General features: G+C 44.4%; 3 protein-coding genes, 1 long non-coding RNA gene, 2 other non-coding genes and 2 pseudogenes across 6 annotated transcripts; 5 read left to right on the top strand and 3 right to left on the bottom strand.

The window, feature by feature from the left end:
- Positions 1–1,933: 1,933 nt before the first annotated feature.
- Positions 1,934–8,087, bottom strand: LOC129355516 (potassium voltage-gated channel subfamily G member 1-like). Its single transcript, XM_055025116.1, is given in 5 exon segments — positions 1,934–4,560; positions 6,667–7,208; positions 7,211–7,291; positions 7,294–7,501; positions 8,043–8,087. Coding segments are annotated over 4 exon segments (1,560 nt in total). The 5' UTR covers positions 7,424–7,501; positions 8,043–8,087; the 3' UTR covers positions 1,934–3,753.
- Positions 8,088–8,283: 196 nt separating this feature from the next.
- Positions 8,284–9,228, bottom strand: LOC129355525 (uncharacterized). The gene is made up of 3 exons (XR_008605286.1): positions 8,842–9,228; positions 8,669–8,688; positions 8,284–8,575 (listed from the first exon to the last, which is right to left on the bottom strand). It is a non-coding gene; the product is annotated as an uncharacterized LOC129355525 (long non-coding RNA).
- A 10,372-nt stretch (positions 9,229–19,600) lies between these two features.
- LOC129355521 (60S ribosomal protein L12-like) lies at positions 19,601–22,926 on the top strand. Its single transcript, XM_055025121.1, is given in 7 exon segments — positions 19,601–19,765; positions 21,524–21,597; positions 21,843–21,941; positions 22,322–22,403; positions 22,479–22,565; positions 22,809–22,901; positions 22,904–22,926. Coding segments are annotated over 7 exon segments (495 nt in total). The 5' UTR covers positions 19,601–19,728.
- Positions 21,639–21,764, top strand: LOC129355549 (small nucleolar RNA SNORA65). The gene has a single exon (XR_008605288.1). It is a non-coding gene; the product is annotated as a small nucleolar RNA SNORA65 (small nucleolar RNA).
- Positions 22,608–22,733, top strand: LOC129355551 (small nucleolar RNA SNORA65). Its single transcript, XR_008605289.1, has one exon. It is a non-coding gene; the product is annotated as a small nucleolar RNA SNORA65 (small nucleolar RNA).
- Positions 22,927–26,014: 3,088 nt separating the features above from the next.
- LOC129355532 (DNA polymerase epsilon subunit 3-like) lies at positions 26,015–28,850 on the bottom strand (annotated as a pseudogene).
- A 3,086-nt stretch (positions 28,851–31,936) lies between these two features.
- LOC129355547 (histone-lysine N-methyltransferase KMT5B-like) lies at positions 31,937–39,194 on the top strand. Its single transcript, XM_055025150.1, is given in 13 exon segments — positions 31,937–32,165; positions 34,216–34,462; positions 34,538–34,685; positions 35,140–35,305; positions 35,385–35,494; positions 35,742–35,908; positions 35,979–35,998; positions 36,070–36,206; positions 36,363–36,562; positions 37,286–38,044; positions 38,047–38,474; positions 38,477–38,573; positions 38,576–39,194. Coding segments are annotated over 12 exon segments (2,478 nt in total). The 5' UTR covers positions 31,937–32,165; positions 34,216–34,296; the 3' UTR covers positions 38,656–39,194.
- Positions 39,195–43,246: 4,052 nt separating this feature from the next.
- Positions 43,247–63,165, top strand: LOC129355548 (CD82 antigen-like; annotated as a pseudogene).
- The last annotated feature ends 8,085 nt before the right edge of the window (positions 63,166–71,250 follow it).

The following is a 71,250-nucleotide window of genomic DNA, read 5'->3' as shown; positions in this document are numbered from 1 at the left end:
AAAACACTTATAATTCACTTGAATAACTTGGTAACAATTACCTTGCAAACATTTACTTATCTATATATTTTTTCAAACTTAAGCTTTAACTTTATACCACAGCAGATTACCCTCTTAAACACTTATAGAGTCCCTTTCAAAGTTAGCAAAGCTAATTCACCTATTCACATTTAACTTATTTTAAACGTGTTACTTGGTGGCAGATTAACCACGCTGCACTCCTGGACTCTTGGCTGCCTCTGGTTCAGGTAACCCTGCATGCAGTCGGTTTTTTCCTTCGATGCTAGAGAGCGACGTCACCCCTTAACGAGCTGCTCGTTGACGGCTCCGCAGCTGCAACAGACTCCGCTCTTCTCTCCACACTTGTCCAGCACGAAGCAGTTGAGTTCTGACTGTTACTCCTCTCGAGTTCAATTAAACTTAACGCAGTTCTTGATTTTCTACAGCCATTTATTTCAGACACGTTCTTCGAGGTCCTCAAAAAATGCCGTCAGAACTACAAAAAAAGGTAACACAACCTAAATCAGTTCACAACGAATGACACAATATAACAAAAGATACATACAACAAAACTGTACCTCATTAGCTGCATCAACTCCAGAGGAATAAAGTCTAATCTTCTCACAGTCTCTCCAGCCCGCATGACCCACATGGCTCCAAATGCGACAGCCAAAGCTCCCCGGGCAACACATGCCGCGCGGAACAAAAGTTCCCCCTCTATATTCCAATGTACACCCAACATAAAACCAATAAAATTACTACTGCCACCTTAAACATAAAAAACAAAATAAAAAACAAGAGGCAGTTGTCCTGACAGCAGCCACATTATTATTAGACCAAAACCACGAAGGAAACAATGATTCTAAATACCAAAATATGAACTTTGTTCTGGTGCTGGGCGGTCAGCCGGTCCCGTTCGGACCCAGTTGGCCGGTCCGTTTCTGACCCAGGTCCGGTTCTGACCCAGAAGCTGTGTGTTCTCCTGCAGAGTCATCACTGAGAGCAACAGGAAGTTCTGCCTGGATCCGACTGGACCTGGACCCGGAAACTGCAGACAGAGTTTGGGACAGAAAAACGGCTCCACTGAGATCTGGATCGGAACCGAGTCTGCTGGAGCGGGAAGAACCGTTTGGATGTTTTAACGACACTGGACGAGTCGCTGATAGTTCTCAATTTTTACTGCTAATTTATGATTTTATAAAGTTTTTGTTTTTCAGTTTGTCTGATGGAGAATTGATCATTTAGGAACATTTATGTTTCCAAATCGTCACTGATTGTTATGAGCTTGAATTTAAGGTTTTTAACAAAACTTTTGTTTCTTTTTGCTGGAAAAGTTGATGATGTTCATCGCAAAGTTACTCATTTCATAATAAAAGCTCTTTATCCTGGTGATCATGAATGTCAGTGTAGCAAGTTCATCTTATTGTTAATATTATTATGAATGAACATTCTCTAAACTTTCAGTGGAACATTTTATTTGTAGTTTCTACTTTTATACTAATTTCCTTTTATTTTTGTTGCCAAGTTAATAGTTCCTGTTGTTAGTTGTTGCGGGGGGCGATAATTGGTGTGACACATCTCTTCTCCGTGTGCGCAGCCGCAGACTGGTGAGGTTCTCCCTGTGAGCTAAGCTAGCAGTTATGAAATGAAATGTAGTTGCTAAGGTTCAGAAATATTAGATTAAGATTATAATAGCTGTTTTATGAGGTCTGTGTTTGATTTTGTTCCATTTATTGTGTTTGAATAAACACTTTTCAGATCTAACATTTTCATTATTTAAAGAGAAAATGCGATTTTAAGTGTAAACCTTCATACGGGAAATGAATGTAGACAGAAACAGATGGAAACAATAAAAATGCAAATATCCCCAAAAGTTTGATCAACATGTTGATTTATTCCTTTATTCTGAGCTCAGCTGGTGTTTTAACAATCATGTCGCTCCATCTACGCCTTAGAGCGACAGAACCAGTCAAACCAGGAATCCATTTTCTGTAGAAAACATCTTATAGATCATGTCTACATGAATTAATCCAAAAACAGAAAACCAACAAAGCAAAAGAAAGGAAGAGGAAGAACAGAGAAATGGAGAAAAAACAAATCAGTTTCCGGTTCTGGTTGGGATTTCAAACTTCACCACTAGATGGCAGTAATAGCCCAATGGGTTGAAAATACGTTGATTTTGGGCACTTTTATGGAAAAACATAATTTTAAATCATAAAAAGCAGTCAGACAAGCTCTTGGTGGTTAAAGAGTTTAAATGCATTGCTGTCTTGCTAACATTAAGTTGTAACTTTTATTATTTGATCTGGATTTTAAACAACTTTTTTCCAGAACTGGAATCCAAGTTAAGCTGGAAAGTTTCCTGAAAACACAGAGGAGGAAAACTTCTGCTAAAGTCCAGTTTAGACAAGAACTGTGACTGATTAATGAAAACTGTGCAGCCCTTGGATGTTTGGCTCTTTTTATTGCTTTTATCAATCAATCTTTTCCCTGCCTACAGAAGAAACACATTTTAAATTATTTTTGTATTTTTATTTTAAGTCCATTCATCATAATGGTTTTTCCACCAGTAAAATTCCAGTCCTGATCTGGTTCTGTGAAAGCCCCGGTTCCATTTCCACCTCCTGGGAACCGAGTCAGAACCACATTGTTACCAACTCCTCATCCAGTCCACGTTTTATTATCACATTTAACAGTTTAATTTAAGCTTCATATCTCAGTTTATTAACAGGTAGATCCTGAATGCGTCTCAGTCGGCTGGAAAACTCGACCTGGTTCTTTAGGGAACCAGAGATTCAGGGGATCATCAGTTGTGAGCGGATCACTGAGACTCTGCTGCCGCTTTTCTGATGCTAATCTGACATTTTATCATCATTAATGAACCTTTCATTCAGCTGTTTCTGTTTTTCATTTTTAATTTGATGCCTCCTGATCAAATCCTCTGATCCAGCCGGAGTTTAGTGGAAAACAAACACAACGCGTGTCAAACGTTTCAGGGTTCTTCCCCAGCTCTGTTCAATCTGCTTTACTCTGACGCCAGTCCGTCTGTCTAGTCAAAGTCTGGTTTGGTCAGGTGTGAATGCTAATCGACCTCTGACCTCAACCGGTCTGGGTTCGGTTTGAATGTGAACGCCACGCGGACCAGAGACTGCACCACGAATAGGAAGTGGACGACAGCACAGGGCATTCTGGGTAAATACAACCAAAGCTAACGTTCTAGCCCAATGCTAACAGGAGAAATGACTAAAGAGAAATCCTCCAGCACTAAACTCTGACGCCTCCATCTTGTTTCATCTGGTGAAGCAGGAAGTTGCTCTCAGCGTCTTCAGAGGTTTTAGTGTCGTTTCCAGCGCCCCCACAGGCCAGGAGGGTAACAGGCTGGTTTGACTCAGAGCAGAGAGAAAGAACCTCAGCAGATGGAGTTGTTAAATGTTTGGTACCAATAGAACCGAGTCTTCTGGACTATCAGGGGGAAATCAGACTAAATGTTGGCTGGGATTTAAACCGATGGACAGATTCTATAAATCTGGACTCATTAAAGGGTTGAAGCTGCAGCACTGAACAAATCTAAACCTGAAGGAGAAGATATTAAAGGAAGACTCCTCAGCTGGAGATCCAACATCAGCGGTTCCTCCGGCTCGGATCCTGCAGGGTGGTGACCCGTACGCAGACCGGGGCCCTTAGGGGCCACAGCTGGACGTCCATCTGGGAGTCAGATTAAAGATTTAAAGGGAAAGACACTGGAAATGTCCATCAGAAAGCAGAAGGTGGCAGTGTGGACCGATGCGTCTCGTTGGACGGGAGTCCGTCGCTTTCCTTTTTGGACGCAGACGAGAAGTCTTCCTGCGAGAAGTCACTCATCTCCTTGTGGCGCTCCTGCTTCCACACCCGCTCGTACTCCTGCTTCAGCTCCTGGTAAGAGCGAGAGAAGGTGTGGAAGATGGAGGTGGCCGGGAACGCCATGATGAGGATGCCGCTCAGGATGCTGACGAGCGCCACCATCTGGCCGGGGACGCTGCGTGGCACCATGTCGCCGTAGCCCACCGTGGTCATGGAGATGATGGCCCACCAGTAGGAGGCCGGGATGCTGCTGAAGCTGTGCTGGGGATGCGCGGCGGCGAACGGCGCGAGCTCGCTCTCGGCCAGGTGGACCAGCGGCGAGAAGAGGGCGACGGCCACACAGACGAAGAGCAGCAGCAGGCCGAACTCCCGCATGCTGCGCTGCATGGTGACGCCCAGCGTCTGCAGGCCCAGGGAGTGGCGCGCCAGCCGCATCACGTACAGGATCCGCAGCGCCCGCAGCAGCCGCAGGATCAGGCTCAGCTTGTCCAGGTAGCCGCGGCCCACCGCCGCCTCGTCCTGCGCCTCCTCACCGACGTCGAACACCAGCGACACGTAGTACGGCAGGATGGCGACGGCGTCGATGATGTTGAGCGGGCCGCGAGCGAAGGCCAGCTTGGAGGGAGCGTTGACGAAGCGCAGCAGGAACTCCAGGGTGAACCAGGCCACGCACACGGACTCCACCACGAACATGTTGCGACACTTCTGGGAGCATTCGCCCTGCGGAGGAGGAAACATGGAGACGTTTCATCAAACTGCGGCATCCGAGAGGAAACCAAAGAGCCGTTTTAAAGCTGCACAGCAACAGTTCAGACTATTCAGTCTGTCATAAACTAAACACTTAGCCAACTAACTATCCCGTTTAGTGGTAAATATGTAGTTAAATAGCTTTAAACTACATTTGGTTTGTTAGTCTGAGCTACTAATCTGCCTGCTAACTAAAAACATAGTTAAGCTAAAGATTTAAGTCACTGAAATACTTTGGAGGTAAATATGTTGTTCTGAGCTAAATGTGTCAGCAAGCTAAATATTTAACTTCAAACTAAATATTTAGTTTGTAACTGTGAACGTTATGAATGAATGAATGAATCCTAAGGTTTCCCTTCATGGCTTGAAGTGTAAGTCCTGTTCAGGATGCGGTTCATTCTGTTTCACAGATCCAGATTATTTCCTCCTGAACCTCCAGCAGGGCGGGTCCGGGTCACACCTGGAGAAACCACCTGAGTCCAGAACGGGTCGTTTCACATAAAAACATGAATTCAGTTTCTGTCTGGATCAGGAGACGAACCAGAGGAGCTGCAGTGATGTAAGAATGTTTCTGTCTCTGCTGCATGAAAACCATGAGCTGAAAAGCTTCAGTGACAGATTATCTCAAATCGACATGAAGACCAGAAGAAGAACGATGAGCAGAGATCCTGGCTGGGAGGAAACCAGCTGCTTGTTAGTCAGGATCCAGAGGAGAGGCTCTGCCTGCAGGTTACTGTAGAAAATTAATTCAGATTTATGGTTTAAAGACAAGATGGACGCAGCGTTCTGCTTCCTCTCCTTCTGCTAATTTGGATTTTTAGTTTTCGTCCTCAGAGGAAGATTGAAGGCTGACAGTCACAGAAATCCACAGATCAACTATTTAGTACATTTTGTCTTATCACTTGTATGAAAATTAAAATAATATTTATAATTCAGCAGATTGTAACAAACAAATTAAGAAAATATTGAATATTCTGAATTTTTAAGCTGTAAACATGATTTATTCAGCAAGAAAGCCTGCAGAGCATCGATTTGCTTCCTGTTGAAACGGAAAAAATCATTTCTTTTCCTGTGAGATTCAACAACAGAACAGCGAAAACACAGACGTGATTAACGAGGCTGTCAGCGCGACAGACACAGCTTTTAGGAAATAATAAAGTGGATATTTTTAATCTGGCCGCCGCCACAGGAAGCTCCGCTCCAGGACACAGGAATGATTCCCTGCATGAGGTGGACCAGAGCAGAGAATCAAACCAGCAGCAGCCGGGACCGGCCTCTTACCAAACACCTCAACATGAACAACTTGGACTTGGACTAGGCCATTATGCACCATAATGCCTCTGACTGCATGTTGGAAGCTGAACTTCTGCTGAACTGAACCTCCAGCCATCAGCAGCTCTACACAAATACAGAGTTCATCAACTAAACATTTAGTTTTAAAGTCAATATTTAGTTTGAAACTATTTAGTTGCAACATAAATAGTTACTTATCTAAATGTGTTTCTTGAAGCTACATATTTAGCTCAGTAACTAAATATTTAGCAAGCAAAATGTTTAGCTAACTAACAAAATATTTAGTTTGAAGCTAAATATCAGCTAAATAAGTTAGCTTCAAGCTAAACCGTTTGTTTGCGGGTAACTGTTTAGCATCACACAACATTTTGCATGAACTTCAGTTCAGAGATCAGAGCATCATCTGCATGTTTACCATCTCCAACAAAACTTCATCCCACAGCATGACAAGTCCACCACCATGCTTCAGGAAATGAGGGGTGTGTCCACAGTTTTGACTCTCAAACCGAATAGTAAACTTTAATCTGATCTAAGCATGATATGCTGATCTATCCCTTAAAATCGCTGGTGTTTATTTATCGTATAAGAAAATAAGGAAACGTTTGCTGCTTTTCCAAAAAGTTTCGTGATTGTGTTTTGGTAACACAAGCGTTAAATTTGAGCCTGAAGATCAAATTTTAAACATTATTAGTCAGTCAGGACAGAAAGTTGAACTGGTTCAGGACTTTTGCTCAGTACTGGGTGGATTCAGTCCCGTTCCCTAAACTGGAAAAGCCTCAAACTCACCCGGTTCTCCTCGTCTCTGAGGTCCGGCATGGTACTGATGCAGAGGCTGACCACAGTCACCAGAACCATGATGATGGACAGGCAGGCGAAGATCTTCCCCGCCAAACCCGAGTGCGGGTTTTCCATCACCTCCCGCAGCGCCGACACCAGCCTGCGGTAGCCCTTCTCCGCCTGCGGGGGTCTCTCCTTCAGCTTCATCCTCTTCTGCCTCCACTCCTCCTCCTTCCGCCGGCGCTCTGCCACCTCGTCCACCCGGGTGATCATCCGCCGCCGGCAGCAGCGCTCCATGTGGCCCGGGTCCACGCCCCAGTAGTCCAGCTCATCGTGCAGAGAGACGGCGCACAGCTCCCGGAGAAGACGCAGCTTTCCCGCCGCCAGGAAATTCAGGATGACCCTGAAGGCCGTGGGGTTCCGGTCGAAGAAGAACTCCCGACACGTCTCGTCGTAGTCGTCGCAGAGCCGAGCGATCTCCTCCGGCGTGGTGCAGGAGCGAAGACGGGCCAGCCGGCTCTGGGGGAACTGCTCCAGCGTGCTCCAGGGAAGGCGTAGCGGTTCCCCCCGACGTTGATGAGGACCTGCACGGCGTGGTCCACCGTGAAGGAGGCCTGGGGCTCCCGCAGCAGCCGGCGCGCTGGAAGTACACCCCCTTTAGGGTCTCGGTCTCTGGGATCTCAGTGAAGAACCGGTCCAGGCTGCTATCGTCGCTGCTGATGGAGTAGGTGCTGAAGTCATGGTTGGCATTGCTGATGATGGGCATGCTGGCAGCAGATCCGGGACGGAATAGAAGAACTTTCTGTGGTCGAGCTAAAGAGGAAGACCAACTCCGAGCAAGATACTGAAAAGACAGAAAAACTAGAAGTTAGCCTGAGATGCTGCTCAGCTCCGATCTCTTCTCTCATGTACGCAAATGTTTGTCAATCTTCTGCTAATGCTGAAAAATCACAATGACGTGAATGAGCTTGTTCCAGTGATGAGTCATTAAAAGTCAAAGCAGTGATGGATGAAAACCATTGCCCTCCTCACTTCCTTGTCGTTTCTGCCAGTAGTAACATTCAGGTGTGGATGTAGCTAGCAGGTGGAGATGTTTTGACTTCTTGTAATTAAGTTAGAATATAAAAACAGAAATACTAAACTATCATTCAGGATAGTAAAAGTCTAGTAAAAACTAATTTTTAAATATCTGGAATGTAAATACAGAAACCAATTCTGTTAAAACGGCCTGCCATATCCCCGTGTTCCCTCTTTCCTCCAGCAGGTGGCGCCTCTCAGACTTCTGGGGATCTAAACTCAATCTGTAGCTTTAGTCCATCAAACCACCGGAACAACCTGCTGCTGTGAAGCAGGAATTACATAATATCATAGATTATCCAACTGACCGGCCGGAAGCTGCAGCATCACAACAGATGAACTTTAACCTCCAGCTTTAACACGGTTCTCTGGTTTAGGTTAGAAACTTCTGGATCCCGGCAGAGCTGCAGACTCGATTCAATCAAAATCAAAATCAGAAAGTTAATGGGATGAAACGTGAAGCGGAGTCACCTGTCAGGGCAAAGGTGGAGCATAAGGAGTCCTCAGCCCAGCCTGTCCCGGATGTCCACCTGTCCCCCGGGATCCACCTGTCCCTGGGATGTCCACCTGTCCCCCGGGATGTCCACCTGTCCCTGGGATGTCCACCTGTCCCTCGCAGAAATAATAATGCGTTTATTTAACAGCGGTTTCCTGAAACCTGCTGCTTTGTTTCATCTTGTTCCGACAGCAGGACCTTCCTCCTCTTCCTCTTCTTCCTCCTCTTCCTCCTGTCTAACAGGCGGTTCCGCTCTCAGAGGTCGGGAGAAGTTTGTTTAAAAGCAGGAAATGGATCCGGAGACGCACAGATTTCCTCAGGTTGGTCCGACTGAGATCCGTCCTGCTGCGCGGACCGAACCGAACAGAAAAATGATCCGGTTAGAAGAGCTGGCAGGTCTGGAGCGGCCAGCAGGGGGCGAGAGTGAGGTGGACTCACCTGTAAAGGCAGCCAGTTCTCTGTGGAAAAAGAAATCACATTTTTATTCAGGGTTGATATTACATTTCCCAAAATCGATTTAAAACAGAAGCAAATCCACCGCCCGTCATTCTGCATGAATGAAACACCAAACTGTCGTTTTGCGGACAGAATAGATCATGACAATCACTTACTGCTGCCCCAAACGTCGAACGGAACCGAACCGAGAGACGATGCTCAGTGAGTCCGTCCATGATGGATTCATGTTGTGACTCTGAGTTCACAACATGAACAGATTCTTCCTGCTCTTCTGTAAATGTTTCATCTGTTGGCCTTTAGCTTCTGAGTCAAATACTTATCTTAGCTAAGTTGCTGTCTAGCTATTCAGCTTATGCTACTTAATTAGCTTGCTAATTGGGTCGGCAAACTTACTATTTGGTTTTAAATTGAACCTAATGTTTGAGGCTAACTAGTTAGCAAGCTAAATATGTAGTTTGAAGCTTAGCTAGCTTCAGTCTAAATATTTAGCTTCAACTACATATTTAGCATGCTAACTAGATAGCATCAAACGAACTACAATCTGAATATCTTGTTGTCTAGCAACATATTTAGCTTCAACTCGACATGTGGAGACATGCTAAATGAACAGTGTTGTATAGTAACGAAGCAAAAATACTTCACTACTTTACTTAAGTATATTTTGGAGCATTTCATACTTTCCTCGAGTATGAAAATTTTTGATAACTTTCATTTTTACTACACTATATTTCTGAACTTAATTGCAAACTTTTACTCCGATCCATTTTCAATGTGTGGTTTAGTTACTCGTTACTGTGATGGAGGACCCGTCACGAGTTAGGGCCTAATTAAAGAGTTAACACACACACAAACACACACACATACACAATCACATACACAAACCTACACAATCACACACAAACACACAATCACATACACAATCACACACAAACACACATACACAAACACACACAATCACATACACAATCACACACAATCACACACAAACACACAATCACACACAAACACACACAATGCTTACTTACGTTTTTGTTGCAGCTTAAACTGGCGCGGTTCATCGTGGGGTCACGCTGTGTTCCCGCTCTGTCATTTATTTATTTTTGTCTCTTATTAATTATTTTGTATACTTTAAGAATTGATTTGAGTTAGGAGTAATTGCTTAGTTTTTGTTATCTTGATATGACTTTCTATGGGTGGAGCCTGTGGCTTTCTATGGGTGGAGCCTGTGGCTTTCTGTGGGAGGAGCCTGTGGCTTTCTGTGGGAGGAGCCTGTGGCTATCTGTGGGAGGAGCCTGTGTCTTTCTGTGGGAGGAGCCTGTGGCTATCTGTGGGTGGAGCCTGTGGCTTTCTGTGGGAGGAGCCTGTGGCTTTCTGTGGGAGGAGCCTGTGGCTTTCTGTGGGAGGAGCCTGTGGCTATCTGTGGGAGGAGCCTGTGGCTTTCTATGGGTGGAGCCTGTGGCTTTCTGCGGGTGGAGCCTGTGGCTTTCTGTGGGTGGAGCCTGTGGCTTTCTGTGGGTGGAGCCTGTGGCTTTCTGTGGGAGGAGCCTGTGGCTATCTGTGGGAGGAGCCTGTGGCTTTCTGGGGGAGGAGCCTGTGGCTTTCTGTGGGAGGAGCATGTGGCTTTCTGGGGGAGGAGCCTGTGGCTTTCTGCGGGTGGAGCCTGTGGCTTTCTGTGGGTGGAGCCTGTGGCTTTCTGTGGGTGGAGCCTGTGGCTTTCTGTGGGAGGAGCCTGTGGCTTTCTGTGGGAGGAGCCTGTGGCTTTCTGTGGGAGGAGCCTGTGGCTATCTGTGGGAGGAGCCTGTGGCTTTCTATGGGTGGAGCCTGTGGCTTTCTGTGGGAGGAGCCTGTGGCTTTCTGTGGGAGGAGCCTGTGGCTTTCTGTGGGAGGAGCCTGTGGCTATCTGTGGGAGGAGCCTGTGGCTATCTGTGGGAGGAGCCTGTGGCTTTCTGTGGGAGGAGCCTGTGGCTTTCTGTGGGAGGAGCCTGTGGCTATCTGTGGGAGGAGCCTGTGGCTTTCTGTGGGAGGAGCCTGTGGCTTTCTGTGGGAGGAGCCTGTGGCTTTCTGTGGGAGGAGCCTGTGGCTTTCTATGGGAGGAGCCTGTGGCTATCTGTGGGAGGAGCCTGTGGCTTTCTGTGGGTGGAGCCTGTGGCTTTCTGTGGGTGGAGCCTGTGGCTTTCTGTGGGTGGAGCCTGTGGCTTTCTGTGGGAGGAGCATGGCTTTCTGGGGGAGGAGCATGTGGCTTTCTGTGGGTGGAGCCTGTGGCTTTCTGCGGGTGGAGCCTGTGGCTTTCTGCGGGTGGAGCCTGTGGCTTTCTGTGGGTGGAGCCTGTGGCTTTCTGTGGGAGGAGCCTGTGGCTATCTGTGGGAGGAGCCTGTGGCTTTCTGGGGAGGAGCCTGTGGCTTTCTGTGGGAGGAGCCTGTGGCTTTCTGTGGGAGGAGCCTGTGGCTTTCTGTGGGAGGAGCATGGCTTTCTGGGGGAGGAGCATGTGGCTTTCTGTGGGAGGAGCCTGTGGCTTTCTGGGGAGGAGCCTGTGGCTTTCTGTGGGAGGAGCATGTGGCTTTCTGGGTAGGAGCATGTGGCTTTCTGGGGAGGAGCCTGTGGCTTTCTGTGGAGGAGCCTGTGGCTTTCTGGGGGAGGAGCATGTGGCTTTCTGGGGGAGGAGCCTGTGGCTTTCTGGGGAGGAGCATGTGGCTTTCTGTGGGAGGAGCCTGTGGCTTTCTGTGGGTGGAGCCTGTGGCTTTCTGTGGGAGGAGCCTGTGGCTATCTGTGGGAGGAGCATGTGGCTTTCTGGGTAGGAGCATGTGGCTTTCTGTGGGAGGAGCATGTGGCTTTCTGGGGAGGAGCATGTGGCTTTTGGGGGAGGAGCATGTGGCTTTCTGGGGGAGGAGCATGTGGCTTTCTGGGGGAGGAGCATGTGGCTTTCTGTGGGAGGAGCATGGCTTTCTGGGGGAGGAGCATGTGGCTTTCTGTGGGAGGAGCCTGTGGCTTTCTGGGGGAGGAGCATGTGGCTTTCTTTGGGAGGAGCCTGTGGCTTTCTGGGGGAGGAGCATGTGGCTTTCTGTGGGAGGAGCCTGTGGCTTTCTGGGGGAGGAGCCTGTGGCTTTCTGTGGGAGGAGCATGTGGCTTTCTGGGGGAGGAGCATGTGGCTTTCTGGGGGAGGAGCCTGTGGCTTTCTGTGGGAGGAGCATGTGGCTTTCTGGGGGAGGAGCATGTGGCTTTCTTTGGGAGGAGCCTGTGGCTTTCTGGGGGAGGAGCATGTGGCTTTCTGTGGGAGGAGCATGTGGCTTTCTTTGGGAGGAGCCTGTGGCTTTCTGTGGGAGGAGCATGTGGCTTTAAAAGAAGGGCTCTGTTCAACAGTCTGCAGCTAAACTCTGGAGAATCACACTAGAGGTGATACATGCTGAACTTAAGTACTGCTGTGTTGATTTTAATCTGCCATGGATGTCTATCACCACCAATACGATGCACCTGTTTCACTTCTCCCATTAAACACCAAGTTAACTAAAAGCTCTCCCTCTTCAGATGTCAATAAGCTGCATTTCCCTTCCAATTCTTTTTTCTTTTGCATTATGACCAGTTGTGTCCACCTGTAGTTTGTGAAGTAGAGTAATCGTAACAGGTTTTTTCTTCATGTTAGTCGCATTTTCAGCACTGACCTTACTAAAAGGGAAAATTTAAGGCTTACAAAAACTTTGTATTTTCTGTCTTGGAGGGTTTACTAAGAAGCTGGTTCAGTTGTAAAGCAGGTTAAGATAACCTAAGCAGTGTGACCTCGGTTACGACCTTAGTTATGTGTGAAGAACCTTAAATCCTCTGGTGTTGTCTTTTTACCAGATCACACATAAGTTTGTAAAGAAAATGATCAGAGGCACTGATGCAAATTAACCACAGTTTAGTTAATCACAATAATGCTAGGCATAAATAGTCAATTTATTTTATTGTACAATATCAACCACTTTAAAATCCTAAATCTATGCTGGCCCTGGAAACCTTACCGCTGATGACCAGTTACTCTCATTAAATAAAATCAGACTGCTTGGGGGAGAAATAATAATTAAAAAACAAATGTAACTGAATACACCTAGGTGTTCCCAAACAAAAACACTCGCACAACAAAAGAAAACTCCCGGTGAATAACACAAAACAAGAAACTCCCCTTCCACTAGTCTCCTCAATCTAGATAAAACAGCTTGGAGCCAGGGACAGCACAGGTTATCTACAAGCGAGCCTGGAGGGCTGAACAATAAAAACTCCCAAAAGAATAAAAAGTTTAATCCATAAATAACCAAACAAACTAAAACCGAAACAGTAGCAGGCCAACCTTCGCTAAAAGCTAGCAGAGCTCTGTATATCCTCTCCATAAGGAGGTTTCCTGCAGAGGAATCAGCCTGGACTCTCACCCTCTCAGCAATCTACCCGCTTTTAAATGTAAATGCCGATTGCTTGCCTCCGTAATGAATCAGCTGCGCTAAAACACAGCGTCTTCCTTATATGGGCAACTGGAAGAGTGCATAATGGACATAATGCCCCGGCTACAGCAGGTTAAGTTAACCTTGTAGGTAAAGCACCTAATGTTCTTAACTAAATGATGCTGCAAGTTTATCTATTAGCAGGTTTCATTTTGCCTGCACTTGATTGTGTTCATTATTTTAAGTGTATTTGACAAGTTTACCAAAATTTAAAAATGTCATTCAAACTGCATTTACCTTGTTTTATTTTTTACTTATGCTTTTCATTACATTACTTGAGTTCATCCATTTTTACAGTAATTTCCAGACTTAAGTACAAGACGTTTCAGATACTTTAAGACTTTAACGCAAGTAACATTTCAGTGACTTGGACTTTTACCAAAGTCATATTTTTGGAGAGATATCTGTACTTTCACTTGACTCTGAGATTTCAGTACTTCATACAACTCTGTAAATGAATGAATAAGAAGGTGAAACATGTTTGTTTTTAATAAACCTTTCTTTATTTGTCTTGCTGCTGATTTCTGACTGTAACCTTCTCGCGTCCTGTCAGGTTCTGTTGAGTCTGGAGGAGGAAGATGAGCCGCTCCTCATCCTCAGTCTCATTAACTCCACATTAAAACACAAAGCGCTTCATCCACTCTTGGGATGAAACGACCTTTGACCTTGCAGGCTGATTGAATATGAAGGATTACATGATAATCCTGGCAGGAGAAAAGGCGGCGGCCTCTTGAACCTCCTGGGAGACGGTGATAAATATTTATGGGCCTCCAGAGCCGCAGCAGGTCCTGCCGTTTCATCCCGCAGGCTGGCTGATTACAGATGAGACTAAACAGGTTTCTATCGGAGCAGCGCTGCTGAAGGTTTCCACGGTTCACCGACTCTCTGACAGCAGAAATTAAATCAAACTCCCTGGGAAGCTGCGGCTCGCCTGGGGAGACGTGCAGCGGGGCAACGGACGGCCCTGAACGCAACACGAACATCTCTCCAACACGCGTTAATTAACTGCCGGCCTTATTGGGCAGAGAGCGGCTTCATGCGGCTTCATGCGGCTTCATGCGGCTTCATGCGGCTTCATGCGGCTGCCGGAGCCTCATTACCAGTCGGCCTTTGTTGAGCTTCATCTCAGTGTCTCGTTTCTCATCCCAGAAGAAAAGAGCGCGTGCGTGTCGGAAACGCTCCCAGCAATCCCATTAAGCAGCTCAGGTGTTCTGTTACTGCTGCAGGCAACAGAGAGGAACACAGTTCAATAAGAGTCTGATCCAGAACCAGAGCCGGAGTGGATCCAGAAGGATCCAGCAGAACCACAGAGGCCCGCCATCTTTAAACAGAATCATTAGGAAGATATGGCTGAGTGTCAGTCATTCCCTCTACCAATCTGTTTTTATGAAGAGAAACCAGCTTTTATTTATATTGTATTTATGAATGGCCTAGTCAAAGCCCAGCACAGAGTATGCGACTTAAAAATTTATGTTTTCCATGATGGATGGATGGATGGATGGATGGATGGGATGGATGGATGATGGATGGATGGATGGATGATGGATGGATGGATGGATGGATGGATTCATTCATTCATTCATTCATTCATTCATTCATTCATTCTGGTCCAGACCGGACCAGAACCTTGGTTCTGGTCCGGTCTGGAGGCTGCAGAGCAAACAAACTCTAAAAGCTGCAGAACATTCTGTCCTTGTTGTTTCTGACTCATTTATCTCTGTCAGCCCCACAGCAGCTTTCCCATCATGCATTTGTTCGACTCCCTGATCGGATCGATGGAGGAGAGCAGAACAGAACAGCTTTCACAACGCAGCCGGAGGAGAAAGACGGGCTGAGCAGCCGCATGCTGACCTCACGCTGATCGGACCAATCAGGAGAAAGAGGCTGACCTCGGACACACGGACACATCTAGTGAAATGCTGGAAGTTCGCAGGTGAAACTTCCCTCCAGAAGCTGCATTTAAAGGGACAGTCCTAACCCAGCGGCAGGCGTCGTTCAAACGTTCATGAAACACTCGCCGCCTGCTGCATGCGGCTTGAAGCTTGGATTCAGCTGGTGTTTTTCTCACATGGTGGTTACCGTAGTAACAGGACTCATGCAGGTGATGACACCTGGAAAGAAGAGAAAGAACCAGTGTGTCACAAACAGCTGGTCCTAAAGAATCTGATGATTCACTAGAACCTGCTGGAACCTGCTGGAACCCGGCTGCCTCGTAGCAAGATGGTTCTGGGTTTGAATCCCAGCCTGGGGCGTCAGGGCGGAGCTGCCCGGCCTCCAGATCCTCAAGGAACTGATGGAGAAGCCGGTTCAGAAACATGCTAGGTCAATTTGCTATGACAGAGTCCAAGGTTATCTGTCTCCAGGTGTCTTCCTACGTCTCCAGGTGTCTTCCTACGTCTCCAGGTGTCTTCCTACGTCTCCAGGTGTCTTCCTGCTCTCCAGGTGTCTTTCTACGTCTCCAGGTGTCTTCCTACGTCTCCAGGTGTCTTCCTACGTCTCCAGGTGTCTTTCTACGTCTCCAGGTGTCTTCCTACGTCTCCAGGTGTCTTCCTACGTCTCCAGGTGTCGTCCTGCGTCTCCAGGTATCTTCCTACGTCTCCAGGTGTCTTCCTATGTCTCCAGGTGTCTTCCTGCGTCTCAGTGTCTTCTATCTCCAGGTGTCTCTCCTACGTCTCCAGGTGTCTTCCTACGTCTCCAGGTGTCTTCCTTCTCTTTCACCTAAAATTTGTTCTGGTAAAACCCAGAAACTTTCTTCCTCTCTGTCCATCGTTATTTTTTTCACAGACTCTGACATTGTCCTCATTTTAAATCAGCTTTATCACTCGGCCAATCATAAACCCCGACAGGGACGCTGGAATGTTAAACGGACCAATCAGCTCCTCAGGGCTCCGTCCGTCTCAGCAGAGGACATTGATGACCCAGCGCTGATTACAATATGCAGAAACACCTGTGGGACACCTGTCCTTCACAGCTGGACACATCTGTCCTACATAAACTCACCATGTTGTCCTCTGACTGCAAATCTTGAGTATCAACAGGAAGTGGTTCAGAATGACACGTTGAAACATTTGGCTGATAAAAACTATTAAACAGAGAAAAAGAAAAATTAAAATTTGAATTAATTAAATAATGACTCAGACCGTCCCTCCAATGTCCCCTGTGTCCCCACAGAACAGATCAGCGGAGCGTGCAGCCTGACGGCTCGTCTGTTCAGATCCACAGGACTGATTGGATTTTCCCTCCACCGCTACTTGACCTTTTTCCTCAGATTCTCCAATCAGCAGAAACAATCACCCTCCCACACACACACACACACACACACCTACACACACACACACCTACACACACACACACACACACACACACACACACACCTACACACACACACACACACACACACACACACACACCCGTCTCTGTCTCCGCTAACAGCTTCCAGTCCAGGAGGACAAACCGTCTTTCAATCAGGTTCCCGTCGGCCATCTTTAATCTTTGTTCCATTTTATGTAAAATAAAATCCTGACTGGAGTCATTCAGCATCTGTGTGTGAAAAACTGGATTCATTCATGTGTTCATCGCTCGTTCTTCACTTCATTCATCCTCACAGCAAACGATCTTGTTAATGTTTTATTCTACATTCATAGTAATCTTAAAAACATTCATATCTGCAGATGAATGCTGCTCTTTATCAGCTTTATGTTCAGTCAAACTCACTCAATGCACCTTTTATCGGCCGGTAAAAAACTAAAACTATATGTGAATAAAGTACATAAAAGCTGGTGAAACTCAGTTTAAATCCAATGATGTCAGGATTCTGAGTCGATACATGGCTTCATCTGAAATAATCTGGATCAAAATGAAATCAATAAATCCTCCTGCTGCTCTGTCTGTTCCAGAACAGAAAACATCCTGCTGTTTACGCTCCTCACGCATCAATATTTTACATCAAAATGAAGGAACCTCCATTGCTAATGTAGCGACTTTTAGCATCTTTTCAGATTGTGACAAAGAACAGAAACTTTTTTGTTATTGAAAGTTTTGTAGTGCTATCTTGATGTTTCCATGGCAACCAGGAAGTTTCATCAACAGCCCAACCTGCTGTTTGGGAAACAGGTTGATACCATCAAACATGCAGAGCTCTCCAGGGACTTTGACTAGACCTGTGGAAAGTATAATGTTTGGTGGTGGATCTGTGATGCTGTGGGCTTTTCTTCCAAAGAAAGCCTCCTTTAAACTCTCCTAAATCCTCAGATCAAAGGTTTGTATTCAGGCTCATGTTCCCTTTTTAATCTTTGCTGCTGGATTATTAAAATTTTTTAATAATCCCTCCACTACAGGGATGAGACTTCCTCAACTTTTCTGAGCTGAACCAGTTTGTAACCTGGATCCTTCCTGCAGGTCAGACGCTAAAAATGTTCGGCCCAGTTCCTGTCTGCTCCAACATGCAGGGCTCTCTCTCTTCCTCTCTCTGTCTGTCTGACTGCAGAGATGAAGCAGCAGCTCATCCTGTTTGCTGTTGCTTTCTGGTTTTTATCAGCATTTCTTTCTGAGCACAAAAACAATCTGAGGCTTAGCGCTGAGCTCTTTCCTCACCAAAGGTCACAAAACCCTGAAATCAGCTTACAGATCTGCATCAAACACATTATTCAGCTGTGATATTTGAAAGCTGAGTCTTTCTGAAAACACAGAGTAGGAGTTGTGAGATTCTGACCATCCTCACACATTTTCATCATGCATATTAACAGCACTGATCTCTGCTTCTCACCCACTTACTCCTCTCCTGTTCTGGAGCTATTCCTGTAGCGGCTCTGACTCAAACAGGACGGGAGGACAGGAGGCCCGGAGCAGGACAGAACCGACCCAGCGGGTCGCTACCTGCTGCAGGGGCAGCGGCCCACACAGCGCAGGAAACAGCTGGAAACCAGACAAACTGACCAATCAGCATCCAGGAAACTCAGCCTACATGAACAGGTTTTAAGAGCTGCTGAGTGGCTGGTTCTGACTCCATCATTCATCCATCATCCAACCATCATCCAGCCATCATCCAACCATCATCCATCCATCATCCATCCATCATCCAACCATCATCCATCCATCCATCATCCAACCATCATCCATCCATCATCCATTTATCATCCAACCATCCATCCATCATCCATCCATCCATCCATCCATCCATCATCCATTTATCATCCAACCATCATCCATCCATCCATCATCCATCCATCATCCATCTATCATCCATCCATCATCCATCTATCATCCATCTATCATCCAACCATCATCCATCCATCCATCATCCAACCATCATCCATCTATCATCCAACCATCATCCATCTATCATCCAACCATCATCCATCCATCCATCATCCAACCATCATCCATCTATCATCCAACCATCATCCATCTATCATCCAACCATCATCCATCCATCATCCATCCATCATCCATTTATCATCCAACCATCATCCATCCATCCATCATCCAACCATCATCCATCCATCATCCATCTATCATCCAACCATCATCCATCCATCCATCATCCAACCATCATCCATCCATCCATCATCCAACCATCATCCATCTATCATCCATCCATCATCCATCTATCATCCAACCATCATCCATCCATCCATCATCCAACCATCATCCATCCATCCATCATCCAACCATCATCCATCTATCATCCATCTATCATCCATCCATCATCCATCCATCCATCATCCATCCATCATCCATCCATCATCCATCCATCATCCATCCATCCATCATCCAACCATCATCCATCCATCATCCATCCATCATCCAACCATCATCCATCCATCATCCAACCATCATCCATCCATCGTCCATCCATCTATCATCCAACCATCATCCAACCATCATCCATCTATCCATCCATCCATCATCCATCCTACATCCATACATACAAGCACTTTGTATTCCCTTGTTGCTGAAATGTGCTACATAAATAAAACGACCTTTTACCCTTATCATCCATCCATTTTGTTCCACCCTCATCCCATTGGGGTCATGATGTACTCCTGCCTCTATAGCTGTCAGTAGGCGAGAGGCGGGGTCACCTTGGATAGGTCACCATAGAGACACACAGAACAGACAACCATCCATTCACACTCACACCTAGGGAGAATTTAATAAGACCAATTAACCTGACAGTCATGTTTTATTCTTAATAATAATCATTATAATAATAACAATGCACCTAATTAATAAAACAGATAAAGCTTCGTGTTGCCCTTTTATTGTGTGAAATTAAACAGCAGATCTTAAATTGTTTCATCCAGATCAAATAACAGTTTTCAAACTTTTCCAAATTTGTGTAGCAATGTTAAAAAAGAAACATAAAGAACTGAGGGAGGATCATAATTTCGTCACTCTGGCTGGAAGTCTCGCGGGATTTGGTGGAGCTATAAAGTCCATCGCAGCCTCCATTTGGCCTTTCTTTGCCCCTGTAGCGGTGAAGGTGCAACAGTTATCGGTCGTCCCGAAGCCGGGTTCATCCGACACCCTCACCAACCAAGCTGAACTGAGCTCAACCTCCACTACAGCAACATGCCGCCCAAATTCGACCCCAACGAAATCAAAATCGGTATGTTTTCTGGGTAATAAACGCTGACGTGGTTCTCACAGCAGAGATGGAGCCGCTGTTAGCCGGCTACCTGCGCGCCCGGTGGCCTGCAGGCCGAGCGCTGAAAACGGTAAAGACTGGACACCAAATCCGGGCTGGAACGCCTGGAGGATGAGTGGGTGTGTGGGTGTGTGTGGGGGGTTTTGATGTGATGAAGTAAAGAGTGTGTTGGGTAGTTTTGTGGAACTATAGGACGAGCTACCGCTCCACGTGCAGGGTAACTATCTAGCTAATGCTAATGTTAGCCTCTAAGCTAATTGCAGTCAGCTAGCTTCAGAGCTGACTTACTTTTTTAAGGGGTATTTAATAGTTTTTATTAATTTAGTTTATAAATGTTTTATTTGCTCATCGGTGATCATTTCTAATCAACACTATTTGGATTTGATCATGCGCAGTTTGAGTTAATCATCTAAACTGGGAGTGCAGAATGTTCAGCATTTATCAGAGGGAACGTCCACAGGTTGCTCAAGTTTACTCAACATTAGTTTGTTTTTGCTCAGTGAAAGTTAAAGGTACTCAAGAAATTATTCAAATTTGAATTAATAAAAATGTGTTGCATAATGCCTACCAATGTACTAAGTAAAAGATTTGAAATGCAAAAATAGTTGTGCAAATTGTAGCAATTGTAAAGACTAAACTAATTAAAAGTCAATCAATCCCATTTATTCAGACACAATATGGCCCATAAAAAACAGAACAAAACTATTACAAATAAAATCATCCACTGCCATATAAAAGCATCAATTCCAGACAGAAACAAGCACAATAAAATATTTGCTGTGTAAAACTAATTATTAGTGTTTGCTGTTGATACGCAACCGCTCACTTCTCCATAATCTGTAGGTTTGTTTCTTTCAGCTTCATTTTTATTACAAAATAAGTCAGGGAAATTACCTGCAGTGGGTCGAGGATCTAGAAATTGTACTGAAGCAAGAAGTGGCAAAGCTTTATCTCTTCCCAAAGGGATGTGAGTGAATGAAACAGACAACTATCCACATCGTTATTTACCTGAACCAAACTGAGATAAATGGTTGAAAACTTTCTCTTTTTGGAATGAGAAAATTATTTTTGTCTAGTTTTTAGTTGACTTTGGTTTTAAGGTTTCTTGAATGTGAAACATTCAGAAGGTTGAAACTCAATTGATGAAACCTGATTTTAACCTGACTGAAAGCTTTATCATGTTAAAACCCCAAATTCACTTGGAAAATGATATCTTGGCTGTTGATGTTTAATTTTTGATCTCTATTTTTGTCTCACTCCAAACCTTCAGAGGTTCTGGTGTTGGGATAAATTATTTTGTTCAATCAAATTTTAAAATAAAGCAACATTTAAAGTTCTGCCATGGAGACGAAAATAGGAACAGTTTAATCAGTGAAGGTTTCGGTATAGTGGTTAAATTTATTCAAGATGTCCGACCAACAAACATGGCCGTCTGTAGAGTCGATGGCTCCAATATGATGCGTTAATCTGGGTAAAAATATTCTCATCTACATGAACTGATCACTGCTGACAAATGGATCTGATCTGTACATATTTAACTTCCTGACAACAGATTCCATCCTTCAGAACCAGAACCTTCGTTTTAATGCCAGAAGCTTTGATGTGTACTCGTTATGCTAGTCGGGGTGAAGCTGGTTACCATAGCAACAGCCTCTGCGTACCAGCTGGACCCGGTACTGGACCATTTGTTACATCCTGGTTCCGTTTCCTGTCTTTCAGTCTTCATGAGGTGCACAGGAGGGGAAGTCGGCGCCACCTCTGCGCTGGCTCCTAAAATCGGACCTCTGGGTCTGGTGAGTATCAGAACTCAGAACGGTTGAGCCCGACCCAGCCTCCCGCCACTGGACCGGTCCGACCCGGTGGCCGAGTTCAGTCCAGTGGAGGCTCAGAGTGACCCGGCTTTAGGAAACAGGGCGGTCCGTGCCGTGGGCCGCTCTGTGCCGAAAAGCCCGGAACACCAGGCAGACTGGGTTTTGATGGGACCGTTGGGTTTTGATGGGACCGTTGGGTTTTAACCGGGTCTATTTTCCTTCCTCAGTCTCCAAAGAAAGTCGGTGACGACATCGCCAAGGCAACCGGGGACTGGAAGGGCCTGAGGATCACCGTGAAGCTGACCATCCAGAACCGGCAGGCCGCTGTGCGTCCAACACAACAGAACCCGGCCGGGTTTCCCTCCAGAACCTTTTCTCTGCCGATACAAGAACAATAAATTTAGTTTGAGCCGAGATCCTAAAGTTCCAGACAGCATGAATCCGAGTCCAGAACCGCTGCAGGTTCTGAAGCGGTTCTGGTTTGGGGATTAGGCTGCATTCTGTGTAATCCGACTCTGGTCCATTAGTTTAGAAAGCCTGTCGGGTTTTTCTTGTCTCGGAATCGTCTCGGTCCAACTGGGACTTTCTGATTGGTCTAGAGAGTCAAAGAAGGTTCTGGATGACCCGTTTACCTGAAACGGTTCTGATTTGGTGCTGAGCCAGTTACTAGACCTGCTGGTTCTGATTGGGTTCTGTCTCTGTTCAGATCGAAGTGGTTCCTTCCGCTTCTGCTCTGATCATCAAAGCTCTGAAGGAGCCGCCTCGCGACAGGAAGAAGGTCAAGAACAGTAAGTGGCTTCCTGTTGGGGAGGAAGGGACTTCCTGTTGGGCCGCCATGTTGAATCTGTTTCTGCTTCTTCCAGTCAAACACAGCGGCAGCGTCACGTTTGATGAGATCGTTGGCATCGCCCGGGTCATGAGGCCGCGCTCCATCGCCAGAGAGCTCTCAGGTGAGGCCCCGCCCCCATACTCTAGCCCCGCCCCCAAAGCCTCCCGCCACTGGTCCGGCCTGACCCGGTGGCCGAGTTCAGTCCAGTGGAGGCTCAGAGTGACCCGGCTTTAGGAAACAGGGCGGTCCGTGCCGTGGGCCGCTCTGTGCCGAAAAGCCCGGAACAAACCAGAAATCTGTTGCGATTGGGTTCGGTTCTGGATGGGTCGGGCTCTAATGGACTCTTGGTTCTGTTTTTCCTCAGGAACCATCAAGGAGATCCTGGGCACGGCTCAGTCAGTCGGCTGCACCATCGATGGCCGCGCCCCTCATGATGTCATTGATGACATCAACAGCGGAAAGTGGAATGTCCGTCAGAGTAAAGATGGCGGTTCTGGAATAAAGTGTGTTGAAACTGAGCTGCTGGGTTCTGTCTGATATTCAGAAGGTCCATTAACCTGGTTCTTCTGGTTCTGAACCCCTCCAAAACTGAAGTATAGATTTCAGCACAAGATTGAACTTTAAAGAATCGTTTTAGTGAATAAACGCAGAAATCAAACTCATAGAAACCTGCTGGCGCTTTTAAAAAACGGAACGATAAAATTAGGACTCACAAACTGTCATTATATGCTGATGATATCATACTGTATATTAGAGACCCAATAATTTCCATACCAAATATTTTAAGATGTCTGAAGGACTTTAGTGTAGTCGCCGGATACAAAATAAATGAATCAAAATCAGAGGCCATGATGCTAAATGGTACTTGGCCCTCAGAATTATCCAAGTTAGTGAAATTCAACTGGTCACCTAAAGGGTTTCGATATTTGGGAGTCAATATCTCCACCGATGTTTCCAATTTATACAAAGCAAATTATGGGAAGTTACTGGATCAAATCCAAAAAGACTTACAAAGATGGAATATTCTACTGCTTTCCTTTTTTGGAAGGATTGAAACAATCAAATGAATATTCTCCCCAGATTGTTGTATTTGTTTATGTCCCTTCCTATTTGGATTCCAACAACAAAATTTTAAAAAATGATTTCTACATTTATTTGGCAGAAAAGAAAGGCCAGAATAAAATTTACACAACTGACCAGCGGTAAGTATAATGGAGGTCTTAATGTACTGAATCTAAAATTATATTAATGGGCAGCACAACTACATGCAAGTGTAGAGTGGCTAGTGCAGAATAAAGAAACAACATGGCTGACACTAGAACAAAGTGCATGTCCTAAACTTTCATTACAGACCTTTACATTTTGCTCTACTGAAACCTGGAACAGGTACAAAATTACAAATACGTGGATGAAAAGCACACAAAAGATATGAAAGCTCCTCAATCTATATCTAGAGCTTTAAAATTTGTGGATATAATAGACTTTATACCAGGGCAACAAGATCCAGCTTTCCGAATCTGGCAAAACAAGAATTTAATTTTTATTGATTACTTGTTTGAGTGGGAGATTCTGAAATCATTTAGTCAAATCAAGGAGAAGTACGGGTTGATTACATCTGATTTTTATAGATATTTGCAGTTAAGAAGTTACCTGATGTCCCATACTGAGTGGTCTCTTCTTGAATCACGGCCTACAGATTTAGAACTATTCTTTATAAAGATCACCAAAGAAAAGAAATCAGATAACACTGTGTCGAAACTATACAAATGTTTACAGTCATGTCTATCAATGAGACCTCCTGGGATAAAGGAAAGGTGGGAACTAGAAATGAATGTTGTGATAGAAGATGAGTGGGAACGAGTGCGTAAGAGGACATAAACTGACTAACAGTCCAACATGGAAAGAATTTTATTGGAAAATAATCATTAGATATTTCAAAACTCCATATATTATTTCAAAATTCGATCAAGCTAAATCAAATTTGTGCTGGAGACAGTGCAGACTAGTTGGAGATCACACTCATGTCTTTTGGGATTGTCCAAAGATTAAAAAGTTTTGGGAGGGAATTAGAGAGGAAATTTCAAATATTTTGCACACTTATATTGATTGGAACCCCCTGGTCTTTCTTCTAGGAGTACCCCCTTGTAATTTAAGTAAAGAGAAGCAGTACTTATTTGGTGTCCTTGTACTCATAGCCAAAAAAATGATAACAGTATGTTGGTATAGACCTTTACTCCCTACTGTAAATCAATGGAAAGAGAGACTAGTGAACGTTTATACAATGGAGAAAATAACAGCAAAACTAAATATGTCCACTGATTTATTTAAGAAAAGATGGAACCCTTTGATGACATATTTGCAATTAACATTGTAGTAAGATAAGTGTAACACACAGATACATATTTTATAGGTAATTTTAACAAATATCTCTGTTAGGATGCAGGCAAAAGTTTAACTGAGAAAGTTTGTCCCTTTATTACATATCTCATGTTTGTATTTCATTTGTGCTTAATATTCCATGGAGTGGTGGATAGAAAAAAGGGGAAGGAAAAAAGGAAAAAAGAAATCCCTTGGAACTTCAGCTCGCCGAATAGTTTGGATGTTATTGTTCAACTGTTTTTATTGGTTGTACTGGAAATTAATGTTTTTGTTTTTTTTTTGACTAAATGTGTCAGTCATTGTATCTGAATGCAGAACTTATGAAGAAAATAAGTCTTTGTTCAAAAAAAGAAGAAAAAAAAACTGAACGATTTTTACTAAAGCAGGAAATTCAGAGTGACTGTAGTTGAGTGGAGGGAAAAACTGAGGTGTCAGTCAGGTATGTAAATCACTTTTGGCGCTTCTGGTGTTCAACATTCAAGGGTTCCATCGTCCCTGTTTCTACAGTAGTTTCCCCTTCCACTGAACTTTCCAGTTTGCTACTCAGTGTTCTGTGAAGAACCAGCTGGTAACTTGGCTGGACTGAAGCTGCTTTTTTGCAGTGAAGAATGTAAATGTATTTAATCTTTATATGGAGGACTGATGCTGTCAAAACAAATGAAGGAAATGACATTAAATCACAAGGAGGTGAATTATGCCGTTTTTGTTTTTAAATTTACTTCACAGAAACTGGAATCAAAGTTAAATGAATACCTAAATGTACTCCAAAATAAAAGCCTAATTTTATTCACTTAAGTTTTAAACTACACTTCAAACATATTCTCTACAAAAAGCAAAATTTTTCATTTTACATCTGAAATGAGTACTTGAAGGTAAAAGCTTAGATATTTTCAAAATAAAATCCTGACTATTCTATGGAGAACTGGTTCTATGGTTGCATTTTAAGGCTGTAATGGAATAAAACATCCTGATTTCAGTTTTATACAAAACATTTATTGAAATATTTCAGCCATAAACAAGTTTACAAAAATACAAACTGATGAAAACTACGATTCTGACCCACATGGAGAACATCAGAACCGCTCCAGCGCGGCGGTCCGGCTCCTTTATTCCTGACAGATGTGGAGAAAGTGGCAAACTACTCCGGTCCGGATAATTCCGGTCTGGAGTTGTTCAGCTGAAGCTTTCCTGTTAAAATGCCTGAACCGGATCAGAACCGAGCGAGTCTGTTGGACGGTCAGTTGTCCTCCTCCTCTTCTCAGCTTCCTCCTCAGGCTCCTCCTCATGCGCTGCTGCTCCTCTTCCTCCTCTTCCTCTCTGCTCTTGTCGTTCTCGGAGTCGGCCTTCCTCTCCTTGTCTCTGCGTTTCTGTTCGCTCACCTCCTTCCTCCCCCGCTGGTCTTTCTTGTACACTGAGAACAAACCAGACGGGTCAGACCTCATTCCCACAGCATGATGCTGCCACTACAGTAGTCTTGGTAGGTCCATCATCTCTTCATGTCTAAACCTCAGGACAGGAAGGACAGAGGGACACGTAGGGAAGAGAACAGCTGAAGGACAAAGAAGAAAAGACTAGGAAAGGACGGAGACGGTGAAGGAAGGACAGTAGAGGGGAAGGAACTATGTCCGTTGCAGACTGATGAAGAAGTGCAGCATAAGCATGGGTGATGCAAAACAAACGCAGCAACTGCAGGAAGAACAAAAGGCAAAGCGCTGCAAACTGAAAAAGTTCTCCACTCCAGTAGGGGGCGCTGAACAGCAAGAGATCAGAGTTGGAGGAACACAGAAAAGATGAGTTACTTCATATATTTTGCAATATGATAGAGCAGCAGCATGCTTACAAAGGTAATATTACTGACCCAGACTCCCCCTAGTGGCCTGGAGGACTTTGTTTTGTTTGTCAAGTTTTCAGTGTTCTCCATTTTGCTTGTTTCCTGTGTTTGAATTGTTTTTCTGTAGTATTTGTGTTTCTGTGTTTGGTGAATCGGCAGCGTCTGATTCAGAGCAGAGAGGGAGCGTCGGGACGCAGCCGGACGTGTCCTTACCTTCCAGAGCGTCCCGCAGCGGCTCCAGGAATCGCTCAAACTCCATCTCCTCCATGGCTGCCAGCACATCTCCTGCGTTCAGCGTCTTCCTCTTGGCCTTCATGGCAAAGTTATTGGCGCTGAAACCAGGAGAGAAACGTTGAGCTTGACGAGAGTCGCGCCGGTCCCTGCAGCGTGTTAAAAACCCACCAGGAGGTCGCATACAGCACGAAGACGCTGGCCGCCTGGGAGATGGCGCGCCGGGCCTCCTTGGACACGTTCACCCCATGGGAGCTGCGAGGAACAAACGGTGCGGAGGAGTTATCTCTAAACACACGTCTGGTCAGGAAACACAAGCTGGCTCGCAACTGCTCTTTTCACTCCCATCAGCAGGAAAAACATTCGCACGTTGATGTGTCAGCGTGAAAATCCTCACTGAGCTTTAACTGGTCCCCGTCCAGTTACCATCAATTAATTATTCAAATGAAACAGAAAAAAACTTCGTCACCAGATTGGGAAATGAGTTTACGGCAGGCATTTTGGTCTTTGGTCCAAAACCACAAAAACCTGAACTGGTTTGGTTCAAAAGCAATAAAACAAATTCACCGTGGAGAGACTCGCTGCTAGCTCTGGTTACAACTGGTCCAGTTGTCTAGTGATTCTGTTTACACGTTACTGGTTCTGTTTACACGTTACCGGGTCTGTTTACACGTTACTGGTTCTGTTTACACGTTACCGGGTCTGTTTACACGTTACTGGTTCTGTTTACACGTTACCGGGTCTGTTTACACGTTACTGGTTCTGTTTACACGTTACCGGGTCTGTTTACACGTTACTGGTTCTGTTTACACGTTACCGGGTCTGTTTACACGTTACTGGTTCTGTTTACACGTTACTGGTTCTGTTTACACGTTACCGGGTCTGGTATCAGTCAGCAGCTGTTGATAGACGCTGGTCGGTTCAGAACTCTGGCTGCTGTCAGAACTGGGCTCAAATTAAACCCAAATCACTTGAATCAAGCGCTCCAGAACAGCGCCTCCTGGTGGCAGCCTGTTGAAACTGCTCTGCTGGTTGAGTGTTTTTTGTTTGTTGAATTGTTTCTGTTTGCTGTGAATTTACTTTAACTCCTTTTTTAGCTTTTTTTTTACCTTTCAGACTGTAGTTATGTGTAACCATGGCAACAAGGTGTTTTTCAACTGGGAGTAGCGAGTTAGCATCTCAGAAGGATATTGATGTTAGCATCAGACTTATGACGGCAGCAGTCTTCAGTCAGAAGCCTAAAACAGTCACAGCGAGGCTGACTGCTACTGGAGATACTTGCATCACATCGACTCTGAAGATGACTGAATGATGAGTTATGACAGCATTTAATTTGCCTTTGACACAAATATGCCTTTTCCCTTTTACTCAAATTCATCACTTTCTACTGGAGGAGCAATTATCTCAGAATTTGAATTTTAAGGATCTGTGACCTCTGACCCGAAGTAAAACCTGTTGGGTTATACGGAAGTTTTGTCGTTTTTTATTTTCATGAGATGAAATCAAGCAGCGGAGCTTCTCAGCTCCCTGGCAGAGAAGAGCTTTGGTTCTGGTCATGTTAGGAAACATCCCGAACCAAAACTGACCAGACCGGACCGCTCTGGAAATAAACCCGCTCTCCCGTCACGAAGGCCGGCCTGGCCTGCGGGAAACCTCCCCTCCTCACCCCGGTGCTCGGCGGCCGCTCACCGCCTCCTTGATGATGCGGGTGATCACCGCGTTGGGAAGGTTCAGGTCCTCTGGCCGCTCCGCCATTTCTCCCGCTCCGTTCTTGTCCCTTCGCCGCCGCGAGGCTGCTACGTACTAGCGCGCGCGCGCGCGCGCGCAACCGCCGCTCTCTGCCCGGGAAGCGCGTGCGGTTCACGGAAAGACCCACCGCGCGCCTTCAAGCTCCGCACGTTTGATTTTACACGTTTCCCGCGAATCCTCTTGCCACCACGAGCCCGCCTGCGTCAACGATTCAACTCCGACCGCTGACGTAAGCGTGACGTATTTCCGCAGGTGCAAAAAAACTCAAAATAAAATAGAAAAATGATTGAAGTCGGTGAAAAAATGTTTTAGTAAAACAATTTACATACTCATTTTTTTTAGTGAAATATAACAGGCAGTAAGATAAAACTAAATGAATTTCTACTTAAATAAAATTAAATACTCTGAAGTGAAATTTTATTCAGTGATCTTGCTGAAAACTTTATCTAATTAGAAAACAAAATGCATTAAAACAACATTGAATGAAATGAAATTCCTTTGACAACAATAACTTAGAGTATGTTTAAGTTAAACTGCAGTAATAAAATTAATTTCAATTCATTTCTATGAATATGACATACAAAAGTAAAATATGTACGTAATAACAATCTTGAATATATTTATCAACCTACTGACAAATATTTCAAAATACAATTTCATGAAAATAAATGAAATTGTATTGCCCATATATTTAAAAATATTATAAGATTGAAAAGTTACAAAAATAATACAGATTTGTTAGACTAAAAAGTTCTAATATTTCCTGTTAATTCAGCTAATTCTAATCATAAAGTAAGATCTTTTGCACCAAATTATATTAAATAACAAATACTAAGACACAAGAAGCCATCATCAAAATACAGAAAATAAAATGTCATAATGTACTAAAACAAAATTAAATGCATTAAGTTAAGATAAAGAAATTAAAGCATCGATCAAATAACTAAAATAATATTAATATTAAATAAATATACCAACATTTAATTAAACTACAGTAAATCTGATTAAAGCTAAAAAATAGAGTGAAGATTCTTAACTGTGGTACTTATACTTTTTTTATGCTTTCCTTGAGCCCAGACTGAATTCATATTAAACATGATGTTCAATCATTTTTGGAGCTCAGCTTCCAGCATCATCTTCATCAGACAGGAGAAGGTCAAAGGACTGTCAGGGGAGAAGGTATTTAGGTGGTTTCCATGGCAGCTGCTTCTTCACACATCATGCAGCCCACATGCCTGAAAACACGGTGAAATCACTGAAATCCCGCTGTGGAGTCTTAGCGCCCACACAGTTCAGGTTCCTGGGGCCAATTCTGGGCAGCGCTCCAGGATAAACGTCAAGGTTCCTGGACTCCTCTGTGTTCCTCTGATCTGCACCTGGAACATGTCAGAAAATATCACTGCAGCAACTTTCAGATGCTTCACTAAACACACAACAAGTAGAATATTAAAACTTTATGTTTCTAGCTTTGTTAGGGATAGGAGAAAAAGGGCATAACTCAGAGCTGTCCAAACTTTTTGTCATGAGGGCCAAAGTTGTTGAAATATTAATAACATTTTTAAAACAAACTTTTGTTGCCTAATTTTTTATTTTAGCTGCTTGATAATAAACTGAGCAATTTAAATGTTACATTTGGATTTTTGGAGAACGCAGACATGTAAAACCATAGTAGACACAAAACATAAAGAAAGCCCACAATTTCTTCATTTTTTGGGTTGTTTTCTTACATATTAAGTAATATTAGCTACTGATAAAAAGTAGGTCAGTGTTTAGGTTTCTAGATAAATACAAAAACAAAAATCGGAATCTATATTTCCGTGCCTAATGTTGTTTATCTGAAAAATAGGCCGAAAAAGTTTCCGCCTGCAACTACCACCTAAACTGCAGGCCAGACTTGCTTCATTTGGGCCCAAAATACTTCACAGGGACACAAAAGGCCCTCGGGCCACACTTGGACACTCCTGCCATAAATGACTTTCAGAAATTTTTCAGGTTCTTTTATAACAAAATAACCTTGGCTTGTTAAAATAACCTAATACTCCCAGGCAATGATACGCAACCTGAACAGAGGAGGATTTTAAAGAGCTACCTTTCGTTGAAAACAATGTTGCTGCTGAATTTTGTCTGTTTTTCTTTTCATTGAAGAAACTCACTGCTTCTCCTGATCCCAGCAGACAGACGTTCTAGTTCTGCTGAAGATTTCTTCTTGTTCACAGAGTGTGATTCCTCTCATGTTTCTGGTTATGCACAATGTTGCTGAAGCTAGCTTAGATCCAAAGCGGATCGGTCTGATCAGCTGCTCACTTCAACCTCCTGCAAAATCCAATCTCTTCACAAAATAAAACTTTAAAAGTTATGATAATTTTACTAAATAACTGGGATGGGGCTTTCAAATCAAATTCTGCCCAGTTTTCCTGTATAACCTCAGTCTGGCTCTCACTTAACTTCATTGTAAATCATTCTATTACGATTCTTTTTTTCTTCTCAACTCTGCCCACATTTAAAATTGCAGTTACTACACTCTCCTAAGACTATTATGAAGTTTGGCATCATTAAACTTTAAACTAAATGGAAATAAATACAAATTATAAACAACATTTTCAGTTTGTTCTGAGTGTCAGTGTATTTCCAATCCACTGGACAAGAGCGGTGTAACATCACAACAACTACATTTAAAATACGCTATGAATAATTATGTTTAAATTGATAAAGTAAAAGAAGCACACAATAGTAAAGTAATTGAAATTTAAAAAATCTGAACAATTTAAAATAATATACAAATTTATATATATACACGCAGTTTCAATCAAATAGAAATAGTTCAACAAAATAAGATAAAGTAGAGGCAATATGAAATAAATTAAGTTGCAAAAAACACTGAAGTACGGGTAACTAATGAGATTGCACGAAAATGACCGAAATCAAAAAATGACTTTTTAGAATCAAATAATATTAGCAGACCAGCTGCTTGCTGGAGGAAATGCTCCTGGGTCCGCAGCGCCCCCTTATCAGCGGAAGTGAGCGTGAAGCAGATGTGAAACTCTATAAATGATTTTGGGCCGAACTTCGTTTGTTCTGGTCGGGTTCGGCTGCGGTTCTCCTGTCAGAACCGAACATTCACCATCTCTGAACTCTGGTGCGTAAAGATGTTTGTTTATGCAGCACTACTTTTGTGTGTGCATCCGACAGGATATAAAAACATAATGAAACATATTTAACTTTCCTTCAATATGACAGATAAAAGAAAAATTGTTCCACGGTGTCCACTCCCCGTGTTTTACTTGGGCCTATTCACGCGCAGTGTCTCGTTTCGGCGTGGATCCGACGGAACTGCTGGCGTATTTCGGGGATCTATTTTCTGTCGGATGGCTGTGATGCGGCTCCCTCTCGCCTGTGCCAGGCCGCCATCTTGAATTTTAATGTTAATTTCCAGAGAAAAACAACAATAATGCGTTTGCTGTGATATTTCTTCCTGTGTCTCGTAACGGATCTGGATCAGGACCGCTGTTTTGTTTCTCAATCCGTAATATTGTGAGTATTGTTCGTGTCGTGGGCATTTAAACGCGTGGAAAGCTCTCGTGAGGGATAATCGTTCCGGGACTCTCGCAGCCTCTTGCGACCGCTGGAGGCTCGATCCTCTCGGCTGCGGGCTGCCGTTAACCGTCCTGTCAGGGAGAAAATTAGCCAGCAGAGCTAACGCTAACGGAGCAGCCGGAGCTAAAGCTGTGAGTGTCGGTGTCCGGAAACAGTCGAGCTCCGCCGGGACGTAGCTCCGTTTTTGTTCGGTTCCGAACACCCAGAAGAGCCCAGCTTCCAGTTTTGAATCAAATATGTATCCATTTATTGTTTGAAAATAAACAAGAAAGCTTAACCGAGATCTTCTTCGGTTAAGCTCGCTTAGCATCCTGCTGAGGTTGTAGCTAGCAGAGTGCGGTGACCACGGTTCTTTAAACCGGTGTCCCAAGACTGGACCGGGGTGGGTTTGGTGAGCAGCCGGGATGCTCAGCGGGGAATTATGGGGCTGTTTATGGGACTGCAGCGGCTGTGTTGAGCTGTCACGCCGGCCCTGCTTAGCCTTCCTCAGGGTGACGTTTTTGGCTGTGGTTCTGACGGTTGCTGGTTCGAAACCAGCGCAGCATGTCAACACAGTCGGCCTCAGCCGTCGGCGTGGCCTTCCGGGTTCCCACAGCCTCATTATCCTGATCGGAATGCTGTTTGTTTGGTGCTAACGTTAGCCTTGACAGCTAATAACACGAAGCACTCAATGCTTAGATGCCCGTTTAAACAACAATTCTACCTTATAAGTAATTGAAATACTAAAATTTTGAGTATTCGGCCATTGAAACCTTTAAAGTCGGAATTCAAATGGTAAATTACAGTAAAAAGGACCGTTCACCTGACAGCTGCTGCAGTGCTTGAGGTTACCACTGGGGGCGCTGCGAGACCACTTCAAATTATAACATTGTGACCATTGAAAATGTCAACATTTTCACCTGGCATCAATATACGCTAAAATAGTTTTCATTGTCATTGAACACAAAATCATAATTCCAGGTTTGTTTGAATGTTCAAATAACCCAATGGATGAAATGTTAGAACAAATTTTCCCAAAGCTGAGCATGTGTAGAATCAGAAATCTGACAAATCATGTCTGAGAATATTTCTGAAGCATTCCATAACGGTGAAAGAGTTATAAAAATAAATAAAATGAGAGCAGTCTATTAGCTGCTGTTTTGTTTGTGTAGTTATTGTTCTGATTCTGCTGTTTTGTTTGTTGTTAACTGAAATGTGTGGAGAACCGGTGACCAGGCTGGGTCATGTTACTCTGATCCAGCCAAGTTTCTGCTGCTGAACTTCCTGCTGGTTCTGATGAAACGATTCGGGACCCGGTCCCATGTCAGTATCTTGATCCATCACACTGTCTGCCAGTGTGATTGTACAAAACATTTATAGCACGTCAATATTCTCTGTTTATATCTTTGTACAACTGTTTATAAATATTTATATCCTGTATAGCACTTCTGAATAGATGCAAACTACATTTCGTTGCTTTGTACATGTGACAGTGCAATGACAATAAAGTTGAATTCTATTCTATCATGTACGATTGGTCCGTATTCCTCGTCCAGGGTGAAGTTTGGACCGTAGCAGTAAGTCATTCACCAGTCTGACCTGTTCTGCTGCTGCTGCTGCTGCTGCTGACGGCTTGGGGCCAGAAACCCCAGCAGACCGCCAGGTGGAGTCCCTCAGGGTTCATTTAAAAGGACAACTTCAGAGAACTCAGTGTGCTGGCTGGCTGCAGTATTTGGAGTAATCGCTAGGAGGCGCAGTTGCGCCATTTCAAACCAACATGAAGTCTGGAATATTTGACTTGATACATTTGTCTGCTAATATAACTTTTTTACAAATTTGAAAATGTTACATTACAAGAAATGGAAAAAAAAATCTTTTTCTATTTATAATTTAGTGAAGAGTAAATAATGTTTCAGAAAGTTGATATGTTTTTCTCCCTGGGAATTTTTGTTCCTGGCTCATCCAATCAGATTGTTGGTTTTTCACCAGTTTTCTGCTCTGTTTGCAGGTTTCTAACCAGGCCGGTCTTCCCCACTCGAGCACCTTCATCTGAGTGACTAAATGAAACTGGAGCAGGGGGCTTGTGGGCATGAAGTGGCTGGGCGAATCCAAGAACATGGTATTAAATGGCAGACGCCACGGGAACAAGTTGACCAGCAGCGATCAACCGGTGAGCCAGACTCGCTCCCAGCAACCGCAGCGGACGTCGCTGCGCCACAGCAGGAGCCACCCGCGCAGCCGCAGATGCAGCCGCAGTGAGTTTAGCGTGCATCCGGGCGCGCCGCCGGCTGTACGATCCCGAGGCTAACGCAGCTCTGTGGTTCCTGCAGGATGTAATGGCGCCAGCCTGGAGGCGGAGCGTCGCTACGTGCCGTCGTCAGGGATGACCGCCAAGGAGCTGTGTGAGAACGACGACCTGACCACCAGCCTCATCCTGGACCCCTACCTGGGCTTCCAGACACACAAGATGAACACCAGGTCCGTTTACCTATTTTGTCATCTTTAACATTTACAATACAATTTTTTATTTGTAATTATTAGTTAAATATATTTTTTTAGATTTGTTGTAATTTTAAATTCTTTTACTTCTGATATTTAACATTCTTTAATGTGTTTTAATATCTGTATATTTCTAAAAAATGTTTTTTATCAAAATCTTTTTTTGTTGTTGTAATTTTTGTTTTCTAATATTCCTATTTTTATATAAAAAATTTTAATGTAATATTTTGTTAATGTTTTTATGTAATTTGACATTTTTTTATAGTCTGTTGTACTACATTTTTTAATATTTTGTTATATTTTTATTGGCTTTAATTTTTAATGTATTTATCATTTTTATTACTATAATATTTTAGATGAAACTATACGCTCTGGTTAGCATCAGGTCTCCTCTGGTGACATCACGTCTCTCTTTTGAAACTCCTCCCACCAGATTCCGGCCAATCAAAGGACGGCAGGAGGAGCTGAAGGAAATCATCGAGCGCTTTAAGAAACACGACAACATGGAGAAGGCCTACAAGGCGCTGACGACGGGAGACTGGTGCCGGAACCTGTTCCTGCACAAGTCCAAGGCTCAGGAGAAGCTCTTCAAGCAGCACGTAAACGCCGCCGCAGCGCTCCGCCTCTAGCTCGACGCATCGCCTCTTCCTCCCGGCTCTAACTCTCTGCTCCCTCCAGGTGTTCGTCTACCTGCGGATATTCACAGCAGACAGCGGCTTCGAGATTCTGCCCTGTAATCGCTATTCATCGGAGCAGAACGGAGCCAAAATAGTGGCTACCAAGGAATGGTGAGGTCATCCTGTTGCTACTTCTTCGCGGCGGACTGGATCTGAACAGGATCCACCGGTTCTGCTGAAGGTTCCTTTGGTTCGTCAAACTGCAGCCAATTCCATGATGCTGCTGCTTTGATGAATCGCTCTGTTGCTGTATGGATGGGTCATTGCAGCCTTGATTAGTAAATCGTTGCAGCGCTGTAAGGAAGAATTGTTCTTGGAGGCCGGGTTGATGAGCCTCTCCTCTATTGCTGTCTCGTAGGAAGAGGAACGATAAGATCGAGTTCCTGGTGGGCTGCATCGCCGAGCTGTCAGAGAGCGAGGAGAACATGCTGCTGCGCCACGGAGAGAACGACTTCAGCGTCATGTACTCCACCAGGAAGAACTGCGCCCAGCTGTGGCTCGGCCCGGCCGCCTTCATCAACCACGGTAAGCCCCGCCTCCTCCCCAGAACTCCTGGCTGCTGCTGCTTCCTCTAACTTCTGCTCCTCTTCCTCAGACTGCCGGCCGAACTGTAAGGTAGGCTGCTGGCCGCTCCTGATTGGCTGCCGGGCCGTTGGAAGCGGTCCTGATGGGTTCTGTGTTTGCAGTTTGTGTCGACGGGCCGAGACACGGCCTGCGTCAAGGTCCTGAGGGACATCGAGCCCGGGGAGGAGATCTCCTGTTACTATGGAGACGGCTTCTTTGGGGAAAGCAATGAGTTTTGTGAATGTTATACGTGTGAAAGGTGAGCAGCACCGTCTGGACCTTAAAACACGGGCTGGATTCAAAACTCCTCTGAGGTTCTGGCTGCAGACAGAACAGAATCGCATTCCGGTTAAATCCTAAACTTCATGATTTTCAGTCACAGAACTGATTGTGTTCTGTTCCGGGTTCTGTTCAGACGGGGAACCGGTGCTTTCAAATCCAAAGCTGGGCTTCCGGTGGAGGTTCCGGTCATCAACAGCAAGTACGGGCTGCGGGAGACGGACAAGCGGCTCAACCGGCTGAAGAAGCTCGGAGAAGGAAACAGGAGCTCGGACAGCCACTCTGTGGGATCCCACACCGACGTCGACTCTCAGGAAATGCCAAAAACACATCAATGTAAGATCGAGCTCCAGGCATCAATAATATCAGAATATTGATTGGAATCTGCAGACGGGAGGAGTTACATCAGTTCTTAGTTTTTATTGATTTATTATGTTTCATATTTTTCTTCATTGTTGAATTTTGGATTTATAATTTAAATACATTTTTTAGACTTGTACTCTGCTTCCCAGTTTTCATTGTATTTTTATAAAATATACAATATTATATTAATATAATATAATTTTTTTGTACTTCATTTTATTTTGTATCTGTAATTTGCCAGTTAATTGTATGCCTGCATTGTTATATTTTTATTTTTATTTATTTTACTTCTGACACTGAAAAGATATTTTAATATAAGTTAGATTTTTTTTAATGAATTTCCTAAGAATTGAACATTTTAAAGATATTTTTTTGTAATACGTTTTGCGATATCAAATTATTTTTATACTTGATATTTTTTTGCAATTTACCATATTTTAAAATTTTCAAAGAAAATATAATGTCTTTCTTAACTTTATTTTTAATATTTAACTTAATTTTTTAATGTAATAAAACTACATAAATACGTCACTGTAACAGTAGTGGTGTGAATAAAGTTGACTGATTGTTTAATGTTATTTTTAATATATATTTTAAATGTATATCTAATGCATAGTAACATATCTTATGTAAGAGCTAAATAAAAAATCATCTTTTTTTATAGCTTTTACTTCCTGTGTCTCTGTTTCCCTGCAGCTGCCAGAACCAGAACTTCATCTTCATCATCTTCATCGCCGGGCCTGAAGTACCGGACCCGGACCCCGAGCAGACAGTCTGTGTCCCGAGCCGTCTCTACCTCATGTTCCAAACCGGCTCCAGGAAACAGCAGCAGGGAACCAAAGAGACTTCGCTCCCAGTCCAAGCCTCCCAGCAAAGTGCGTCTGCGCAGCCGCAGGCGGGCGGCGGCGCCCCGCGCAGACGCCGCCCCGCTGGGCCTCAGGGACTCCAAGGTGCTGCCGTGTAAGAGCGTCGTCACCGTGAAGAAGGAGAAGGACGGTCCGGAGGCGGCACCGCTTGGCCCGAGGGGCTGCCTGACCCGACACGCCGCCAAGGAGAACGGTGACCTCCCCGATGGCGGCCGCGGCTCTGCCTACAGGACTCGCAGGTCCACGCGGACCCTGAAGGCCCCGGAGCCTGTGCCGGGAGCCAAGCTGGAGCCCGGCGCCATGGACGGGCTCAGCCCGGTACCGGGCGGCGTGGTCATCAAAACGGAGCCGGCAGACATGGACGAGTACCTGCAGCATGGTGGCGGCGTGACGCAGGGGCTAGGCGGCGGCTACGGCCGAAGGAGCTCGTGTTCGGGCCGGAAGCGGCCTTCCCGCTTCCGGACTGAGCGGACCATCAAATGCGAAGGCTCCGACTGCGAGCCGTTTGCTGCGGGGCGTGATGGCGGGAACGTGCTTCTGAGCTTCGCCGACAGACACCGGGACTACAACGGCGTGGCCAACGGCGGCAAATCGTCCGCCGCGATAAGAGCAAGAGCAGCTGCCGCTCACAGGACAAGGCCAAAAAGCGGCGCATTACGCGCTACGACGCGCAGCTAATCCTGGAGAACAGCGGCGGCATTCCCAAGCTGACGCTCCGCCGGCGGAGGGACAGCAGCAGCAGCAAGACGGCCGACGGCGCCGACGCCGTGGCCTCGTCCACGCTCAGCCCCTCCTCTAGCAAGATCAGCATCAAGTTCAGCAAGGAGCACGACAAGGACAAGGCCGGCTCCTACATCGCCAAGCTCAACAACGGCTTCGCGCCCGTTGTCCACGGCAACGCCACCAAGCTGAAGATCCAGCTGAGGAAGGAGGACGACGCCAGGCGGCTGCAGGCCAACGGGGACGTGGCCGGCGGCGGCCACCGCACCCAGAAGGTCCTGGCCGACCCGTCCTCTGGACGGACGACGACGAGGAGGAGGAAGAGGAGGAAGACGACGACTACTTCCACAACGACTTCGAGGACGACTTCATTCCACTTCCTCCGGCGAAGCGTCTGCGGTGATCGTGGGGAAAGACTCCATCGACATCGATATCTCCTCCAGGAGGAGGGAGGATCAGTCTCTGCGGCTCAACGCCTGAAGCTTCTGTAAATACCGCCGCCGCCGCTGATGATGGACAGGAAGTGATATGGAACTCAAATCATCATGGAGCGGACCCGGGTGCTGTTGACTTGCGGCAAAGCTCTGCTCTCCGCTGAACTTCCAGTCGGATCGGATCCGGCCCAGGATCCGGCCCAGGATCCGGCCGGGTCTCCAGTGGAAATGGGCTTTGTTTTGAGTTGTACTGTTCCTTTAAGAGAATGCACTTGTTGTTTCATCATGGACATGTAGAAAGTGTACAGATCATGGCTTCTGTCTCCAGGCAGGTTTTTACTCTGTGTCCGCGCTCAGAGCCGTTTATCCAGAGGCATTAGAGCCGCTCCGCCACCAGGTCCGCTTCCGGTTCTGCTGCCAGTTCTGGGTGTCGACCAATCAGCAGCCAGAGCACCACAGCCAATCATGATCCTGAATGAATCACAGCTTTAGGTCGGGCTGAGTCCAAACAGAGCTGCTGATTCTTCCTGATTTCTGGAATACCGTCATTAAAAACTGTCCGGATCTTCAGGAAAACGTCACAATAAGCTATAAAAAACAATATGGAGTCAGCTCCCAAGAAGCTGCGCTGTCCCTTTAAGAGAGCAGAACGGATATGAACGGCTTCAGCCTGGAAAAATACTATTTTCCAGATAAAACTGGAGACGGCGTATCCATCTTCATTTTTCCAGACATTCCCATTACTCTTGATCATTTTCCAAACAGATCAGGGATCTGGGTTTCAGTTTTCATTTTTAAAACTGTTGAAGTTCAGACCCGATATCCTGACATCTGGTTCGGACCAGAAAGCAGCTCAGGCTTTTCCAAACTCTCATTCCCAAATCTTTCCTCCTTTCTGCTTCTTTTTTTACTTCCAAGTTGAAATGTTTTTTCCGGAAGGGATCCGGTTCCCTCAGGATCGACTTCATCACAAATCTGTTGTTTCCAGAGAAGTTTCTGGATTTTTAAAGTGATTCTAAAACTGGAAAAACAAATCCTGGAATTGAGTTTGGAAAACTCTGGAACGGTAAATGGATTCCTGGTTTGAATCAACAATAAACCCGACCCGGTTCTGCTTGTGGTTCTGATTTCCAGACGGTATTCCAGATTTTTAATCCCAGATTGGGAATCAGATTCCAGGCCCGGTTCCAGCCCTGGAATCTGATGGTATTCCCAGCAGGAAAGCTGTTCAACTCTGCAACCTTTCAGAATTAAAGCACAGGCCTCCTCTTCCTCCGAGCAGAACCGGAACCAGAACTTGGCAGCAGAATCCGGCTGGGCTGACGCTCCAACCTGAAGCTGATGTACAGAAGGACCTCTGACCTCTGACCTCTTCCCCCCAGCTGAGTTTTCCCGCTCCTCTCCCAGTTTCCCATGATTCTCGGAGTCGCTGACACTACAGCCTGTCTCTCTTCTTCTGTGGTGCTACTCAGACTTCCTGTCCAGAGTTGCAGGAGGACGGTGGCAGGAAGTGTTTGTTTGTTTACAGGAAGTTGTCTTCAGCTTCTGTGAGGAAGACCTCGTCCTCCTCTTCCTCCTCTGTGGTGAGCTCAGAGATCCCTGATTGGTTGTCGCCCCCTTCCTCCTCCGTCTGTCTGAGCGGGATCAGCTGGGAACGTCGACCCATTTCTGTGTTACCGTTCACATCACCAGCAGCCAATCAGCATCTTGTCCCGCCCCCCTCGGCCAATCAGCAGTCTCCCTCCTCTCTCACTGTAATCTCTTCCAGGTGCGGCCGCCAGCTTCCCGCGGCCTGAGGCGGAGGGCGGAGCGTTGCCGAGCGCTAGCAGAACTAAAGCAGGCAGATATTGTCCAATATGTAAATCATGTGAACACATCTTGTACTTATTTAACAGTTTTGAATACTTGAAAACTATATAAAGTTTCTTTGTGACTTGTTTCTGAGCAAAGTTTCTGGTCGGGTCGAACCCAAATGCTGCGCCTGGGTAAAGTATTCACTGCAGCCGGCCCACTGGTCTGTCGTTGGTTCTGGTGGGTTGGTTCTATGTTTATATCTGGCTTTCCTAGTTCACAATTTAAACAAATTGGTGTGAATACTTTTCAGAGTCAGGGGGAGGGGCTTAGCGCCGTCAATCACCACATGTACTCACTGCTCTTTATTACCAACAACTTTAATGCACTGATTAGACATAATTGAAGTTTCTGGAAGGTTCGCGTCCCGTTCATCAGCTGCAAATAAACTAACCCAAAGCTTTAAGAATGACGAATGCAGCAGACGGGCGACCTGTGCAGGTGACCCGCCTCTCGCCCAGAACGTTTGCTGGAGACATTAGGGACAAGGGGTTAGGAAATGGAATGACTAAATAGACATTTTTAAAACTAAATGTGTATTAATAAATGGGTTAGGGTTCAAAAAGTTGCATTAAATAAAATGAAACTGAATATCAAAAAGAAAAGCTGAATATATATATAAAAAAACTTAATATCAGTTTAAACTTAAAAATATAAAAAATCTTTCTACATATTTTTAAACAAAATATCTTGAAATAGACAAACTAAAATAATAAAATGTCTCAAAATAACGTAAAATATTAGTAGCATATCAACAGTGAAACATGGTGGTGGCAGCATGGTGCTCTGGGCTTTAAGCTGCTGGTTCTGCAGAGGACCGATGATCGAATCAGGTCTCTTCCGACTGACTCAGAAAAACAACAGGAAGGTTCTGGAGTGGCCTAGTCAAAGTCTTCACCACCTCGGTCCTGCATAGGAGGAAACAGAAGGAACAGACGAAAGTCCGAACCGGCAGCAGAACCGGGCCCGACCCGGCCCGGCTCATCTTGTAATATTCGTGTTGGCCAGCAGGGGGCAGCAGCGTCCGTCCAGGCAGGAAAACTCAACATGTTTTATGAGGTTATTATAGATTTTACTTCTACTTTCATTTCGTTCTCATGTTTTATTGTTTGTCTTGTTTTCTATTTTGGTTCTGATCCACTTGGACCAGATTACTCTTCCTTAAAGATCCAGGAGGAAGCAGTAATGATTCCTGTCCAGATCCGCTCAGCAGAACCGGTGGGGTTCCGACCCGTCCGGTGGGTTCTGGGGCTTGAACACAACCCCGGACTGGCCGGGTCAGCTGTCGTCAGTGAGGTCACGGGGTCACGGTGACGTCAGCCGCAGGACGACTGGCGGTTCTGAGGAGAGGCTTTGTGTTCTGCAGACCGAGCTGACCTCATCCGTAGCGGTCCAACAGAACCGAACCACCACCGTCAGCCCAGCAGAACCGTGGATCTGGACTGATGTGACGTCAGCAGAACTTTTTCAGACTCCATGTTTGTTCATCTCAGTTGAATAATCTGATGATGGTTCGAGGTTATTGTGAATTTAACAGATTAGTAATCCGGTTCGGTTCGGTTCCCCAGAAAACCGAACAGAAACAGAACCGTCATCCTATCGACGGTCCCTGAGGGTTCTAAAGGTTTTCAGACGCCTTCATGTTCCCCACATTTTGTCTCGTTTCAAACTTCAGTTGATTTGAATTTCTGTGAAAAACAGAAAAAAATGATTCCATCCATTTTCACCCTCTGGGTCAGGAGGTTCTGGTTCCTGTCCAGCTGCGTTCTGGCGAGAGGCGCGGTCACCTGGACAGGTCACAGTCTGTCACAAGACACACACACACACACAAACACAAACACACACACAAACACGCACACACACACAAACACACACACGTGGGAGAATTTATCAAAAATCAAAAATGATTTCAGATTTATTTTAAAATCTGAAAAGTGTGGTGTGCTTCTGTGTCCACCTGAGTCAGGACTTTAGAGAACGTCTACATACTGAAAAACTTCTCCAGCTCAGTCAGGTTGGATGAAGAACATCTGAGAACGTCAGCTCCATCAGGTATGGGCTTTGACTAGACCATGCTTTGAGCTAAATTACCCCATAACATTTTTGGCTGTAAATTCAGGCTGCTTGTCCTTCTGGAGCCAGAACCTCCTGACCCACTGCTGGTTCCTCCATGACGCTGGAGGTTCGTTACAGAGTGTCTGAGGTCAGAACCAGAACCTGCTGGCTCTGGTTAGCTTAAGTGACTTCAGAGGAAGTTTTGATGCATGTTTTTAAGCTCTGACTAGAAATGTGCCACACATGTTTTCTGATTTATTTGTAAAAAACAAAACAAACATGTTTTGCAACATTTTTTTGTTGTGAAACAGAAAAATGTAAAAACAACCTGAATACTTGAAAAGTAACTTTAAAGAGAAACGGTTGAGATTCGATGTCAGAATAAACACCAGAACCCGGACTATTGTCCAACCGAGCAACATTTATATTTATATAATTATTTTAAAATTATTCATTTCAATATAATGTTTTATTTATTTATTTAAATATAAATCATGTTATTTATTGGAATATTACTTATTTAAAAATATGTCAGTAATTAATAGTTTCAGCTGGTGAGAGCGTGCCCCCCCTGGCGGCCACCTCTGTGGACCGCCTCTGAACTTTAACATTAAAAAGTCTAAAATTATTAAAACTTTACACAGTAAACAGCTGATCAAATATGAAATGACTTTATTGTTTTTGTTGATCGTGCAGTTCCTCTGCCGGCCGCAGGGTGGCAGCACACCGGGGGGAGGAGCTCCTCCCTCCCTGCCAGTCCGCCTCCTCTCTCGGTCTCAACAGCCGCTGCCGCCTCGTTGTTCACTTCGACCCGCAGGTCAGAGAGTCCGAGCCGCAGAGTCCCGCACAGAACCCGCTTCTCACCGCGCCGCCGCCGGAACAACAGGTGGGTGACCCGTAAGTCTGGACCCGAACCCGAACCCGGACGCTCCTGGTCCGTCTGTCTGCCGGGGCGAACACGAGGCGTGCGCGGCTGCTCGGGTGATCAGGTTCGGATCGAACAGGGGGGAGGCTCGGTTCTTCTGGATTTGATAGCGTTTCTGTCGGTTCGGTTCGGTTCGGTTCAGACTGAAGGAGTTTCACCTGAAAGTTCAGGTTCGTCTGAGGAAAGTGAAACTGAAACTTCAACTGGACACCCAGAACCTTCAGAGCAGAACCGGTTCTGGTTGTTCGGGTTCGGTCCAGTTCGGTGTGGAGCTGTTGAGTCCCGGATCAGATCAAACCATGTTCTGGACCTCCCAGAACCTGAACTCGTACCCGGACCCGTTTTAGTTTTTAGAAGCACCAACATGTCATGATGTGCATTCCTCCACCGCAGGAAGTCCCTCCTCTGTCTGCACTCAGAACCAGAACAGAACCAGAAGCTGTGTGAGATGGTTCTGTGGACCAGAACTCAGTGACCCGCTTCCAGAGTTGCATCAGGATCCTTCACAGTAGAAGGACGTACAGTTCCTACAGAACCTCCAGGACCGGACCTGGAGGACCGGACCTGTTTGGTCTGGACCTGGAGGGCCGGACCTGGAGGACCGGACCTGTTTGGTCCGGACCTGGAGGACCGGACCTGTTTGGTCTGGACCTGGAGGACCGGACCTGTTTGGTCCGGACCTGGAGGACCGGACCTGGAGGACTGGACCTGTTTGGTCCGGACCTGTTTGGTCCGGACCTGGAGGACCGGACCTGGAGGACTGGACCTGTTTGGTCCGGACCTGGAGGACCGGACCTGGAGGACCGGACCTGTTTGGTCTGGACCTGGAGGACCGGACCTGGAGGACCGGACCTGTTTGGTCTGGACCTGGAGGACCGGACCTGGAGGACCGGACCTGTTTTGGTCCGGACCTGGAGGACCGGACCTGGAGGACTGGACCTGTTTGGTCTGAACCTGGAGGACCGGTCCTGTTTGGTCCGGTCTGATTTTCTCTTTGGAAAAGGTGGGAATCGCCATAGCAACCATTAAATGGATGGTAAAGTCTGTGGTTCTGGTTCTGGTTCTGGTTCCACAGATGCCACTGGGTCATGTTTTCCTTGGTAGATGTGTCGGAGATGAGACTGGACCCGGAATATTTCACACATCGGATCGGATCAGTCGGTGAAATCGGGTCTCTGGCTTTCATTGGTGGTTCTTTCCGGTTCTTCTGGGCTTCGTCTCGGTTCTGTTGAATGTTTTTGTTTTTCAACGTTGATGTAAAGAAAAACATTTGAACCGACTCTAAATATGGATACGATCAGTTTAACGTATCGATCGATTACCAATCTCCTAAAGTTATCATGCAGTTTCATGTGAAGGCGTAGAGGCAGTGACCGGACCGGACTGAACTGGACTGGACCGGACCGGAGGGTGTGGCTCCCCAAGATGGCTGTCAGAGTTTGGACTTTGTGTTCTGGATATGAACTGAGAGAATAAATGATCAGAAAAAGTTTCCTCAAGTCAAAATCATATGAAGTCTTTGTGACACCAACAGAAACGGGTCTGGAGGTTCTGGAGCCGGGTCTGAACCGGGTCTGGAGCCGGGTCTGGAACCGGTTCTGAACCAGGTCTGGAGCCGGGTCTGCAACCGGGTCTGGAACCGGGTCTGAACCGGGTCGTGGTGCAGGTGTCCTGCTCGCGGTTGCTCCAGCGTTTCCTCCGTGGCGTTCTGATGTTCTGGTCACATGACCTGAGGTGTGAGTTGAGTCGCCATAGCAACCCAGCTGTCCTGTTGCCTCAGGATGAAAGCAGAAGAACCGGATCCGGCCAGAAGAAGAACCATCGATACTTCTGCCTGCAGCTGCATTTAAATATTGCAGAAATGATTCTGAAAGTTCAGATAATGAGTCCAAACTGAGAATTATTGATTTATTTATCCTTACGTCGTTTTATTCAGGAATATAAAATGTTTTTCTCAGACCAGCCAATGAAACACCAACAGAATTTCTCAACAATGAATCAACTGTGAAGTTTAAGGATCTGGGAAACATTTTCACTCCAAACGAAGAAACAAAACAACAGAAACAGAAAGTGAGCGGTCCGACCATCCTGAAGAACTTCTGATGGTTCTGCCTCTGGTGGAAAAAGTCTGGCTCTGACGGATCAATGTTTAATCAGTGACCCAGTGCAGCGTTTTGATCGGCTGCGGCCCCGGCCCCCCTGACCCCCCCCGGCCCCCCTGACCCCCCCCTGGCCCCCCTGACCCCCTCCTGGCCCCCCTGACCCCCCCCTGGCCCCCCTGACCCCCTCCTGGCCCCCCTGGCCCCCCAGACCCCCCCCTTTCCCCCCTGACCCCCCCCGTTCCCCCTGACCCCCCCCTGGCCCCCCTGACCCCCCCCTGACCCCCCTGACCCCCCCAGACCCCCCCCAGTCGCTCCGGCTCTGGGTTCTGGTGAATGTGGGTCAGAGTTTCACGGCGGCCGTCGGTAACTCGGTCTCTTGTCTGTGACCTTGAGGAGTTTTGGGGCTGCTGGAGGTCGGACCGGAGCAGAACGTTTGGGTCCTGTTGAGTCACGCTCAGCTCGGCTCCAAACCGGATCATCCGGTTCCGAGGAACGTCGCTGCAGGGAATCGGACTGGATGGAGCTTTAACCTCTTCCTCACGCGACGAAGACGAGCAAAGGCTCAATGCTCCTCTTCCTCCAGAACCACAACCGGGTCTTGGCCTGCTCAGATTCCAGAACCAACCAGACAAACATCCACCAACCCAGACCCAAACCGGTTTGAGACCGTTTTATCGGTTTTGATCCATTAAAACTGGATCTAAAATCAGAGAAAACCAGATTCACATGTTTAAAACGGTCTGAATCTACATTTCAAACCAGATCTGGAACTGCTAAACCAGGGCTGCTCAGGTCCAGTCCTGGAGATCTGCTCCAACAGGATCTGGAACCGGGTGTGGAACCGGGTCAGGAACCGGGTGTGGAACCGGGTGTGGAACCGGGTCAGGAACCGGGTCAGGAACCGGGTGTGGAACCGGGTCTGGAACCGGGTCTGGAACCGGGTCTGGAACCTGGTCAGGAACCGGGTCTGGAACCGGGTCAGGAACCGGGTCAGGAACCGGGTCAGGAACCGGGTCAGGAACCGGTTCTGGTAATGAATGACTCGTTACCAGTTCAGAGCTGAGCCTGGTCTACTGCAGGACTGGACCTGAGCTAAACCTTTAGCAATCCAGATCCCAGAGCAGTGTGAACTGGGGTGTAAAAACCAGTTAGAAACCAGATCTGACACCAGTTTAAAACTGAGACGCAGAAATGAAAACATGATGACATCATCACGTTCCAGCCGTCGCCGTGGAGACCAGGTGGATCGCTCTGAGGGCGGGAAACGCTGCGCCCGCCCTCCGTCGCCATGGAAACGGGCCGCTCCTTTCTGGTCCAACTGGTTTTTCCTTTCTGTACTGGGATCTCAGCTCTTCCTCCATAAAGTGCACTGATCAGATTGAGGCAGAAAAACATTCAGTTTCCACATTTAAACCTTCATTGTTGAAGGCAGACAGTCTGAACTCTAGAAGTAAAATCTCTACGTAAAACATTAAATTATCAATCAGTTTATCAATCAGTTTATCAATCAGTTTATCAATCAGTTTATCAATCAGTTTATCAACTGCAGCAGGTTTGGAAGGTTTGGAAGTTCACAGTATTAGAACCGTTAGGGTCAGTAATGGACTGAAAACATCCAACGGCCTGTTGCTGACCTTACTGACCCTATTGCTGACCTTACTGACCCTATTGCTGACCTTACTGACCCTATTGCTGACCTTACTGACCCTATTGGTGACCTTACTGACCCTATTGCTGACCTTACTGACCCTATTGCTGACCTTACTGACCCTATTGCTGACCTTACTGACCCTATTGCTGACCTTACTGACTCTACTGGTGACCTTACTGACCCTATTGCTGACCTTACTGACCCTATTGCTGACCTTACTGATCCTATTGCTGACCTTACTGACTCTACTGGTGACCTTACTGACCCTATTGCTGACCTTACTGACTCTACTGGTGACCTTACTGACCCTATTGCTGACCTTACTGACCCTATTGCTGACCTTACTGACCCTATTGCTGACCTTACTGACCCTATTGCTGACCTTACTGATCCTATTGCTGACCTTACTGATCCTATTGCTGACCTTACTGACCCTATTGCTGACCTTACTGACCCTATTGCTGACCTTACTGACCCTATTGCTGACCTTACTGATCCTATTGCTGACCTTACTGACCCTATTGCTGACCTTACTGACCCTATTGCTGACCTTACTGACTCTACTGGTGACCTTACTGACTCTACTGGTGACCTTACTGACCCTATTGCTGACCTTACTGACCCTATTGCTGACCTTACTGATCCTATTGCTGACCTTACTGACTCTACTGGTGACCTTACTGACCCTATTGCTGACCTTACTGACTCTACTGGTGACCTTACTGACCCTATTGCTGACCTTACTGACTCTACTGGTGACCTTACTGACCCTATTGCTGACCTTACTGATCCTATTGCTGACCTTACTGACTCTACTGGTGACCTTACTGACCCTATTGCTGACCTTACTGACTCTACTGGTGACCTTACTGACCCTATTGCTGACCTTACTGACTCTACTGGTGACCTTACTGACCCTATTGCTGACCTTACTGACTCTTTAAAACATTAAACATTATTTTAGTTTCTTAAAGGTTTTATGGAGATATTTAACTCTTCCTGATTTGGGGCCAAAGTCTTGTAGTGAGAAGTTTCTAGGTTTGAATCCCAGCCTGGGGTCATCCTGGGGTCATCCTCCCTGGTACTACAGCTGTCCCCCACAGTCCAGAACCAGAACTTCTGGGTCAGCTTGTCTCTGCTGATTAATAATTATTCTGGGTTATTTTGATGCTTCTGGGATTTAACAGGAAAGCGTTCCCAGTCCTCGGGTCAGAACCAGCAGGTGTATCCGGGCTCCTGGTTCTGCTGACAGGTTTCACCCGGGTGTTGGGTATCAGAGCCTCGTCGTGACAAAACGCCGCTTCCCACCCAGAGCGGCGCCACGGCAGCGGATCGGGTTTCTGCTTTTGTTCCCATGCAAAGAGACGGCATGAATGCTGCTTTATGTCCAACAGAACCAGACCGGAACCACAGAACCGGACTGGAACCACAGAACTGGTCCTGAGCCGGACCGGAACCACAGAACCGGACCTCAGGGAGGTTCAAAGTGCTTCAGATAAAAACATCACGCGTTCATCAATGGAGAAACCAGAGACAAACATCGGCAAAATGATCAATACACATCAAACATATTGATCTCTGTTCCGTCTTGTGTGGATCAGAGTGGCTCGACCTGGTTCTAACTGGTTCTAACTGGTTCTAACTGGTTCTGACTGGTTCTAACTGGTTCTGACTGGTTCTAACTGGTTTTGACTGGTTCTAACTGGTTTTGACTGGTTCTGACTGGTTCTAACTGGTTCTGACTGGTTCTAACTGGTTCTAACTGGTTCTAACTGGTTTTGACTGGTTCTAACTGGTTTTGACTGGTTCTGACTGGTTCTAACTGGTTCTGACTGGTTCTAACTGGTTCTAACTGGTTCTAACTGGTTTTGACTGGTTCTAACTGGTTTTGACTGGTTCTGACTGGTTCTAACTGGTTCTGACTGGTTCTAACTGGTTCTAACTGGTTCTAACTGGTTTTAACTGGTTCTGACTGGTTCTAACTGGTTTTGACTGGTTCTGACTGGTTCTAACTGGTTCTGACTGGTTCTGACTGGTTCTGACTGGTTCTGACTGGTTCTGACTGGTTCTGACTGGTTCTAACTGGTTCTGACTGGTTCTAACTGGTTCTGACTGGTTCTGACTGGTTCTAACTGGTTATGACTGATTTTGACTGGTTCTAACTGGTTCTGACTGGTTCTAACTGGTTCTGACTGGTTCTAACTGGTTCTGGCTGGTTCTAACTGGTTGTGACTGGTTGTGAAGACGTTTTAAATTGTTAAACTTAAAACGTCTGTTAGTCGGTTTCATATATTGGTTCTGGTTCTGTTGGTCGGTTTCATATAGTGGTTCTGGTTCTGTTGGTCGGTTTCATATATTGGTTCTGGTTCTGTTGGTCGGTTCATATATTGGTTCTGGTTCTGTTGGTCGGTTTCATATATGGTTCTGGTTCTGTTGGTCGGTTTCATATAGTGGTTCTGGTTCTGTTGGTCGGTTTGGCATGCAGGATCACCATAGTGCCTCTAAGCAAACGGGTTCTCTCCTCCTGATGATGAGCAGTGAGATTGAGGAAGGCTGATGTTTATCTGCTGCTGTCTGGGTGGCGTCACCGAGCCGGGCGGGTCCGGCGCCTGGTACCGAGGAGGAGGAGGAGGAGGACTGTAGATCAGACTCGTCTGTGTTTCTTGTTTTAACCTGCAGCTCCAATCAGGAAGGAGAAGTTCCCCTAAGTTCATAATCACTGAAACTGCAGGATCTGGATCTGGATCAGGATCAGGATCTGGATCAGGATCAGGATCTGGATCTGGATCTGGATCAGGATCAGGATCAGGATAGAGACAGGTTCTCTGCAGATTTACATCAGTTTTTACTTAAAAACTGAAGCAGAACAAAATCATCATGCAGTCCAACTCCAGTCCTTTTGTTAGAAAGTCCGGTCCGGTTGGTGTGAATGCTAACCGACCTCTGACCTGTGGTCCTCCAATCTTGTCTGGTTCGGTTGAAGTGCACTCTGGTTCAGTTTCATTGTGAACGCCAAGCGGACTGGAGACCGCTCCAAAAGCAGGAAGTGGACTAAAGCACAGGGCATTCTGGGTAAATCCAACCAAAGCTAACATGCTAGCCTAGCGCTAGCAGCAGAAATGGCTCCTGGTCTTCAGCCAAAGACTCAAGAGAAATCACTAAACTCTGACGCCTCCATCTTGTTTCATCTGGTGAAGCAGGAAGTTGCTCTCAGTGTCTTCAGCGTTTTTAGTGTCGTTTCCTGCAGTGGTTGTTGGTGCAGCGCCCCCACAGGCCAGGAGGGGGACAGGCTGGTTTGGGTTAGAATCACAGCAGCTGGAGGTGGAGCAGAAGTTCTGGTTCTTATAGAACCTGGTCGACCGGGAGAAAAAACATTCTGAACATTTTATGAAGTTTCTTTGTTTTTCGGTTCTGTTGAGTCGAAACATCAAACTGTCTGAGTTTCCTCACCAACTCGTTTTCCAGCTTCTTATTTTATAAACAACTAAAAAAAAAAAGACAGAACATCATCAGACTTTTCAGGCTCTGCAGGTCCGGTTCTGACCGGTTCTGACCGGCACTGCTGCGGTACGTTTTTGTGGTAACAAGAATTCTGCAGTTTTAGAGACATACTGGGTTCCCTAATGGCTGCCGGCGGTACTGCAGGAGCTAACTGCAGGTTCTGCCCAAGAACCTGTGAACTATGCCAGAACCGGGTCAGGACCGGGCCGTGTTCCTCAGAGCTCCAGTTTATCGGTTGGTTTTGTTCTGCAGCTGGTTTTCGTTTTAAACACCCTCCGGATTCCAGAACCGCTCGTTAACCAGAACCTTCTGGGTTCCAGCAGCGCTCCGGACCGGTTCTGCTTCCCTCTCCCAGCTGCAGAACAAACGCTGCTTCTATTTTTAACGGCACCTTTATTTCAGAACCACTTCTTCATTTTTAACCATAAAAGTTTTGTTGTGCTTCCAACCAGATCCAGAACCAGAACCTGGAGTTCTGGGTGCCTCGAAGACATCTGCTCTTCATCATCTCACATGAAGAGCAAGAAAACAGATGAAAATAAGAGATTTATGAGTTTTGTTCATAAATTAAATGTAAAACTTGGAAAATATTTCTGAACAGAAACGGATCCAGTTGGAGAGAAAATATTAAAAATCATCTGAAAACCCGATTCGACCATGAAAGGAAACATAAAAGCTAAAAGTCATAACTAGGAGAACTAAAGTCATGACAGAGTTATTTCTTGTAATTAAACTTTAAAACTGAATTACAACTTTCTGTTGGGCTTTTTTTTTTTTTTTTTTCTGGCAGCAATGGTTTTCCATACAGCCAATTTGTCATTGCCTCTCCAATTAGAAAATCGCAGTAGTAGTAGCAATAACTAGCACCCAGTGACCCAGTTACTGCCCAACCGGGTCGGCTGCAGGGCTTCGCTGCGTTTTTCACCGGATCGCCATGGATTTATCGGACAGCGGAGCCTGGTGATGCATTCAGGTCACGCGCTGGATTTTCCACAGCCAGGAGTCAGTCGGTGGCGGCTTGTTTTAAACGGATCGATCTGAATGAGCTGCAGCTGGTTTCCACCAGTACAGCTACATGCTGGTTCCCATTACAACCAGCAGGCTGCTGGTTTTCAGTTGAAGTTTTAAAGCCAAAGAGAGTCGTGACTTTAAACATTAAACAGGAGATTAAGAACATTTCTGTCTCAAAACAACACTTTTAAAGATAATTCAGAAAATCTCCTTATTTATTAAAAGTAGTTAGTTTCAGAAAAGCTGAGCAGATTATCCAGGAATGGGAAATTAATTTCTAACTTTTCGGTTTTTCTCGGCTACATTTTAATTATTTCTGTAAAAACTTCATTTTTTTCTCTGTAAAATTTTTGTTGAAATATATTTTTATAATTTCTAGTTGTGTCATTTTTGAACATTTGAAGGAATCTGGTTATTCTGATGTTTAAGAAGCAGAAATTATATCAATCATAACTGAACTGAAAGTTTATTCAGGGAAAATAAAAGGTTTTTTATTCAGCAGATGGAAATATGTCAGTTTTATCTGCTGCTTTTATTTAAGTTAAATATCAGGCGGTGATCATTGTCATTTCCTCCCAAACCTCCCAGTGTTCCCATTATCCTTCAAACTGGTAGGTTTTATCTTCACCCAGACAGATTCCAGTTTCCCCAGTTTGAGTCGGGTTTATTGACTGAACAGTTCCAGATGAATCTCCTCCAGGAAGGCAGGAAATATTTCGGGGTGGGAGATGATTGAACTTTAACTCCTGAAATAAATCATCTGCAGAAATTTGAATATTAATGAGTTCCACCATAAATCACATGGCTTTTTGTTTGTTTCTGTTCATTTCTGTTTCTCCGCCTCATGTTTGCAGATAAAGCACGATGGGGAAAGGATGCCTGACCGTCAGCAAGTACTTCCTGTTCCTGTTCAACCTCATCTTCTTCGTGAGTTTTTCTGCTGTCTGACTCAATTACTTATAAAAATCTAAGTCTTTAGTTAAACTTGAAAACTGATTTTCTCAGATGTTGTTCATCCAACCTGACTGAGCTGGAGACGTTTCTCTGTCAAATGCATATAAAAAAAGCTGAATATCAATGCACTCCACACTTTTCAGATTATTATTTGTATAAAATTTCTTATATCCATGAATAATCTTCCACTTCAGTTTTTCTGACTTTATTAATTTCTTATCATTTGTAGAAAAAGAGCCATTGTAAGTTTGCAGGTTATTTTACAAACTGACATTTCACTTAATTAATAAAAGTAGAAAAATAGAATTTCCATCCAATTACTTTCAATTGTTCCTGTGATGTGGTTGGTTTATTTAATTTCTAAATGAATATCTAACACTGAAAAACTAAACAGAAGGGAGTTAATGCTAATATATTGATTTGTTTGTTTAGCTTAATAGTGTTGAAATGATTTAGATTCTGATTTCTGGAGACTTTGGACGATTAGAAGTTAAGAAACTTATAACTGAAATGCCAACATTTGGTAATGAATTAATGATCTGGAAAAAAACCGCCTCTGTGTAAAGGTTTTAAAAACTGAAAAGGTCAAGCTGAAACATGACAGAACAGTGGTGCTAGCTTAATAAGTTTAGCTTAGCTAGTGCAGTTTACCGTTAGCTAAAACAAGCTAACAGCAGGCAAACATAAAATCTTTTTTAATTTCACATTTTATTCAGACGTGTTTGATTCTTGTCATATTTAATAAAGAAATAATAATAAGGCGGATTCCTCTCCAAAGCTAATGTTAGCATGATTCAGATGTAGCGGCTAATTTTCTGGCTCATTTTAACTGTCGCAGTTTTTAAATGAAAGTGTTTGATGTTATGTCAGAGATTGTTAGCCTCTGGAGCTGGTCATTGTTCAGTTGGTGTAGACGTTTATTTTGGCGAGCCGTTCTGACTCTTTTCTGTCGGCTCTGCAGCTGCTCGGCGTTGCCATCCTGGGCTTCGGCTCTGGCTCCTCCTGGACAACGAGAGCTTCACCGTGGTCATCAGTAAGTGTTGCATCCGGCTTCCCGTCATCCTGACCAACTCTGCTCACTTCCCAGCTTAAACATTTCAGATGTTTTTCTGACTAAAGCTTCTTGTTCTTTGAAGCTGCGTCTTGTAAACTTGGTTTTCTTTGTTGGTGAAGAGAAAGTTTAATACAGCCAAACTTTTTCTCCTTCTCTTGGCGCGGACAGAAAAAATGAGCTGCAGATGTTTAGTGAAATCAAAATCTATTTCCTTAAAGCGATTCTTTCTCTTGGCTGGACTTTAGTTTGACTAAACCACAAATGAGGAAGTCAGAATTTAAATTTTATTTATACTGCAGTGAAACCAGAATAGCAGGGTCACTTTACATGACTTTTTTTTATCCACAACTGATTATCTACTTCACTGACTAAAATAAAAACATCTCCTGACTCATAAATACAATTTACTTTAATTGAAGATGAATCTTTAAACTGCTTCATTTTTCTTCTGGGTTTGATGTTTATAAATTCTTTAGTCCAGAATGACGCTGAATGTGAGAGACAAGCAGCTTTCTCTGTTATTGGAGGGTTTTTTAGTTTTTAAGCAGCAGTCATTCAGCACAACAATGCTGCAAACCGCATCCTGACTCTCCACTAGGGGGCGTGTTTGAGTGAGGCGATGTGATACCTGAACCAGGCTGAGAAACGAAAACTCAAACAAAACCTCAACTGCAGTACCACCGTTTTCCCCAAAGAGGGCAGCACCACGATGGTTTTAGGTAAAAATGTTGCAGAAAAACGCACAATTTGCATAGAAACATGCAGATAGAATCCTGAAGCAGCAATTTTACAGTTTATCTGCAACAAAAAGTTGATTTGGGGTATAATTAATCTTTAAAAGATGGATAATTTCAAAGGACTAAAGCAGATTCAGAACTCTGACATGATTAATATCCAGGCTGAAACTTTAGAGTTGTAACTAAGAAATGGCGGCCAAGAGTCATGACTTCCTGTCGGGTCTGCTCACCGCGGCGGTTTGACGCAGTCAGAGCCGCAGTCAGAGCCGCAGCTGCTGCCGATCATGATGATCAGAGATCAGCAGCAGGTTGAGAGGAAGACGCTCTGTCTCAGTTTCACCTCCTTCACAGCGTTGTGTGTTTGCAGAGTTTCTGTGTATTTACGTGTTTTGGAGTTTGCATCGTGCATGTTTGCTGCGCGTTTCCACCGGTCGGCCACCGTACTGCAGATCATGAAATCAGCCAGAACTAACCAGCGCCAGCTCGCATTGGGTCATGATGAGGGGATGTTTCCAAAGCAACCCGCTGACCGGTCAGACCAGGATTCACCGTCATTACCTTGTGGTTTCATTTAACCAGCAACGTGGAATCATGACGTAATCATCTCACGCTGTGATTAACAGCTGTGCGACATCCTGACGCAGCGGTTAAGCAGCTTAATGAGTTTTACACGGACCGTGTTGTAGTTACTGCAGTTGCTTTAAATACACTTTGAAACAACGACAACGCGTGTATATCTATCTACTTATCATTGAAAACAACTTAATTACTTATTTTCTTCACAACTTGTCACGTGTGCTGAACTGACGGCTCCTGACTGTCGGATTGCTTAATGCGCATACGCAGGCCTGCACGTATGCTACTGTGACGCTGATCTGCTGGAACCCCGGCCGGTCCTCCTGGCTGCAGAAAGTGGCCAACCGGGTTTCGTGTTCATGCTGTAAAGAGCTGAGCGCTGATGTGACGCAGTGAGCGGATGAGGAGAAAGAGACGCGCAGTGTCAGCGGACATAAAGGCTGTGAAGCAGAATGACGAGCCGAACACTGAGCGAGTGTAACGGCGCGGGTTCCGGGCCGCCGGCGTCACTGAGGACGTTTGTCCGCTCAGCAGGTGTCCTCCGCCGCACACTGGCTCCTTTCTGCTGCGGCCAGCATCACCATGCATCACATCACCGCCTTACTCATCACCGCACACTCGGCCCACTCTGCGGCGGCGCTGCGCCCTCAGGGCTGCCCAGCTGTGTGCCTGAACGTAAATAATACGTATTGATGTTCAATGGGGCGTTTCATGAAGTGACGTCCGCAGCGAACCAGTGATCAACCAGACTCAACCAAGATGGCGCTGAGTCAGACGGAGGAGAACTTTAGTTTCGAGTTCATGGAGTCGGAGTGTCAAGTTTCACCGCAATGATTTGGTTTCGGTTAGCTTCTCACGGAACAATAAGTGCTTACTTTTCAGAGTGTAATGTTACAGATACTACAAAGGAATTAATTCATTATAAATGTCACTGTTTGAAGCTACATTTTTACTTTTAGTGACTAAATATGTAGTTAACAAACTCGCCATTTAGTTTGAAACTAGCTGCTTAGGATGAAGCTAAATATTTACCTTGCTAACTAAATAATAGCTTGCTAAATATTTGGTTCCAGCTTTCCTTTTTTGCTGGGATTATTTATAATGACACAGGTTTTATTTCTATTTGTAGAAGTTCTGCTAATATTTTAAAGCAACGAAACCAGAATTTGAAGCCGTTTCACAACTTAGATTAGCGTTTAGCATTGCTAGCACTGCTAAAACATGGCTCTCAGATCTTCCAAACCCAGCTTGGTTCAGCTAATCTTCCCTGCTGGCCCAACCCGGCAGCACTTGCTGTGGTGAGAAGGGTTTTTGTTTGTTTGTTTTACTTTGTCAAATAAAATTTTAAAAAGTTTCAATCAAACTGAAACTTGCCTCTTTCTGGCTGATTAGTTTGTTGCATCTGTATTGAGGCCACAAAGGCCTGATAACTGCTACGACAGAAACTACAGTCCAGACTAGTTTAGGATCCTGATTCTGCTGTTTAGATTTAGGAAGAATTAACATATTTTGGCTCAGAATGGAGGAAAATAAATTGTTGTGGCCTGATTATGGTGCTGCAACATGTCTGATTTTCCCATCATGCAAAGCGAAACGTTCTGCTCCAGATCTGATCATCTGAATCTCATCGATAAGGATTTGGTTTTTTGTTTGCCTTTTAGTCACTTTTAGTTTGGTTCCCCAAAGCTCCTTACTTGGACACTTGACTTTTTAATTTTTTTTTCTCTTTCCAGTTGGGTTGACCTTTTAAAAGCCACGGATGGCTTGAAATGTAACCTTTTTTATGTCGTGTAAAACAACAACTTGTCCATTCCTGAATGCTACCAGAATACATTCAGTGAACCTGAAGTGATACTTTTTAAAAACGTCTCGTATCATCAACAAGGCTCTAGCAGAAGTGAGCCTGGAAACTTTTAAGTCACAGCCTTCTAAGAAACCGCAAGTTTCTGTTAGCGCTTCCTCCGGCTACGGGCCTGCTAAGGTCAAACCAGCTGTTCTGTTTGTTGGTTTTCAGCAGTGGTGGTAAAACTATAACACATTCTGCTGAATAAAGTTCAACATTATGTTGAAGTTTTGGTTTTCAATGGCTAAGAAGAATATTGTTGGCTTTATTTAGAGGTTTGCGTACCAAGCAGCTCCATTTCCTCCCCTCACCTTCTTCCGCTAAACTTTATTAAGCAAGTGGTAAGTAAGACTGCTGCTGCCGTTTCTCCTCAGATAACGTGACGTCTGTGAAGGTGGCCTGCTACATCCTGGTCGCAGTCGGTGCGTTCTCCATGCTGATGGGCTTCGTCGGCTGCGTGGGAGCCATTTACGAGATCCGCTGTGTGCTGGGCCTGGTGAGTCCTGAAGCTCATCCAGATTATTCCCTCTGCATCTCCCAACAGATTATTTCAGAATAACTTTGTTTGGTCCGATCAGGATTCCTGCCTAACTTGCCTCCTCTTCCTCAGTACTTCACCTGCCTGGTTCTGATCCTCATTGCTCAGATCGTAGCCGGTTCTCTTATCTACTTCCAGAAGGAACAGGTAAGTGATGTCACTTCCTCTCCAGTCATATTAGTGTCTTGAGGCTTTCAGTTTCTCTTCTAGGAAATGTTAACTGCAGCCGACAGTTCAAGTTCACCTCACTGCAGCTAACAGGAAGGGCGACGAACTGCTGTCAGTCTCAGACCTTATATGGAAACAGGACTATTCCACTGGGGAAGTGAAGGGGGCGCTATTTCCTAGATTATCCATGTCTCCCGTTTCTATTTTCCTGTGAAATCTGATATATTTTCACCTTTAAGAAGGATTTTCACTCTCAGTATTTGAACTTCTCTCTTTATTTACTTTATCTCACAGTTTTAACAGATTCTGTAGCTTCCTGTGTTCTTCTAAATTTCCTCCTGAGTCTTATCTTTTCAGGCCTGATGCTGCCTCTAGTGGCGTGGGAGGTAACACAACTAATATAATTACAATATTATTCACTATGAATTCAGCATTACTGGCACTGTAAAAGATAAACTATAACACATCATAGTTTTTCATTTTCTTAAGGAAGTAGAGGTAATTAAATGAGATAAACTAAACCAGGAAGTGATTCCAGTTTCTCTCGATGGCCAACCTGTTGAAACTGGCAAATTTTAAATTCCTGGTGTCGTTCCTGGACATTCAGCTCGACTTTGCAGAAAACACTTCCTGTATCTTTAAGGACTTTCTCAGAGACGCCATCTTTAAGAGGATCTAGTGATCTCAGGGTTACCCAACTAGAGCTTGTTGAGCTAAAATGTTAAAATGTTGTTTTAACTTGAGTTTTAACTCAAGTTAAAACAACATTTTAACTCAAGTTTGAACTTTTCATCTCCTCGGCTGGTCCGTCTCATGAGCTGCAGATTAACAAGCTTTTAATGAAACTTTCAGTGGCAGGTAAAACAGCAGGTAAATGGTGGTGAAACCAGAACCAACTTTATCTCAACTGTTTGCTGAAAGATGATGGAAGATGCAGGAATATTTTAGCAGAGAGCATCCATCCTCTTTCTTCATCAGTTTGACCTCTGACCTCATGACCCGTCTCTGTTTTCCTCTGGTAATAACAATCTATTAGAAATCATTTATTGGGCAATAATTATTCTTTACCAGCTAAATGATAACATTTACCTCCAGCTTGCTGAGTGTTTTACTATATTCACAAATTATTGATAATGTGATTCTATGAATAGGATTTATTGTTTTAGAGTCAAAGGAAAATTTCCATGTTGATAGACTAAATAGTTTCATCTTATTTGTTCCTATATTAGACTCTACCAACAAAAGTCTCTCAGAATAATATACATGGCAGCGTAAAAACAAAACTGTGAATTTTGGCTTGTATCTGTTTAACAACCTGGTTATTTGTCCATGAACCTTTATTTGTTATTGACTTTTGATCAATTCAATTTCTGATATATACATTGCAAATTGTATTTATTTATAGTTGATTATGTTGTTTTTATGTCTCCTTGTATAATTGATGAATATAGATATTATTTATAATGTATAAAAGTATTATAGCATTTAATCAGCTCTACATCCTTAAGGAAATGAAAAGGTATGGTGTTTTACACAATATTTATATTTTATAGTTCCAGTAATGCTAAAATTAAGAATAAATAATAAAGACTTTGTGATATTCTGACTTAGTAATGCAATTAATTAGTTGTGTTACCTCCCCACGCCACTAGAGGCAGCATCAGGCCTGAAAAGATACGACTCAGGAGCAAATTTAGAAGAACACAGGAAGCTACAGAATCTGTTAAAACTGTGAGCTAAAGTGAATAAAGAGAGAAGTTCAAATACTGAGAGTGAAAATCCTTCCTCATGATGAAGACAATGGTCCGCCCCGCCCCTTCCTCTTTGCTGCCGCAAGTCTTTCTCTGGCAGTTTGTGGTTAGACCAGGAAGCTCCCTGATTGGCTGGTTGGTCATAACCAGCCAATCAGTGGCAGGAGCAGAGCAGGAGCGGCAGGAGCTGGTGCTCTGGCGCCCCTGTTGTTCATACTGGGGCGTTTGTTTTAAGCTGCTGCATATTTTTACATTTTTAATCATATTGTGTTAGCCTTTCTCTCTCCCAATATTTTCAGTGAATTTATAAAATAGTTTTTAATTAATAATTATTTTATGTTTAGATTAAAAGTACTTTTTTTCTAAAATACCTTCAGAATGCATAATGAGTTTGTGCTGCATGAATAAATGTTTAAAAAATATTCATTAGCGTCTGTACAGGCAACACAGAAAGTTAATCTTTGAACAAGTAAAAAACAAATGTTAATTACTTTCTATAATTAATAAATACATAAAGCAATACGGAAATAAAATTATAGAAACAACCCTCAAATATTAAAAAACATAAGCAGGAAGGAAAATAGTAAATAAAAGCATAATTAAATTTAATAGAAAAAATAAATGTGTTCAAAATATTTAACATTTATTTTAAATTTATTTTAAATTTATTTAATTTAAATTTTTTTCTTTTTTTAAATTTAATTTAAAATTTTTATTTTCATTTTTTTAAATGAAAAATTACCAAATTAAAAAGGGAAATATAAAGTGAAAATATTTTACAGTTGATTAAAAAATAAATTGCAAAGATGAGAAATAAAAATAAGAATGAATGAAGTTGTTTATATAAAACTTATACAGGAAGCAGATTTATTTTATTTATGCGTTGGTTTTTCATCCGAACCGAATCGGATCGCCATCAGAACCAAACAGGCATTTTTAACTTGTCTTCCAGCTGCACAATGAGATGTCAAAGGTCATCAGCGAGGTGCTGGAAGGTTTCTCCGACAACAGCACGAGCACGGAGCGAGCCTGGAGTTTCATCCAGAAGAACGTAAGTTCACGCCAAGCAGCCTGTTCTGTTTCTGTTCGGGTCGGAAACCGACCCGAACAGAAACAAGTTCCTTTAGCTGTTGTTTTGATGACCTTTGACCTCCCTGCAGATGGAATGCTGCGGCTGGACAGGCCATGAGGACTGGAATGTGAACCAGGTGATCAAAAACAGTTCGGAGTTTCTGTTCCCCTGCTCCTGTCAGAACGTCTCCATGACCGAGCCGAACCTGGCCGAGTCCGACCTGGAAAACAGTTGGCTCTGCAAGTCCAAGACGGCCGACTGGCCCGTTTACAGCACGGTAAGAAAGAACGCCGTCCGGTTCAGTCCCACCAAACACGGCTCTATTCAATTCCAGTTGAACCCGTTTTTATCCGATTTGTCTGGCTGAATTCCCGTCTGGTTTCTGCCTCAGGGTTGCTCTAAGAGCGTGGAGAGCTGGCTGCTCACCAACATCGCTGTGGTGCTGGGAATCTGCATGGCGGTGGCATTCATCGAGGTACGATCTGTGTTTCCTGAGAACATCGCAGAACAAACAATATAGAACAAACATCATAAAACAAACGCCGCAGAACGAATGCCGTAGAATTTACACTATAGAACAAACACTATAGAACAAACGCCATAGAATTTGAAATTTAACTTCAAGTTAAATTTGAAGTTCTGTGTCTGTTGTTGGAAGGGAAACTTTAGGAACATAAATGATCAAAGAGGGAAGCTAATTGGCCCATTATTGCAAATGTTGGTTGAACATATTCCTCACATATTACACATATTTGTAGAAGTGCTTTGATACCATCTAGAGGTCGGAGGGTGAACTCCATGGAAGTAACCTTAACTCAGAGCAAGGTTGTGTAATAAAAAAGTTTTATCATTGTCTTCTACAACTGACATATTAAAACAGACATGTAATCATAATTACTTATTCATCATCATTTATATGTTATTCTTTCATACTCTAAAGTAATCCTTTGGTTCAAAGTCACATACTTTAAATATATATGCAGAGAACTTTCCATTTCAACAATTATACTTTACTTACACATGTTCTGATTAATACTAGAATTAGTCATCTCCATTCTTCAGCTGCTGTGCATCGCTAAAAAGCTTCAAACCCAAAATTAGAAATAACCTTTAGAATATTGAATTCCATAAACATATTCTATACTGTAACACTAAAGGCTTTTATTGTGCAATGGAGGTTAAAAGCTTCTGGGCTAGAAAACAACAGTTTCTAAAAAACAAACATTAAAGCTCAAATAGTGAAAATAATTACTAGATCTGGACTTCAGCAATTTGATTTTTATAAAGTTAAATTCTGTGAACAGAGTGCTGCTGTGTGACGTTTCCGTTCTTCTGCTGGTTAAATTTTGTTCGCTCAGAAGTTTGATTGCAGTTTCATCTAATTAGTGGCAACACTTTGTGATAAAGGCTCCACTTGGAGCTGCTGAGTGAATTCAGGGAGAGTCTGGGACGGAGTCCGGTTCCCCGAGGAACTCCTGGGGTCCCCGAGGAACTCCTGGGGTCCTCGAGGAACTCCTGGGGTCCCCGAGGAACTCCTGGGGTCTGGGACGGAGTCCGGTTCCCAGAGGAACTCCTGGTGGTCCCCGAGGAACTCCTGGAGTCCCCGAGGAACTCCTGGGGTCTGGGACGGAGTCCGGTTCCCAGAGGAACTCTGGTGGTCCCGAGGAACTCCTGGGTCCCCGAGGAACTCCTGGGGTCTGGGACGGAGTCCGGTTCCCAGAGGAACTCCTGGTGGTCCCCGAGGAACTCCTGGGGTCCCCGAGGAACTCCTGGGGTCTGGGACGGAGTCCGGTTCCCAGAGGAACTCCTGGTCCCCGAGGAACTCCTGGGGTCCCCGAGGAACTCCTGGGTCTGGGACGGAGTCCGGTTCCCAGAGGAACTCCTGGTGGTCCCAGAGGAACTCCTGGGGTCCCCGAGGAACTCCTGGGGTCTGGGACGGAGTCCGGTTCCCAGAGGAACTCCTGGTGGTCCCAGAGGAACTCCTGGGGGTCTGGGTCGGACAGGAATGCTGAGCTGCTCCTGTTTTAACCAGATGTTTCTGTATCTGCAGCTGCTGGGGATGATTCTGTCCGTTTGCATGTGCAGAAACTTCCAGGAGGATTACAGCAAAGTTCCCAAGTACTGAGGAACTGGGAGGAACTGGGGAGAAGTTCAAACCAGTTTCAGCCTGGATTTGCTGAACTTCTGTCCATATGTTAATAATGAGTATTTTCTTTGTTTGATCAGATTTTCCTTTTGCTTTTGTCAGACTAGTTTCCTTTAAGCACTTTAGAAACGTTTGTAGTTTTCGGATCTGAACGATGCTGAGAATGAAATTAGAAATTTGATGAATGGGTGGAGTAAAAAGCTAGCAGCTCTTCCCAGTCCTCCCAGTCGGAGAAGCAGTCCTGAATCGGATCTCCGCTGGTTTTTTACTCCCCTTCTGACATGTGAAATGTTTTTAGTACTTTGTACATAATTTAAAGGATTATTTCTATGAACTTCAGCAGATTTCCTGTATTATTAAAGATTTCCTCCTGACTGTCTGGGTTTAGTGGTACTATACATACTGGTTTCCAGTTTAAACTTTAGCTTCACAGCCAGTTTAACTCTGAATTTAGTAGAGAGCTGACAGAAACCTTTGAGCCTCGCTGTATTTTTTAAAGTTTTATAATGTCTGAATTAAAAGTGGATTAACTTTGTAATAACTAGTGGGATGAAAACGTTGTGGAGGGGAAAAGTACTCACATCATTTATTGTGTTTTTGTCAATAAACTGAATAAAGTCCCATGTTGGAGGATTCATTGTGTTACCGGTTGGAGCGTGGTTCTGGTTCTGGTTCTGGACTCCTTTCACCATCTGCAGGATCCTGACCCTGATGTGACTTTGACTCAAAGTGAAGCTAAACTTTTTACTCCACTGGTGAAGAAAACAGCAGAAAGTTTTCCTGCAGGTCTGAAGCTGGACCTGAGCCGCGACCCGTTTGGCGTCTTCAGGACTCGGTTCTGATCCGGCTGTTGGTTTCTGGGATTCAGTGACAAATAAGGCCATAATGTTATTAATAATTAATAAATACTCCATCAAATAAACAAATGTCCACACAAATAAAATAAAGATTTTAAATATTTTCTAACAGTAAGTAATTGACAAAATGCTCCTTGTTGTCATTATTTTTTTATGTATATTTTTTTATTTGAATAAATACCACTTCATGTTTTATTCTGTGGAATTTTATTTTTTAAATCCATTTGATAGCAGATTTTTTTTCCATGTTCTATTTAAATGAGGTGAAGTTTTCTAAGTAGCTTTATTAAATAAAAGTCAAATAAAAACAAATACGTAATTAAATGCATAAAATTATCTTGAAATAAAATCACAAATGATGAAATTGACTATATAATCTCATTATTAACGTCTTTTTTTACCTTTATTTTCTCTTGTTTTATCATGAGCATATTTACGAAGCTAATACGCAGATTTAGCTCCATAAACGTATTCATTGAATTAAGTTGAATAAACGCCTGCCCATATTTAGCAGCCCTACAGGAAGCTGGTGATAAACATCCGTGGTGCTTTTATTCTGAAGAGCCAACCGGAAGCGGCTCCTGTCGGTTCGCCCCTCAGCGCGGACAGAGCCGCAACGACCCAGACGACCTGAAGGTTCTGGACCTTCAAAAGAACCCAAACCAGGAACCGGGTCCTGGTACCGACCAGAACCCGGAGCAAACTGGACTGGATCCGGAAACAACAAAAATAAACTGAAAAATATTTTCGATGTTATTCAGATGTTTTAGATGCTTTGATAGAAAATGTGTGATGTTCAGCAGCTTCTGTCAGATAAACTCTTGACTAACAGATTTTTCTTTTCAGCAATAAATGAAACCTCTGTGGAAATGAATCAATTATTGTCGATCCAAAATTTTAAGAGGGTTTTAAGGTTTACTAAAATGTTTTTAGTTTTTCAGGTTTCAATTGAAACAAAAAAGATTTGGTGAATTTTGAGAAATAAAAGCATAATTTAAGTCTGTCTGTGAAAACACTTAAGGTTTTTATGAAAGTTTAATGACTTAAAGTGAAAATAAAAACAGAAGTTTCACAAATGAATGAAACCAGATGTGGTTGCAGAAATTGATGATGGATACTTTTGCAGGAAATGTTTTCTGTTCATAACATTAATTTGTGACAGTTTCACCAAAATTAAAACAAAAAAGTATTAATTTACCGTATTTTCCGGACTATAGAGCGCACCATACTATAAGCCGGAGCTACAATTTTGGGGAAAAAACTGTAAGCTGTATATCACCGCTCTCGGTTTTCCACAAGGATCCAGCAGAGGGCGGCAGAGGGCAGCGTCCTGATAAAGCTGCTGGGTGAATGACGCAGGCCTCTGTTTCCATGGTTTCCTTCACACCGGGTTTACATGCAACGGCTCCATTTCCCGCCTGTACCGACGCCATGCTGCTCTTAGCACATGCTTGGATGAAAATTAGCACTTTCTTCTTTGACTTCCAATGATTCACTTCCTGCTAAAGCGCCCCCTGGCGGTTGAAAAAAGATACACAGAGACGCTGCACCGGGCTACAAGCTGCAAAGTGTAGAAAAAAGTAACGGCTTTTAGTCTGAATAATACGGTAAATCAGCTTCCTGTGCTGGGCGCCAAATCTTGGTCCTTCTTGACTTTCAGTCCGGGGCCGAAAATGTCAGTCCAGGGGCCACACAGGGCGCTGGAGCCGCGCTTGAGCCCATGATGGTGCGTTTACACAGCAGGAAAAGTGGGACTTTCCAGTTTTAAAGCATTTTGAAGTGTTTTCAGTTCTGATCGTAGGTCAGAACCAGTTGGTCCGACCTGACCCAAACGACTTGAAGAATTTATCATTTCAAGGGCTGGTTCTAGTTTTATGATCTGCACTGCTTTGTAAACATTCAACCTAATCTGCTGCAGCTCCATGGTGCTGCTTGTTGCTGCGTGGTTCTGACTCAGCCCGGGTTCTTGACCCGCCGGCGCTGTGAGGTTTCTGAAGCGGATCGGAACCGGAGGATCTGCGATTCGTCGCTGTCATCATGTGAGTCACGCTTCGCTTTCTGCTTCTCCACTTCTTCAGACAAACTATCACAAAACAAGAGCGCAGAGAGTCAAACAGTGAGTCAAACAGTGAGTCAAACAGTGAGTAAAACAGTGAGTCAGTGAGTCAAACAGTGAGTCAAACAGTGAGTCAAACAGTGAGTCAGTGAGTCAAACAGTGAGTCAAACAGTGAGTCAAACAGTGAGTCAAACAGTGAGTCAAACAGTGAGTAAAACAGTGAGTCAGTGAGTCAAACAGTGAGTCAAACACTGAGTCAAACAGTGAGTCAAACACTGAGTCAAACAGTGAGTCAAACACTGAGTCAAACAGTGAGTCAGTGAGTCAAACAGTGAGTCAAACAGTGAGTCAAACACTGAGTCAAACAGTGAGTCAAACACTGAGTCAAACAGTGAGTCAAACAGTGAGTCAGTGAGTCAAACAGTGAGTCAAACACTGAGTCAAACAGTGAGTCAAACAGTGAGTCAGTGAGTCAAACAGTGAGTCAAACAGTGAGTCAAACACTGAGTCAAACAGTGAGTCAAACAGTGAGTCAAACACTGAGTCAAACAGTGAGTCAAACACTGAGTCAAACAGTGAGTCAAACAGTGAGTCAGTGAGTCAAACAGTGAGTCAAACAGTGAGTCAAACAGTGAGTCAAACACTGAGTCAAACAGTGAGTCAAACAGTGAGTCAAACACTGAGTCAAACACTGAGTCAAACAGTGAGTCAGTGAGTCAAACAGTGAGTCAAACAGTGAGTCAGTGAGTCAAACAGTGAGTCAAACAGTGAGTCAAACAGTGAGTCAAACAGTGAGTCAAACAGTGAGTCAAACAGTGAGTCAAACAGTGAGTCAGTGAGTCAAACAGTGAGTCAAACACTGAGTCAAACACTGAGTCAAACAGTGAGTCAAACAGTGAGTCAAACAGTGAGTCAAACACTGAGTCAAACAGTGAGTCAGTGAGTCAAACAGTGAGTCAAACAGTGAGTCAAACAGTGAGTCAAACAGTGAGTCAAACACTGAGTCAAACAGTGAGTCAAACACTGAGTCAAACAGTGAGTCAAACAGTGAGTCAAACAGTCAGTCAAACACTGAGTAAAACAGTGAGTCAGTGAGTCAAACAGTGAGTCAAACAGTGAGTCAAACACTGAGTCAAACAGTGAGTCAAACAGTGAGTCAGTGAGTCAAACAGTGAGTCAAACAGTCAGTCAAACAGTCAGTCAAACAGTGAGTCAAACAGTGAGTCAGTGAGTCAAACAGTGAGTCAAACAGTGAGTCAAACAGTCAGTCAAACACTGAGTAAAACAGTGAGTCAGTGAGTCAAACAGTGAGTCAAACAGTGAGTCAAACACTGAGTCAAACAGTGAGTCAAACAGTGAGTCAAACACTGAGTCAAAAGGTGAGTCAAACAGTGAGTCAGTGAGTCAAACAGTGAGTCAAACAGTGAGTCAAACAGTGAGTCAAACACTGAGTCAAACACTGAGTCAAACAGTGAGTCAGTGAGTCAAACAGTGAGTCAAACACTGAGTCAAACACTGAGTCAAACAGTGAGTCAGTGAGTCAAACAGTGGATGGATTAGACAGGCAGGCTGTGATGTTGCCCTGCCTGCCCAGTAGGTGGCAGCGTCACACCAACAGACATCTTTAACTCGCAGTCAGAAAAATAAAAATGTAGAAATCAAACGTCAGAGATTTTCAGACTGGAAGTTTGTTTTCCTGAAACAGGAAGTAAACAAAAATGAAAAGTAAATAAAAACTCACTGATTCAATTCAATTCAAACTATTACAGACACAGAGAACAGAGAAAAACAGAAGGAAAAGGAAACATGTGGAGGAATGATTATTTCCTCCACGTTTTCCACGATGTAGTGAAACCTGGTCATTTAAAGGGCCAGTGTCCTGTAAATTACACATTTTCATCTTTTGTTATAAAAATTAATCAAAATCAAACCTGCTGTGTTGCTTTGATTCCTCCACGTTTGGGAATTATTTTAATCTCTATGCCTGGGTGGACTTAGCTCCGCCTCCGATGTGCAGCTCCTCCCCCACTCAGCTCCTTAACACCGTTTAACTGAAATGTTAAAGGGTGAATAGAGGAGGCATGTTGGGACAACTTCCTGGAGGCAGAGCTTCTGGAAGAACAGGAGCTTCTTAAAGAGACAAGAGGCCCAATTTTAAGGAGTTAAATCAGGACAACAAATCTGCTTTAAGTCATGTTTGGAAGGACACGGAGTTACTGATTGTGCTGTAAAATGATAAAATGTGGACCAGACGGTACCGGCCCTTTAAGGCTCTGTGTGTCCGATTTGCAGGGCTGCTACAGCCAATTTTAAGGAATTAAATCAGGAAGTCATATTTGATTTTAAAAAAGCACTTTTAGATCTATTTAGAAGGTAATAGAATTGACATGCTATAAGAAATAAAACACTTGCTACCGGCCCTTTAAGTCTCTGGAAGTTTGTCCAGCTGATGACTACGATGGAGATGAAAGCCTCCAGAACCAGAACAGAAACTGAAACATTTCACCTGCTGAGTCACAGTCCCCCTGACTGAGGCTCATTTCAGCTCTGGACCGGGCCAGAACCAGGGTTCTGTTCTGCCCAGACAACAGGGATGAAGGCTGGCCCTCCTCTTCCTCAGTAGACTCAGGTTGCAGCTGGAGGCTTGGAAAGCGACACCGCCGGAAAGCAAAAGTAGAAACTCTGTGTGGACTCCTGGTTCCCAGGCAGGGTGTGAATACTTTAACCTGGCGGGTTGACCAGAACCAGAAACAGACCAGAACCAGACCCAGATGCGGTCCACGGCTGTGGAACAGATGCTGTACCTCGGACTGGTTCTGTCCCGCCTGGCTGGAGAAGGTAAGTTCCTCCATCTGACAGGAAACAGCCTGGAGGTTTCTGGGCTCCAAAAGAACCAGAACCAGACCGGACCTCCTCTGCAGAGAGGATCCATTCTGAGCTTTAAAAACTGATCTAGACTTTAAGGTTCTGGGTTCTGGGGAAAGTCTCCAAGTGCCAGATACAACCCAGCAGGGTGTACAAACTTTTTGAGGCTAAATTTGTCCACCTGAAAACAACTGCAGCCACTAAAATGGTCTAAAACTTTCAGTTTTAACTGATCAGTAATTAATTTAAATCTGAGGAAAAGTTTGATTTTGTAGAGACAAATGTGTAAATCGATACAAAACATTAAAAAAGCCCAAAGTTTCCTGGTTTGATTGTTTGTATTCAGTAACAATTAAGAAAAGTATATCAACATTTCTGAAAAAACTTTCAGAAATTAAAAGTATTTTTGTACATAATATTTCTTAAGAATATGCAATTTATCTGTAAATTATGTTGACAAAACGTCATAAAACCAGCCAGGCTTCCAGGCCAGATTTGCTTTTTTGGGGCTGCAAATGGCCCCCAAACCGCGCTTTGGACCCCTGCTGGAGCAACTGTTCAGCACAGCAGTGGTGGCATCATGCTGTGGGATTGCTTCAAATCCCACTTGACCCAGTTTAAGTGAACTTTAAATCCCTGAACGGAACCAGAACCTCGTCGAAGGCTGCAGGTTTGCTCAGAGCCAGCCGGGGGCTTCAGGGAGCTGCAGTCGCTTTTATTCTGTTTTATTCGCATTTCACACATTTATCCCAAATTATAAAAGATTTTAAACATGTTTACTGTGAAGTCAGATTTTGTCTAAAGCTGTTACTGACTGGTTCTGGTCCTCCAGGCGGTGCGGTCCAGCTGTTCTGCCGGCCCGGTCAGCGGCTTTCTCTGCCTTGTCCGTATGGCTTTGAGGACGAGCAGAACCTGGAGCGGCTGACGGTGCGCTGGACGAGCCCCCGCAGGAAGCTGCTGTGCCACTACATCAAGCACAGGAAGTACCAGAACTGCAGCACCGGCTACGCCATGCGGTACCGACCCGGAAGCATCCAGCTGTCCATCCAGTGGGCCCAGAACCGGGACCTGGGGACCCACGTCTGCTCCGTGGCGAAACCCCACGAGTCGCAGGACTTCAGCATCCACGTGGCTTGGATGGAAGGTAGCTGCCATCCGTCATGTTAGCATGTAGCTGCCAACATGTTAGCATGTAGCTGCCAACATGTTAGCATGTAGCTGCCAACATGTTAGCATGTAGCTGCCAACATGTTAGCATGTTGCTGCCAACATGGTAACATGTAGTCACCATCTGCCATGTTAGCATGTAGCTGCAAATATGTTAGCCAACATTTTTTGCGCTAACCCACATATGTGTTGAAAGGCGTCTAGGTTAAGTGATGCCAACTCCCACCTACAGGTGGCAGTATTTCTTCCTCTGCTACTCTGCTGCTTCAGCTTGACTTGATGTCTGTGATCGATGAGGCGAGTAACAAAAAGTCACATTTATGTCTAACATAAGAGGAAATATCAACATTTCCTGCAAATATTTTTAATGTTGCGCCACAAAATCAGTGATTTAAATTACTAAAAAATGACTAATGAAATCCTGGAGGAACTGTAACACTGACGCGTCAATTTTAGAGAAGGAAAATATGGCATGTTGTCACTGTAGCACAGTTCTCTTCTGCAGGAAGTTAGAAAAATGTGTTAATGTTTATTGAGCCATTTTAGTTTTTAACCTGAAGGCTAATGAATGAATTGTTTTTCCTGTAGAGTCCGTTACGTCGGCACCAACAGGGGGAGGGAACCGGCCAGGTATGTTAATGCTGAGCAAACTGAACAACACTTTATCAATATGATCAGATTACTGCATCAATGTTCACCTTCAGATGAGGCTCAATGACAGGCGGGAACTCTGATGCTAACGTGTTTTCAGGGTGCAGCTGGAGTTTCGTCATCATCGCTTTGACCTGCTGCTTCGTTTGCTGTTAGCAGAAAAACAGCGACTGAAACCCAGAAATCGGTCGAACCTTGAAGCTGCGCCTGTTTGACTGAAAACTACATATACAAAAATGTGTTTGTTGTTTCTGAACACTTTAATCTTCCTGCTTCATAATAAATAAAATAAATATTCCAGAAATTTTCCATTTCTGTCACAAAAACATGCATCAAAACTGAGTCAAAGCAACTTAAACATGATATTCAAAGCAATAAACTCAACATTTTAATCCAAAACTTGTTTCATTTTCACTAAAGAGAAAAGGAGGAATAATTAGTGCTGAATTCAGAGTTTCTCTGATGGATCAAGAAACATGAAAGAAAATCATCTAATAAATCCATTAATCTGAAAACATCTGGTTCCGTCTTCTGGCCTAATTATTAAACTTACTAAATTTATTTTCAGTGTTTCACCAACATGACATTCTCCTGGTGTGATTAGTAAAAACAATACAATTTTATTTAATTCATCAATTCCTGCTCCACAACAATAATTATCACTATCTATTAATGATATCTATAAAATTAATAAAATATTTGCGTCTTTTGATACATTAGCATGAGCTGAAATAGAGAAACTAATTTATTTATAACATTTATCCTCTAGAAATTTACATTTCACTGATTGATCACCAAACATAATTTTGTTTGTTTATGAGCATCTTTCTTTGAGCCAGCTGCCTGGCAGTGTGCAGGATTATCTGCGCTAGTCTGTGTCCGATCAATTAGACTAAAACATTATTATTAATCAAGTGAATTTCCATTTGTGTCTGAGGAAACTGGACCGTTCTGTCGGTGCAGAAATGATTATTAGTTATTAATAATAATTCTGCAGCAAGATCAGCAGCAAACACCAAAACATTCAGCATCTGTTCTCCAACACAGCTGGAGCTGAGCAGAGGGACTCATGTCAGACACCACTGAATAAAACTCTATCAAACATGTTT

Source organism: Poeciliopsis prolifica, unplaced genomic scaffold (genome assembly GCF_027474105.1).
Source record: "Poeciliopsis prolifica strain line A6 unplaced genomic scaffold, Auburn_PproV2 SCAFFOLD137, whole genome shotgun sequence".
Lineage (NCBI taxonomy): Eukaryota > Metazoa > Chordata > Actinopteri > Cyprinodontiformes > Poeciliidae > Poeciliopsis > Poeciliopsis prolifica.
Note: the sequence above shows the minus strand (reverse complement) of the source record. Positions and strands in the feature narration are given on the sequence as shown.